General features: G+C 39.9%; 7 protein-coding genes and 1 non-coding gene across 12 annotated transcripts in view; 6 read left to right on the top strand and 2 right to left on the bottom strand.

Moving 5' to 3' along the window:
* The window catches only part of LOC104436254 (peptidyl-tRNA hydrolase 2, mitochondrial), a 10643-nt gene extending 6886 nt beyond the window's left edge, over nt 1-3757 (top strand). Inside the window, 8 exon segments of the mRNA XM_039308167.1 lie at nt 938-1070; nt 1073-1143; nt 1360-1420; nt 1535-1571; nt 2064-2141; nt 2283-2355; nt 2921-2960; nt 3237-3757. Of these exon segments, the coding sequence (XP_039164101.1) occupies nt 938-1070; nt 1073-1143; nt 1360-1420; nt 1535-1571; nt 2064-2141; nt 2283-2355; nt 2921-2960; nt 3237-3286 (543 nt within the window). The 3' untranslated portion in view covers nt 3287-3757.
* Nucleotides 3758-5928: 2171 nt separating this feature from the next.
* Nucleotides 5929-9688, top strand: LOC104436255 (protein NONRESPONDING TO OXYLIPINS 2, mitochondrial). Of its 2 annotated transcripts, none has more exons than XM_039308410.1 (3): nt 5929-6137; nt 6378-6559; nt 9474-9688. In XM_039308410.1, the coding sequence occupies exons 1-2, from the start codon at nt 6007-6009 to the stop codon at nt 6526-6528; spliced, it is 282 nt and encodes a 93-aa protein (XP_039164344.1). In that variant the 5' UTR covers nt 5929-6006; the 3' UTR covers nt 6529-6559; nt 9474-9688. The 2 variants fall into 2 exon arrangements, with proteins under 2 accessions (XP_039164344.1, XP_010047282.1); XM_010048980.2 differs by having other exon boundaries at nt 6378-6496.
* A 5579-nt stretch (nt 9689-15267) lies between these two features.
* Nucleotides 15268-17403, bottom strand: LOC104436224 (GATA transcription factor 9). The gene is made up of 2 exons (XM_010048949.3): nt 16798-17403; nt 15268-16358 (listed from the first exon to the last, which is right to left on the bottom strand). Exons 1-2 carry the CDS (start codon nt 17161-17163, stop codon nt 15567-15569), a joined length of 1158 nt encoding a protein of 385 aa, XP_010047251.2. The 5' UTR covers nt 17164-17403; the 3' UTR covers nt 15268-15566.
* A 6541-nt stretch (nt 17404-23944) lies between these two features.
* Nucleotides 23945-29265, top strand: LOC104436258 (thioredoxin-related transmembrane protein 2). 4 transcript variants are annotated; one of them, XR_005549928.1, is made up of 12 exons: nt 23945-24253; nt 24390-24434; nt 25114-25170; nt 25531-25600; nt 25801-25842; nt 26028-26101; nt 26414-26484; nt 26620-26702; nt 26804-26913; nt 27728-27790; nt 28026-28246; nt 28845-29265. XR_005549928.1 is itself a non-coding variant. In XM_039310252.1 (11 exons), the coding sequence occupies exons 1-10, from the start codon at nt 24119-24121 to the stop codon at nt 27788-27790; spliced, it is 750 nt and encodes a 249-aa protein (XP_039166186.1). In that variant the 5' UTR covers nt 23945-24118; the 3' UTR covers nt 28765-29265. The 4 variants fall into 4 exon arrangements, 3 of the variants coding, with proteins under 3 accessions (XP_039166186.1, XP_039166188.1, XP_039166187.1); XM_039310252.1 differs by lacking the exon at nt 28026-28246 and having other exon boundaries at nt 28765-29265; XM_039310254.1 differs by lacking the exon at nt 28026-28246.
* An 8074-nt stretch (nt 29266-37339) lies between these two features.
* On the top strand, nt 37340-43434 carry LOC104436260 (homeobox-leucine zipper protein ATHB-8). Its single transcript, XM_039309021.1, has 19 exons — nt 37340-37842; nt 38081-38294; nt 38726-38885; nt 39133-39233; nt 39321-39411; nt 39557-39652; nt 39738-39851; nt 39949-40032; nt 40163-40318; nt 40398-40472; nt 40672-40778; nt 40879-41071; nt 41190-41375; nt 41474-41554; nt 41661-41795; nt 41882-42207; nt 42455-42554; nt 42765-42914; nt 43077-43434. Exons 2-19 carry the CDS (start codon nt 38083-38085, stop codon nt 43221-43223), a joined length of 2514 nt encoding a protein of 837 aa, XP_039164955.1. The 5' UTR covers nt 37340-37842; nt 38081-38082; the 3' UTR covers nt 43224-43434.
* A 436-nt stretch (nt 43435-43870) lies between these two features.
* LOC104436261 lies at nt 43871-44952 on the bottom strand. The gene has a single exon (XM_010048985.3). The coding sequence runs from the start codon at nt 44771-44773 to the stop codon at nt 44177-44179; it is 597 nt and encodes a 198-aa protein (XP_010047287.1). The 5' UTR covers nt 44774-44952; the 3' UTR covers nt 43871-44176.
* An 8418-nt stretch (nt 44953-53370) lies between these two features.
* Nucleotides 53371-58031, top strand: LOC104436262 (monoacylglycerol lipase). Its single transcript, XM_010048986.3, has 7 exons — nt 53371-53973; nt 55637-55675; nt 55814-55884; nt 56163-56227; nt 56835-56924; nt 57039-57131; nt 57367-58031. The coding sequence occupies exons 1-7, from the start codon at nt 53588-53590 to the stop codon at nt 57796-57798; spliced, it is 1176 nt and encodes a 391-aa protein (XP_010047288.1). The 5' UTR covers nt 53371-53587; the 3' UTR covers nt 57799-58031.
* A 6790-nt stretch (nt 58032-64821) lies between these two features.
* Nucleotides 64822-69075, top strand: part of LOC104436263 — a 7036-nt gene continuing 2782 nt past the window's right edge. Inside the window, exons 1-15 of the transcript XR_005549589.1 lie at nt 64822-65298; nt 65617-65748; nt 65860-65933; nt 66034-66103; nt 66179-66234; nt 66326-66397; nt 66655-66749; nt 66839-66905; nt 67013-67141; nt 67227-67445; nt 67549-67691; nt 67776-67950; nt 68370-68460; nt 68547-68704; nt 68795-68983. This is a non-coding gene — a transcript (casein kinase 1-like protein HD16). The remainder of the gene's footprint in view (nt 65299-65616; nt 65749-65859; nt 65934-66033; nt 66104-66178; nt 66235-66325; nt 66398-66654; nt 66750-66838; nt 66906-67012; nt 67142-67226; nt 67446-67548; nt 67692-67775; nt 67951-68369; nt 68461-68546; nt 68705-68794; nt 68984-69075) is intronic.

The following is a 69075-nucleotide window of genomic DNA, read 5'->3' on the forward strand; positions in this document are numbered from 1 at the left end:
ATTAAAAATTTATTTTAAAATAAAATTATCAAATGTATACTAAATTGAGATTTTTCATAATATTAATCATTTTCTTTAAAATTAATGTCAACAAGTGGTTGTAACGAATGGCCGACCGACATGCGATTTTGACGATTCCGATCAGCTCAACAAGTCATGTAGATAAAAATGAATCTTATGAACGCGGTACTGGCAAAGTCGAGCCGGCGTTAACATTTTCCTATCAAAATCAACTCTCAAAAGTAAGTCCATCCGGATCCCTGGAGCAATCTGGCCCGCTCTTCTTCGATCGTCGGGGTCGGATTCGTCTTCGGCACGTATCGAATTTTGGTCAGCAAATTGTAATTAGCAATCTGCGGCGAAAACGGTTCGTCGTTTTGGTGACAAAAAGCTGGCTAGAAGGGCGTCCGACACACATTGAGGTTGCGAAACGACAGCGTTTAAGCTCGGCAACCAGCGGCAAAACCCCGGCCGTCTTCTTCTTCCCCTTTTCCTCGTTATCCGCCCGCTCGCCGCTGCCTAGCCCGTCACTCCTCTCGGCGTCTTCCGACCGTGGCGATGTCTGCTTCGTCGTCCCAATCCCGAAAGAAGGTGACTCGCTTCTCTTTCATTCGCTGGAAACATCCACGTTCTGCACCTGTTTTGGATCTTTTCTTGGCCGCTTGGTTGCTGAGGGGGCGTGAGTCGAGAAATTTTGAGTGTCGAAAGTCAGTAATCCATGCTGTACATAGTTTTCGTTCGACGAAAGGTGCTTCAAATGGGTGCATTCGTTGTCTTCTTAGTTCCACGACGAGAAATCATGGGCAGTTTCAAATTTTCGTTCTTTTTTTGTTTTCTGTGAAAATTATGGGAGACCAGGCAATTGGGTGCTCGTGGCGTTTGTTTTTTCTTCTTGTTTCGTTCGTGGGTTGGTTGATTGTCTTTATATTGCTCGCAGCAGCCGAAGAAGGAAGAGAAAGAATGGCTCGCCGTGAGTTTCCGGCCCGAGAATTTCGTTCCGGGACTCATTATCGGTTTCATTTTGGGATGGTTCATTGATTTATCCAAGCCCCCCAAGAGCAATACGAGGAGGAGAAACTTTTTGCCAGGAAACAGCAAGAGCAGTGTCTGGTCTCGAGCGGAGGTGACCAGGACCTCAAAATGGTGTTCCTTTAAGCAATCTAGTGTTTACCTTTTCCATTATTACTACCTTGCTTTTATCTAGATGAGAACATTCCCCAAATGTGTTTTGTACATGTTTGTCTGCAATCCCCATTCATTTCGTCTGGCAATTTTTGTTGTAATAGATGATACTTACTTGATGATATGTTCATGGATGTTTTCTCTGACCTCTAATTATGAAGAGCTTGCCCATCGCAGGTTCTAGTGGTGAGGCAGGACCTTAAGATGGGACAAGGGAAGATTGCTTCTCAATGTGCTCGTAAGACACCTATATCTCCAGTAAATGTCTACACTTGTCTTGATCTTTCTCTTATTGCCGATCTTTCCCTTATCGTCCTTGTATGTTCATTAGCTTTCTTCTAATGAACTCCAGATGCTGCCACGGGGATGTACGGAGAGCTGATGCAGAGGTATGTGATGACTCTGCAAGTGGTACATGTCCAATTGAAGAAAGGCCTGTTTTACTCTCTAGCTACTTTCCTTCATTTTAATCAATGCGATGCTATGAGAAATGAAACGTGTTCCTTTGTGATGCTTTGATGTGGATATGTTATTAAATCATACAATCTTCTTCAAGTGTTAGACAAGATGTTGTTTAAGCATACGTTTTGCTGGCTGTCAATGTTAATCAACCGACAACTTGCTGGTTTTTCAGGATGCAATTGAGGAAAGTTATCTATAGTGCATCCAGCAGGACTATTTCATTCTGTATTTTTAATGTCTGACCAAAAAAAAGTCCGTGTTTTTTGTACACAAAGTATAAGTTTGTCTGCAGTTTTTAGATACTCCGATAGTCATTGACCAGCATTTTATGTTGCTATATCAATTGAGAACTGCATCTCACCAATTGCTACTTCTTGCCAACATGGTCAAAGTCCCTTGATCCATTTTTTTGGTTGCAGTGACCGTTTTTTACTGAGAAAGTGGGAACAATGTGGACAACCAAAAATTGTTTGTACGTGCAAAAATCAACAAGAAATGTAAGCGGGTGACTTTCAATATTTATGATGTTTCCATCCTCTTTATGTCCAGTTCCTTCTATACTTCTTTAACCATGATTCAAGAATTTATCTTTGTACGAGTATCGCTAAAGCTATAACAATTTTCATCGGGTTTTTCAGGAATAAGCTAAGGGAAGCAGCTGAGGGCATGGGTCTTCCAACTTTTGTTGTTGCCGATGCTGGGCGAACACAGGTAAAGATATCTGTGGCTTAATATTATAATGGCCAGTGATGGCTATGTTATGTTTGAATTTGGACGGTCTTATATTTTCTGGTTGGATATGGAGCATATGCTTGGTCAACTTAAAGGCAGCCTAAGCTTTTTATTTTTCCATATCAGTCAACGAATGGTGTTGGTCACATTATATGTACAATTGATATGAATAGCATACAATGATCATCTCAAGCAATCGTTTACTCTGGGAAGATTCAGAGCTCACAAATAATTCATGTTATACATGCCTTCTATGAAATAGCAGAACTCATGATCTAGGTTAAATTTAAGGAATATAGGGCCTAACCTTTGAGTTTACAAAGCTGGGGCTTTCTCTTCCTGCCTTGCCTCTCTGTATGCTATATGTAGCTTTTGTACCAGTGAAACCCCATCTCTAATTACTAGTTGTACTTTCACTTTTTTGTTTACTAATTACCGGAAATATTTGGTTGTTCCCTCCTCTCCAAGCCATATACCATTATTTCCTCTGAGTTTTTAACTTTAATGGCTAAGATGCTATACTAACGAAAAATACTTTCCCCAGGTTGCAGCTGGTTCGAGGACTGTTCTTGCTATCGGACCTGGTAATTCTAGACTTCTAGTCAGTATTTAGTTAGTCTTAGTCAACATAGTGGTACCTAGTTTCTTAGCTTGATGTCTTTTGCTTGCCTCCCTTATAAGAGACTGATTTTCCGAGGAATTGGTTGACTTCCTCTTATTTTTAGTTTGTGGGAAAATGAATCAATGTGGTAATCAATGACTTGGTGCAAATTTATCACAACAGAAGTTGCCATTCAAAAATCATCTGTCACCAGTTAAATGCCTTCTCATTCTTTGCTTTATTTTGCTGCTTTAAGCAGGACCGAAAGAATTAGTGGACTCAGTAACAGGAAAGTTGCGCCTCCTATAACATCAGACTGATCATCTTCTGCTCCACAAATGGTTTCACACCCGAAGAGTTTGCTTCCCAAGATTTACATAAATTCTATTTAGTGGCGTGACAGCAAGGTTCACTGACCTTGTTTCAGCATAGCAATTGTTTGTTACCTGAGCTATATATCATTAGTAGTGCAGTTGGGATGAAAGGAACAATAACCATTCTCTTATTTTGTCAATTTATTGTATCGTTTCTAGTCTTTAGTACCAAGGTCAGTTGTCTTGATTTGCTTCATAGCTGTTGTCTGTAACATTTAGATTGGAGGCAATCTGCACTGAAGAAATGTAAAAGTGATGGAATTCACTCTCCATCTGTTAGATTCTCTATGCTGCTTTAACATGTGAACCAATGAGCTTGGCTGATGGCTCTTTTGCTTCTTGTGGCTAAATTTGCTTTTGACCCAAGATGAGGCATTTCACTGCAAAGTGCAATATTTGAAATGAAGTCATGTGCTTTAACTTTTGTGTTTGTGCCCTTCCTGTTTTTTTGTGCTGTGCTTAAATAGTCAAATGGGAATTGACAGAATACACTTGAATTGAGTGATGGATCATTTTGCAGCAAAATGGAAACTAACTCGTACTCTTGATGAATCTTACTGAGGAAAAGGAAGGGACAAGTTGTGTGATTTCTGTGATGTGTAGAAGCATCATGTGGCTGTCTTGTTCTGCTTTAATGGAAACTGGTGATGAGTGGCGTGGTGCATCATTTTCTTAAGATGGGAATCTGTCTCCAATGGTTCGAGGTGATCATTGCTTCAATCGATCTCTTACTTCGGCCACATGGATGGGCGAAAGAGGAGACGATGAGACTTGAGTTGAAGAGTGATGCTAGTAGAGGAGTCATTTGACTCACCGAGTTAGACCTTTGAAGATGTGGACATCGCGATATGATAACACTGCTATTCCTAGTTAGAACATGCGACTTAGCCCCACCTCTTTCCATGCCAAATAGGTATATTGCTTAGGAAAGGAGAAGCATATTGCTTACTCATCCCTAAAACATGAACTTGGTAGTTTCTACAACCTTAGGAAATTGTGTGTGAATGGTGGGATGTGTCATTGCCTATTTCCATCAGAAATGGATGGCTTCTCACTTAAACTCTAACCTTTGTATAATTAGGTGTAGGATCAAGCTTGTTTGGTTCGATTTTTGGGAAATGTCTTTGAGAAAATGCAAATACCCTTGGGTTAAAGGGTTTTACGAAATGCAAATAAAGCTTGGTGAATTGTAATTTTAAAATGCATAGGAAAACAATTTTAACTTAAATGCAATTTGGTAAAATTTATTTATAAAGGACTTTTACTAAATTAAAATAAGTAAATAAAAAGTTTTTGCACTTTTTTTTGGAGTACTACCATTGGCGGCTAGATCATGGCTACTAGATGGCCTCGCTTGAGCCGCCCACATTAGACGAGGCTACTTGAGGTTGTACAACCCTAGGCAACAATCGCTTGGGTCAAGCAACCCAAGCAACCCAGGCAACGCCAAGCGACCCCAAGCAATGGTTGCCTGAGGTGGCGTGACCCAAGCATTGCTTGAGATCTGGTGGCGATCACCAAGGTTGAGCGACCCCCAAACGGCAATCATCAGCACACACGATGCCTCAACCAGCGATCATGCCTTTGATCAACTTTTCCGTGCAGCTTTTGATCCGCTTTTCCATGCAGCAGTCTTTGGAGAAGATAAATAGTAATCGTGAGCCAAGACTTGTATTCCAAGAATGCATCTTCCCAAAAGATCTTCGAACCTGCTTTAGGCTAAAGCTTTAGAGCCCTTTGAAGATGCAATTAATTGTTTGTCAAAGTTAAGCAAAAATAACAAATTAAACACATTTGTATTTGGTCCAAGGGATTTTAAAGTCCCAAAACTCATTGCAAATGTTGAAATAAATGGGGTTAAGTTCCTCTTATCCAATTAAGAAAGCTTAATACCCAAGTGACTATCGGCATTTCAGGAGTAAAATCTTTGCTCAAAAAATAATTCTGTCAAATTACCGTTTGCCAACCACAAAAGAAATATATTTTAAGCAATGCAATTACCATTCAGTATAAGGAATAGACATTCATAATCATGCAAGTGTGCTAATGAAATGGGAACATTATCCGTGCAAGCAACCCATGCATTTTGAGATTCAATTTGGTTTGATAACTCATATAAACTCAATTTTTGGTGATGTATCTGTAATTTAATATAAGAGAAAAGGTCTCTTTTTTGTAATTTGAAAATTAGGTGACATAATATAGTTCAATTAAAAACCCTAGTTAAAATCGGATGAGGAGACTAGCTTCTCTTGATATGCGTATTAGATTAACTAATGTCACTGTACAATAAAAATGTACAGAAATTTTTTTATATGATGACCTACTTGATCATATTTATTTCCTTTTTCCATCAAATTTTCTTTTTATGATAATTCAGGATACACATTTTGATCACGAATATGGCTGGCCAATAAAAACAATAAAAATTATCGAATATCAATTTACAAAAATTGATCACGAATATCACCCTGCAGCTGGTCAAGAAAAGTTTATGAAAAATTATCGGATAAAAGATAAAATTGCCTAGACAATTTTATTCCCAGAAATTCGGGGAAAAAAGAAAATCCATTAAACCGCAAAACCCCATCAAAACCCTTCTCCTTCTTCTTCCCCTCTCCCTCTCTCTCTCCTCTTCGGTCGTCGTCCACTTCAATGGCCTCTCGTTGCAGATCTTTGACGAAGCCGGCTCTCTCCCTCTTCAAATCCACCGTCTGCAAGCCGACTCCAAAACCCACGTGCTCGCCATCTCTCCTCACCGCCCGTTCGTCTCTCACTCCGACCAGGCAAGCCGCTTCTTTTAATCTCTTCCAAATCTGATTTTGATTCTTTCTTAATGTCTGAATTGCTCGGATGGATATCGTATTCCGTAGTTTTTTTATGTCTGCTTGCTGGGTCCTTGTCATTTGGGTCGCTGCTCAATGTTTTGAAGAGCAAATTTAGCTGCTGCCCTTCTCCGGCTTGTCTGGAGAAATAGCTTTTAGTCGCTAAAGTTGAGATTTTGAGCGTTGGGCTTTGATTTTCAGGTCGTTTTCTCAATTGGGTACTCTTCAATCGATGCTCCCATTGTACACGGCGGTCTCGTCGGCGAGGCTCACTTCGTGCCTCGGCATGGATTCGAGGAGCTCGAGGTCGATGTGTCAGGGTATGCTTTGCAGTGCGAACCCAGGAGTTTGATAAATCTCCAAATGTTTTGTGTTTGTTATCTGTAAGCAACCTTTTATTACTCTTTGCTTCTTCTTTTTGCCTTATATCTTATCTCGGGTTTGTCTGCTTGCGCTGTTAGTGCTCCAATAGAATGCAATTTCATGGTTTAAATGGGCGATTTACTTTCTCTGAAATTGAATTTGTTGGATGCAATGCCATTTTGAAATTTTTGAAATTTATAAGAAAATGGAAAAATTCGTTGCAATGAGATTAAGTTTAAGCTTGTCGCTCTTCATGTCTTTGTCTGTCCATCTTTGGCTAGATAGGTATATATTCATACATGTACGCACGCATGCATTCACACATTAACATCTGTTATGCTTTCTTTAGGATACCTATAATTATCGGATGAACCAGGTTTTGCTGCTAGCATGTATATTTATACTTTCTTGTGTCTGGTGTGGAGGACGCATAACAGTGAAAGGCATGTCATGCTGGTTTTTAATTAGTCTTAGGTACAGGAATGAGTGGTATCCTTTTGTAAAAATGCATCAATACTGGATATTGGCATCACCGACCATGGACCAAAGCATTATATGGTTGAGGACTTCTACTTATTGTCCAGGAAGTATCCTCAACTATTTCATATGCTGGGTACTTTGTCTGGAAAAACAGAGAAAGTGTGTTTTATCTTTGCTGGGTAGAATGAATGATGGACAACTTGAATAGATATATACATGCTTTGAAAGTTCCTAACCGTTGGCAGATTCATAGCTTTACTATCAATTTTTTTTTTATATCCATTCAAATTTACTTTACAGCATGTAAGTCTACCCCAGTTACGGTTTTGATTTTGATATGAGTGCACCTTGTTAGTTAGTCATTACAATATTTTGAACAGCAAGCAGTGAATGGTTTGAACTGTTGAAAGAAGTATTGAGTGTTTGAGGAAGAAAGCATTGTCGCACTTCTGATTAGGGGAGATAACTTTGACAGAGCAGAAGTGCAATATCTGATTATACATGAGCACTGGAAAAACTAAAATCAGAATTTGAAACAACACCAGTATGATTAAGTCAAAACTACCAATACTTGACATGATTTCCTATTGGTCATAACTTACGATAATGGTCCAAACTATTGACACTAACATGATAATGTAACATAAATTGACTCCCCCACTATGACTCCTATTCATAGAGGTTAGGACTTAGAAATTGTGATTTATCTTTGATTCTGCAAATGACAGTAGAAATGAGCTTAGGCATATCTGTGCTTATTTCCTTAGTACTGAAAATAAGGAGATGTATATGACTTTGCAGAAGTACACAATCAAGAAGACTTATTAATGAAAAAGAGCATTACACATGTTCGTTTCTGTTTCTAATGCCCATTTATGGTAGATTTTTTGTAAACACTATGCTAAGCCATTTATAGTTACACGAGGAACTCTTGTTAGTATATGAAGTTGGTGTCTCCTTAGTGAGACACTGCATGATGAAAACCATAATATGGCTGCATTTCGTGCTTTCTTTGAACAATCACATCATAAAGAAGTTTTGCGGAGCCAGTTGATGGATTCTTGATTTTGCATCTTATTTTCATTCTTTAAACCCTGAACATGATGGACAGGATGATACATCTGCTGGTGCTTTGCATCATTTTAACAGTATCATGGTTAGGGAAACCTTTATATCAGCAGATTGACTCTTATTTGTGCCCCTTCTGTAAGATAAATATGTCCAGTTTTCTTTTTCTTTTGTGGGAAAACCAATATGTAATTTTGAATTAGAAGTATAAGGGGATGGACATATGATGAAAAAAGCATTCAACCATAAAAATCGGGAATTAATTTTAAGATTTCCTAAGAAGAAGAACAAACACAAGGGAATGGAAGATGACTTCTCTGCGGGAATAAGATGAAAAAGCTAACTCTGTGGTCAAAGTAAATAATCATAGCTCTGCTTAAATCTTCAAACTTGCTGTTCCATCTTCTGTTGGAAGAGACAAACCTTCAAGCATGTCATAAAATGTTTCTTCTTTTGTTTTCCTTGTCAAAGGGATGCTGTGAGTACCCTGAGACAAATTGCTGTCTCCAGGATTGAACTACACTGTGCTTTGTTAGATGGATAAATCAAAAGTTCTGTCCTTCCATGTCACAAAGTTTCCATGCATGAATAAACAAGCTTTCCAGAGGTTTTAAAGAAGGAAAAACCAACCTTGCAGATTTGGATCAAGTTGAAATGTATAAATTCTTGGTTTTACGAAAATACTAGGGCATGTTTAAATCTTCAACCTTTCAGCTGTTGACTCAAGATTATAAAGTTCTTTCTACTTTTGCCTGTTTCTGGCCTTTCCCAAGCTGGGTCAATGTGATTGCTATTATCTGCAGAAAGCGGACAAGTATTGTTTAAATTTCACTTAGTTTTATTATTGTGCCTAAATTTATGGAAAATGTGATTTGAAAATTTTAGATTTCTCTAAGCTTTTATGGAGTAAATTATCTGAGCAATCTTTACGACCGACCAACTTTTTTGCAAAGGCATTTGGATCAATCTTATAGAATTCCAACTCAGGCGCTTTGTTCTGATTTAGGTGCATGTTGAGGTTTACTCAAAGTTCAGGTCGAAACTGCCACTTTAATGGGATGGGCAGTAAATGTAGTTGGCCATGCCCTATAGTGAAACAGGTCATGACTAATGCTTCCTAGTTAAAACCCTAAACTAGAACCGTCTTACAATCACTCCCCTGCCACGGTCAAGGAGCTAAATACCTTTATATTTTGCAAGTGTTGCGTATCATACTTGAGTTCCAATAACCAATGACATATTTATGGCGTAGATGCTTGATAAATTATCCATTTTTTGGTACTTGCTTGACCATCTTCTCTGCGTACCTTTGGTGGTCAATGAGGTCCAAACTTAATCTTTACGATTTATTCGAGCTGTTGCTTACACATTCACTCCAACTTGCAGAGCTAGGTCTCAGCGTGCCTCGATAAGGGAGCAGGACGAGGAAGCCATCAACTGTTGGAAACGCTGCCTCGGGTGTCTCATTTTTATTCATGACATTGACATTCTGGCAGTGCTTGGACCTGAATTGGCACCGTGTAACTTGGGTCATGCAACTTTATGTATCTTTTTGGACAAAATGAGATATGTGGCATGGTTTCCTTAGGGTGCACAAACTATGTTATCGTGTTTCTTTAGCTTTAAAATTGACAGAGAGGAGCTTGGGCGCAGATTCGAGTCAGAACATGATAAGATAGAAATAATGCATGCTCAAATTTTCCAACCTCCGTGATGCAAAATGTTATCCTACTTTCATCTGCAATTTTCATGGGACTGGTTGAAAATCCAATGGGATGTGTAGGGGGATGATGGCAGAAGGCACTCTGCTAAGCAGCAGCAGCTGTGATTGCTAAGCAAGTTGAGGATTGATAAGTATCTTACAAGCAACGTGGAGTGCACGTGAGAAAGTTTTAGAGGGGGTGGTGGGGTTGATTTGGAGCGAGTCCTCCTAAAAATGTCTCCTTTTCCATTGAAAGCAACCTTGGCCATTGCATCTTTGTCTCCCTTGTGACGATACACCCCCATGTGACTCCTGAGCCTCCCACCTCAAGCAACTCTCTCTCTCTCTCTCTCTCTCTCTCTCGCACGTTCAGTTCAATGTGCAAATGAAAATCCCTTCGAGAAAGGTTTGTCGACAATTTATCTAACTTTGCATTATAGGGTTGCGGGTCCAAGCTTTGGTCGATCCACTATCTGCACAGTACACACCATCCTCTAGGATCTTGAGTTCATGCTATGTTCGATAGCGTTCGTGCGTGGTCAAAGTCCAAGACCATGAAAATCTATTGCATTGGAATCGTGCTTGGTGCCATTTCCACCTTGCACCCAAGAAAAATAAAAGATAAACAAGCTGAGTTATAGTTATAAAAATCCAGAGTCTTAATTATGTTTGACCAACCGATCACATTATCTGGGGCAATAGGAACTCTAATCGATTTGCCACATTTTAGTTTTGAAGCTCTTGTTTTCATTGGCCGCCTTCTCCATGTGTCACTACCGCATGATATACATATTTTCATCGATTGGGACTGCAAATTGGAAAATGGAAAAGCACAAGCTTAATTAAAGACAGACTTGTTTTGGGATTCATTGTCATGTTTGGGCAACTATGGAACTAACAAAAGCTTTTTATATTTCATTTTTTTCCCAAAAATTGAATAATTTAGAAAGTAGTTTTCAAAAAAGATCACTTATAGCGCTTGCAAAAATAAATGAACGAAATATTTTTCATCATTCATAAGAATATTTAAATAAAAATTTAGCATAACATTTTTCATCAACTATAATTTTAGGCAATGCAAGTGATTATTTATAAGAAAATATTATTTAATATATTCTTTTTCTGCTAAACAGGCGGAGCCTTGCTAAAGAGTATAAAAAAGGAATGGTGTAGCAAAGGGAAGACATAAAAATGTTTTCGAAAATTAAAGAGGATGAACGTGGGAATGTCCGCAATGCATGGAAGCCCACTAACTTCTACTGTACTGGGACATATGATACCGACGTTCCCATCTTTTTTTATTCTCTATTTCTGATATGGAGACATTTTTGGTCGGTGCTTGGTTACAAATAAAATAATCAGGACAACTGCCATACAGAAAAACTCTTACAAGTTTAACTTTGGATGAGTGACACGCGTGTCCAGGATTAATTATGTACACATACCGTCTCACTTGTCAACCATTCAACTTAATAAAATTTCATATGAATACGCATCAAGTTTGGCAGAAAATGAATGGCTTAGAAATGATTTTCCTAAAAATAATTGCTTATTTACTTACAAATAATCAAAGAATGGTAAATAATTTTCATTACCCACAAAAATGCCTAGACGCAAAATCATCATCTATGATGAAAATATCTTTCATTAACTAGTTATTTCGAGCTACATAAGCGATGATTTTTATCAATCAATTTTTCCCGAAATAAAAGTGAAGTCTAATTGTACAATTTTTTTTTCCCAACTCCCTTAAGTTCGAATTTATACAATCCCAAATTTGCCAATCTTTTCGTAGAAGTATCCGCAAAAATTCACCATCATGTCCAAAAGATGGTGGTCGTGTCTCTGAGGACATGAGTGATAAACACACCAAGAAAAGAACAGACCCATCTCTGGCTCCCTCACTGACTCTTCCACGAGGAGCGAGCGAGCGGATGAAGATGACGACCCCATGCATGTGACCACCGCAAAGTTTGCTCCTCCTCTTCTTTCTATTTCTACCACTAACTTTTTATTATTATTTTTTATTATTATTATTATTGTTATCTAATCGTAACGTACGAAACGTATTATCTTAAGAAATTATTTAATATAATGACAGCAATCTAGTCTGAGCATCCTGCTCGCTTTGCAGCCGCTGTCTTCTCCCCCGGATCGATTCCATGGCGATTTGTATTCTTTTTCACCTGCCATTTCCGGAGAGAGACAAGGTGCATGCGATCTTTTACAGAACGTATGAATATGTCACAGAGAAATGTTATCTCTCTGACTTTGTAATTATATAAATAATAATTAGGGCAATGCAGGCATCTGGATTAGCGTTGCCTGGGATCGTGCATATACGGTCGCCTTTTAATTATATAAACCGGGGGAAAAAAAGAAATTTTTTTCCCTCTGTCTACATTTTATCAATGAATAAAATAAAAATTAGGGTTGCGGAAATGGAATCCTAAGATACGGGATGGGATGGATTTATTACAATATTATCGGAATCAGAGGGGTGCTATGAAGGGTCATGTGACGTTTCACATCTACAAAGTGATTGGCTTATGGTATACTAAATTAATCAAATTTCTTATGATAAAATGTCAATACCCGAATTTGGAGCAAAGACTAATCTTTTCTAAGTGCATGCAAATTACTCCATTCGAGCGTATTCGGTAGGGCGGCATCCACAGAAGAACGATCACGGCCCTCGAGATGATTGCTTTGAACAAGAGACATTATGATTCGAGTATCAAATCTGCAAGTGGGACGACTCTGTTTGCATGTTGGGATAGGACTGGTCAAATTCCAATAAAAATGCATCAAACACCCAAAAGAAGTTAGTGTGGAAAAATGATGGAAATAGAATGTCACTTATGCTATTATAAAGTTCAACAAAGTTAGCGAGAGTAAATAAACTTTAGGAAATTTGTAAAAACCGTCTTAAAAATTAGCACTCACATTTCAGAAACAATACTCACCTTTAAAAATTTCCGATTTACATCATCCCTTTCGAATTCAAAAGGCACATTTACCTCAAAACTCTACACCCATCACTTTTCCCCTCCCTCTTGCTCTCTTCCTCTACCCTTCTCTTCCTCTACCACTTTCTCTACCACACCGCTTCTAGTGCCTCTCATTGCCCCGACCTCAATTTATACCCAAGGCAACAACCATCACCACACTTGGTTCGGCAATTGCAGGGGAGCTAGGACGGGGGTGGCAACCGGCCAATGATGGGGTAAGAGAGATGGCGAAAGAAAGAGAAAAGTGCTTGCAAATTCTATTTATTAATAATTATTCGTATCACTTGAAATAAGGATATTAATGAAAAATGTTGATATTATCAACGACAACTTATGTCTAAATAATATAAATTAATATCAAAAGGGGGCAAAACTCGAGACGAAAGTCGTAGGTTTTCGAAATTCCATTCGCGGGTGCGAAATTTAGGAAGAGAGAGATGACGTGGCGAAGCGGGGAGGAAGCAGGAAGTAAACGACACGCGCCAAGAGCGGAGCTTGGCCGGGGATCACGTGAACAAAAGAAGCCCTTAACGAGAAAATCGCCCCCAACCGGAAGGGGAGCACGAGAGACCGGAAACCGATGGACATTCTCTGCACTGCGATTCCCCCCACCCACCGGCTATCGCAGGTCGCCCGTCACTGAATTCCATGCGGATCGTGAAATAGTACCACCGGCGACTCCACGACAGAGCCCGCTGGCCGAGGGCTCACGCGCTCCTCGGCGTCGCGTCCGCGCGTGGCGTTTTGGTTTTTTTTTTTGTGGTCACGTGCCTCGGAGACGGCGAAACGTGACCGCAGTTAAGTACGGCGTCGTCCATGCCGTTCGATTTTAATGACTCTGCGTTGAGAAACATGACTGAACCTCCTATGAATAATGAAAATTTGAAGCCTCACATCAATCTTATCTTATTTTTCCCAACAAATTTATTACTTGAGAGTAATGACTGTATTCGAAATATATATTCCAAATTTCAATTTTAATAAATTGCGGGACAAATCATGATGAAGTTTCAAGTGGGTATCAATTTCATGAACCCGAAATGTTTGCTTGAGTTTTGTTATCAACATAGGTATTATGTGACGGTTATAGCACATAGGCATATTTTCTCTCTAGATTTTGCTGATAAAATGTGGCTTTTAGAAACGAAGTGAATTCATCCTTGAAAGTTCTCTTGGTCATCATTCTTCTTATAGGAAAATAAATGCCGTGAAGGACTTGATAAGCTAGGACGATGTTCCTTCCCTCCGATGGATCCATAAAAGCTCAACATATCATGTAGAAGATTGTTCACATTGTCGCTAATTTTCCAGGAAATATATATATATATACATTACATTACATTGCGTGTTTAATATATACTTGTGTAAAGAAGAAAAGATGAATGCTCAACAAGCTCCAGACAACGCTAACAAAATTGCCCATGACACATTTGCAATTCGTGCGTTGTCTCCTTTAGCGCCATGCTTGCAATGCATGGCCTCCCCTAACTTTGTTCCGAACATGATGCAATGTCCGCGATGTGTTCCCAACGAACTTTTCCAACACGTCGGCACACACAAATTATAAATACATAATTTTTGTCTGCGATGATTTTTATTTCTCACCACGAATTTCCCTTTGGCCATTTCAATTGCGTAATCATAGCGTTAAACCAAGGGCAAAAAAAGAGAGTCGACCTCTTCTTCCCTTCTCTCTCTCTCTCTCTCTCTCTCTCTTTAGGGGGCGAAGGGGGTTGACCTCTACTTAGCAATGATCATATGCTACATCTATTATTCACCAATGAAATTCATTATGGTAGGCTCGTTTAGTAATTAATGAAGCTTTTGACCCATATATTTTATTTATTTTTTTATTGTGACTATGAATTGCTTGAGGCCCCATTTGAATAATGTCCATATAACTCCAACCCCTAATTATTCTTTGCTTGTAGGGGAAACTGAAATGAGAGCCAACTTTGAATTGGCGCATACCCACAAAGGATGGCAATACGACATCGAGTGCTTTCCTTCTCGGAGGCCATACCACGTTTCACTCCACAACTCAAGGAGCAACGAACACGAAAGTATATGTCGAGAAAAAATCAATAATTTAGATGTATAGTGATTCATTTTTGCATTTTTGGCTTGCCGAGAATAATCAGCCAAAGTAAATAAGCGTGCTTAAAGTTAGGAAAATGGATTCCCTAACTTTAAAAGGGTAAAACATTTTTCGGGAATTTTTTTTTTTTATCATGAAATTTTCTACGAAACAAACACATCCTTAATCTCGATTTGAATTGCTTACCTTTAACCTAATCTTGAAATTGGACTTGATTGCACATACATAAAGAATGTCGAATTTTCATGCATGGATTCTTCAGCTCCTAATTTATTAGGAACTGATCGTTCTTTTGCGGAACGAAAGAGAAAAGCGATGATTTCGTGCAATCTAGTGCACTTTCCACGCAATCCTTCGTGTGTCCCCAACAACAAAAAGCAAAGGAATTCAAATTAAAAATTACTTGAATTTATCCAAGGAAAAAAAAAGTGGGTTTGCAGAGTAATTGCTAGCTTAGCAAAAAGCTACTCTCGAGAGCAAAAAGCCAAAAATTAAAGAAGGAAAAAAAAAGGGTCTGCGGTTCGAGAAAAATCAAAGTTAGGAAAACTAATAATGAACTGAGCAACTTAAAAAAGAAAAAAGAAAAGAAAAAAGAATTAAAAATTCCTGAAACCTCGGCTTGCTTCGTTCACTTCACTACACTTGCTCGCTCGCTCTAAGTTATCCTGCTACATCAGCTGCCGGAAGTCGGGCCCCACGTGTTGGTGGATCAGGTAATCCTCGCCGTTGGATGCGTCGAAGACCATGCTCTGGTGGTGGCCCTGATGGAGGAACTGCTGCTGCTGCTGGTGCAGCTGCTGCGCCCTCATCATCTCCTTCTGCCGCCGCAGCTCCAGCACCTTCCGGTGCGAGTTGGAGTGCCTGGTGAGCACGAAGGTCGGGCTCGCGGCTGGCCGGTACTCGGGCACCAGCCGGCCCGACTTGTACCGCACCCCGCACGCGTTGCACAGCGTCTTCGGGCCCATCGGCCCGGTGCGCCACTGCGGCGTCTTGTCCGTCTGGCAGTGCAGGCACCTCCGCACCTCCCCGCCGCCGACATCAGGTCCGTCCGGTCCGTCCGGCCCGTCCGGCCCGTCGAGCCCCGGCTGCTTCTTCTTCGGCGCCGCCCGGACGGTCTTCTTGCCCGCCACGGGCCGCGGGACTCCCCCGGGGCCGCCCGCCCCGTCGTCATCGGGGGCGGGGTCGGACTGGGAGAGCACGAGCAGGCGAGAGGACCAGCTGCCCGGGGCGGCACGCGAGCGCTTGCTCCGGGCCTTGGCCGGCACCGACATGTCGGGGTGGAATATCGGGCCGCCTCGGTTAGGCTCGGGCTGGAACTCCCGGGCCGTCGTCTCGTAGGCGGCGGCGGCGTCCGGCCGGGCTTTCATCCCGGATATCAGCTGGAGCTTCTGGAGGTCCTCGCTGGAGAACGATTCCTCCGCGAAGTTGGAGAGCCATTCGAGCTCAGCTAAATCATCATACTGCAAACGAACGAACGAACGAACGAATACAAATCAATAAAACTATACTCATCATCTTCTTCTTTTTTTAATATTTTTCATCTCCTAGCAGATAAACATAATCTAAGAAAAAACGAAAAAATTCTTCAGCATTCAAGAAACCATTTTTACGTAAAACTTTGAATATCATCTCAGCTTCTTTTTCAAGCTGCAGCATTATAAATAAGAGTATTTTCTTTTAATAATTACGTTTAACCCAGCTTTTTCTTCTTCTTTTTTAATCCGGTGCTTGTAAAATTCACGTGAATTTAATAAACGCTGCCGCAGTCGTTCACTATATCGAGTAAAAGAATTCGAAGCACGAGAACCCTAGCGAAGAACGTACAAGTAACGTATCATATAAAGCGAATTAATAATAATTAAAAAAGAAAGATCTTTTCTTTTTTTTCAAGGAAATTACCGGAACGCAGAGGTCACTGGCGAAGTGACCCTCGGCGAAACCGCGGTGGCAACCGCCGATGCCGTCGCCGAAATTCGGGTCGTAGCCCGAGAAGGAGGAGTTGCAGCTGTCCATGGCGGTGACGTTGGAGTCCGTGGAGCTCCCCGTCACGTTGTCGAACGCCCCGTCGCCGCCCCCGCCCCCGCAGCCGCCGCCGCCGACGGCGTCGTCGGTGGTGGAGAAGTCCAGCAGGTCGTCGACCATGAAGGGGTCGCCGCCGCCGCCCTTGCCGTCGAGGGAATGGCGCCTCTCGGGGGCGAATTGCGGGGAGCAGAAGCCGGGCTGGAAGAATTCCGGCGCCTCCGCTTTGATCTCCGGCGCTTCCATCTTGGAAATGGCCCAAGAAACAGAGAGAGAAAGAGAGAGACAGAGAGAGAGTGCTGTGTTGCGAGTGTTGTTTGCTGGCGTTGCGAGGAGAGGAAAGTGAATAAGAGATAACCAAGGAGAGAGAGAGAGAGAGAAGCAAGGAGGGTAGAGAGAGAAGTTGTGGCTTTGAGATGGTGGAGAGAGGAGAGAGGAAGAAGAGAGAGGGTTTATTTTGCGTTTGAAGGGGACAGGCGGACACAGCTAAAATGGTGGAGTTTTGACGAGAGAAAAACGAAAGTTAAAAGGGCAAGAAAAAAAGGTGCTGGAAATTCTAGAATTTCAATTTCCGATTTTTCTTCAAAAAGAAATGCGGGAGAGAAAAAAAGGTGTAAATTGAAAATTAATTTCTCAGTTACCTCGATGCCCTTTTGCTTTGTGCGACTTTTTTTTTTTCTTTTTTTTGTTTTTCGCCTTTGGTCCTCCTCCTCCTTTGGCTGGGAGAGACTTTCTTCTAATTTGCCATTTTTTGTTTTTTATCTTTTTCAATTGGATATATTTCTATAAACGTCTAGAGGGTAAGGTGAATTATTAAGGTAGAAGGTTTTATACCAACCACTGCCGATTTCGTGAATCCATGTGCCTTAGTACGCGTAAAATAGTATCACCTTATAAGGTATTAAATCTGGACAGATTCACTTCGGACTTGTCAAATTTTCTTGCCATGCGGGGTGGATTTCGGATATGGTTTTTGCGACATCATGTCGAGAGATGGAAGGCGCCATCTACCAGAGAGGGTGTCAACGTGATTGCTCTTGATAAGGCCCAATTCGCATTCTGAGTAAGGTGGTGGAGATACATTGGGCACCTACCAAAAAGGTAACTTGCACTCTTTTTTTTTCATTTTATTTTTATTCGGGACATTTAATTTTCTGCCCAGAATTGGGTACCCCCTGTTCTGACAATAATGTATTGTCTCTTTTTCAAATGGCTGGCTGAAGATAACATTCAATTGTAACCAAACTTGAATTGAATGGGAAGACAAAACGAATTTTTATACTCATGAAAAATCCCTAGCCAATTTCCAAAAAATTCAACCAAGTAATAAAAGAAATGCTAAAAATATTGGCGTAACTCAAGACTGATTATATTGTTAAATTATAATTGTATTTGTAATATATTTTGATATGTATTGATAATGAAACAACCTAGTTCCGGTTAGCAAACTAAAAGAATATATAATAATAACAAATGGGCCAATTTATTTTGAGTGAACAATCGCCCATTCTAACTGTGTCGAATTTTCTCTTTTCTTTTGGGTAGGAGGTTGTGTCGAGTAGAAATTGGGGAAATCAGGGGGCACGTGATGGTGGTGATGATCTTGATGATAACTCGGTTGTACAACCATAATCACTGCACGTACCCGCACACAATCATTGATCCCAATGCACCCCTCCCCAACAATCAAGTACACATTGCTTAATCTTGCAGCCACCGGGCAATTCCGTAAATTTAAGCAAAATGGTTTTTTTTTTTTTCCCGAGGGTCAAAATGGTGAAACCCTCCTCCAATTTTGAAGAGCTAATTAAATTAATAAATTATAAAATATAAATCTCATTAATTAAATGGAAATTAATTAAAACTTTCAAATTCAACCCCTCTCCCCCTCTCTCGCGAACCGATCTAGCAGGTTTGTCGCTACCGTCCAAGTCCACACTCCAGCCCGATTCCTCTGCTTTATTTTTAAAAGAATTTCGGGAACCGTGCACTAATTTCTGGAATTTTAATTATTTTCTTAATTTTTTTCTCTGATTTTCAGACAGTTTTTTAAGGTTAAATCCCGGGGCCATGTATTATTATTAATCTTAACCCGCTTGTTTCGACACTTTATTCTACTGGGGCCCCACTTGTAAGCACGACGGTTACAGCTCGGCTCCGTCGAGATGGACGGCCCGGATCTCGCCCACGTGTCTCTCCCTGCAGAGGGGCCTGCCAATTCGGTGTTCACTTTTCGAGCCCACATCGCCACGTCGGACCGGGGGAGCGATTCTACTGTTTCGAAATTTAAGAGCAGCATCAACGTGGTTCCAGGATTCGGCTCTAAAGATATCCAAAGGATTTCCATTTTTTTCTCCCCCCTATAATTTTAGAAAAAACGATTGCCATCGTGATTTTTCTTGAAAATTTGGGTGAAAACGACGCAAATTCTGCAATGATGTAGTCATCTCATACTACATAATATTGAATATTTAGGATCTATTTTGTTTGGCGAAAAATGTGACATCCATGAAAAATGATTATATTTTTTGGTGTTTAGATAAAGAAAATAAACTAGAAAATATTCACGGTTGTTTGATATGGAAAATCTAGTTTGGTTTTCTTAATTAGACATACACTATTTGCTAATAACTTATTATGGACAACTAGGGAATCAATCAGGGGCATTAAAGTCATGGGTCAGGCCTTGATAGACCCTAGCGAGGGCGCTAGAGACCTAGTCCTGGATGCGAAGGACCTAAGACTCGTCATTGGGGTTTTGTGCCCAAGTGTAAAGTTTCAAGTTCAAATATTGATACTTAATCATTTTCCTAAATTTAAGTATAGGTTTTCGTTGATTTATTTTCTTAAGGGAAACAAATGCCAGAAAATGAAAAAAATATATTCCAAAAAATTAATAATTTGGATAATATTTTACTAAAAATAATTACCTATATTGCTTAAAAAATAAATAAGCAAAAAATATTTTATTATCTACAAAAATATGTAGACACGAATTTTTATTGTCAATGATTTTTTTCATTGACTAATTATTTCAAGAGATAAAATATATCATTTTTGGAAAAAAAATTCAACTTATTATTTTTTCATAAAAAATAATGGAATTTTAGATTGACTTGGAGAACATAACGAGGATGGTGTTTTGTGGATAGCATAGAGTCACCGATAAATCCATTATGTTTCGTAAAAAACGTATGATTTTACAAGACTAAAAGATCAAAATGCGATTGAAAAAGAAAATGACTTCTCATATTCGTGCTATTGTCATAATGCCTTGGATTGGTATCATTGTTCAATTTTCCATGCCCAAAATTATGATAATTCTCGCACATTTCTCTCGAGGATTATCAATTTTCAATAACACGAGACATTCGAATCTTCAATTCGACCGATAAATAGATATACATGAGAAGTTTACGTTCATCCACATGCATCAAAGTAAAAAAGCTCCACTGCAGGGGAGAGGGAGTTGGCCCTAAAGTAGGAGAACGCAATTCTGAGCGAGAAAAGCGATTCCTACATGATACCCATCATATATATTTTAAAAACCAAACGTTCAATCGCTCAGCTAACCTTTTCGAGCCATCAAATCTCTTTTATTTTTGCGCCCTTCTACTCTATACAAACATTTTTTTCCTTTTTTTTTTACGGGAACTCTATATGCAAATATTTCAGTTGGCGAAGAAAGAGTCAAATGCCCGAGTTATCAGAGTCAACTCGGAACGTGCATGCTTTCGAACTTTCGTTATCGCGATTCCCCTTGAAAATCATACGAAGCAAAGTGATAGCAAGATGGCGAGCATTTTTATGAACCAAGATATCGACTTTGGTACATTTTTTATTCATGCAAATTGCAAGAGCCTCCAATGGTGTAGCCAACAAAAAAAAAAAAAAAAAAAAAAAATTTTTCAATTTTATAAATACATTCTTTTGGGTGGAAAAAATTTAATAAATACAATAAAAAGGAGCATTTAACCTCACGATTGCGATTTCTCCAAGGTGCAAAATTCCTCGAGCATATGAGAAGCACCAATCCCCATGAACATCGCGATAAGGGGGATAAGATTATTATCATCGGGTCGTATTTATTGCCTTGCTTCTTCCATACTTCGTCACCTTTTTCCTATTTCTTAATTATTTCTACACGCCTCGATTTTATTTTTTTTCACTTTTTCCCCACTTTTTGCTTGAATTAAAAGGAAAGGCTGAAAAAGAGAGCGCACCCAGGCCGTTGCTTGGCCTGGAGGTTTCATCTACCAGAGAGTCCTCCCAGTCCCTTCCCCATTTTTAAAAATTTTAATTTCAATTTATTCCACTTTTTTTTTTAAAGTGAGATATTTTATTATTGGCTTTTTTTTTTTGCAATAAAATGTAAAAAAAAAAAAAAAGAGTGGTACGGCGGTGGGCCCCACCGGGCACGTGATGGAGCTTGGGGAGGGGGTGGTGTCAGCGGCCCCATGTGAGCGAGTGCGGCTCCTCTCCGCGTTGGGAAGCCAGAACCGCCGGTGGTCAATGCCACGTGGCGAGGACACGTGGCTCCCCGCCCCCTCCTATTTCGGCGGTGCTGACGTCAGGATAAATTCCCCCTCTCATATGGGGCCCGTGTTCATTCGATTTTTTTTCCAGCGCGCAAGAGCACATGCCGGGGTCACGTGCATCCCACGGGCACCGGAGCAGTCGCGTGTCCTCCGGTGGCCGGTCACGTGGGAGGGGACGTCCTGCTTAAGTGCTTTTCATTTCCGGAGCTCCGTGGAGGCTTTGGTTTCAGTTCACTAACGTTAATGTCCGGTAGCATAGTGATTTTTTTTTTTTGGTACAATCGGATCGTGCTTCGTTAGCTCTTTCTCTGATAGTATCTAATGTGATCAAATCGGACAATTGAATCACCAAATGTCTCGACTTTAAATTTTAACCGTCCAATATGGAAAGCTTTGGGAAAACTATATTTGTCACGGACAAAATGATGATATCGCAAAAATCTAGTCTTGAGCTTCTCGAATGTTTCAAGAATCACTTAGATTAGAGTTTTTTCTTTCGAGTTAGATATCATAACTTCATACTCAAGCCTTTTGTTCAGCTCATTCCATTGGAATCCATGATCCCTATGCTTCTTTACAAATTGGAGCTGTACTTCGGCAAGTTTGAGTCACGATCTTTCTATACGCACAAATATCAAGTCAATCGGATGTCAAATGAGAGAGAAACAGGCGGTTAATATGTAGTATGTACAATGCAGCTTGACTCGTGCATTCAAGACATGTTCCAAATTCTTAGATTTTTTTTTTTGTCAGTCCTACTCTACACTCATTCTCAGACTTTTGCCACCTTGCGGAGCGTGGAAGTCGAAACCCATTCTTCAAACGTCCCTACATTCAGAAAATGTGGGGATTTGAATCCCTCACCTTTCCTTTCCATGTTGGAAGGGTGGCCACTGGGGCGAATCCCAGTGGTTCAAATTCATAGATGAGTACGCGTTCCTTTTTCTTTTTCAATAAATAAACATCAATAAAATTACCATTTCTTTTTTAAAAGAAGAGGTGGGACTATAGCAAATGACCTTGGCAAAAAGAGGTCAGGGGCAAGGCCTAATGCGTTTGCGACAAGCTTCCATCCCCAAAAAGCCCATTTGCTAATTCGCAAATCTTTCTTTCTCCAACCAAGCAAAGCGAGTAGTTGACCTTGTACGCGAGTAGAAACACTACCTTCTTCCACAAAAAAGATGCTGGAAATCCCCTCATTCCCGAAGTGAAACTTTCAAGTTTTCAATGGGAGATCATCATCATCTCCTTTGAAGCTACACCAGCCATTTTCACTTTGCTTCTCCAAGAATCCCTCCCTCTTTGAGTAAAGTCAGATCGCAAATAGAGGGATTCACGATCAATCCATCGGTTAAGAGGAAAATACGTCGGCTCCAATGTACGGTTCGATTCTCCGAATGGGCCTGTCCACTTATGCCTGGCTTATGTCGGCCCAACAAGTTTGGGTCGTCGGATCGAGTGGATTGGACTCACCTTCGCCGAGTTCGTGCAATAACAATTTGGTCTCGTCGACGATTTTCATCATCCGTTTTTCTAGGACTTTTTTCTTTTCTTTTCTTTTCTTTTCTTTTCTCTTCATTATGATTAAATAATTGTAATGGACCTGTTATTTTAAGAGTTAATATAATGAAAAACTTTAAACTGGTACATATGTGGCAAGTAATTTTTAATTATAAAAAAATCCAAACCGGTATACATGTGATAAATTTATCCTAAATTAATTTTTTGATTATAAAAAATTCAAAATTAATATATCCGTAATGGATTTATCATTCATTAATTTTTCTTAAATTTTACTATTAGAATGGCAAGTTCGATAACATATGACAATTGATAAGTGTGCCAATTTAGGATTGTACCATTTGTTTGTTATGTATGTACTGGTTTTGTGATTTGTCATAATATTAATCAAATTTAATGGAATGAATATTTGTCATAGATATTTCATTTTAAATTTTTGATGGAACATGTGTGCTAATTTAGGGTTTTTTGTTGTAAAAAAAATTTTTGACAAATTTATGACAAATATATTAGTTTATAATTTTTTGTAATATTAATCTTTATTTTAAAAATATTTAGATGTTGAAGCCTGGATAAATGGAGTACGTAATTGCAAGAAGAATATCCTGAATTTTTCCATTGCTCTTGTTAGAACGTCTTGCATCAAAAAATAATGAGAGGAAAAGATAACCTAACTCAGCTTTTATGGTGGAACTAAGCATCAACAAAGTCACGAAGCATATGTATCATGAATTTCACATGATCAAGTAACTCAAAAATATTAATAACTTAATCGTAAACAAATTGGTAAATCATACAAAATGATTACTAATTTCATATAATAGTTAGTAAATTTAAGAATATAAATAACAATTAGCTAGATGAAATTTTTGTCAAAGACACGAGGAACTGGTAATTTAAGATAATCAAATAATTGTTGGTAATTAACTCAAATAACAATTGATAAATTTAAACATTATGACACGATAACTTCCCCAAACAGGAAAAATAAAAACCAGAGAGAACTGTGGAAGAGCTGTTCATGGTCGGCCGGAGGAGAGAGAAGTTACTGGCCTTTCTTCTTCTTCTTCGACACAGGCCCTAGAGAGAGAAACAACCAGCACCGATCCAGTTCCGATCACGCGCCGCCGCATCGCCGGAAAATGGAGTGGCTGAGCGCGGCGGCGTCGGAGCCGTACTACCTCTTCCACCTCCTCGCCTTCTTCTCCTACCTCCCGATCCGCTGCTCCGCCGCGCTCGTCCTCTCTCCCGCCGCCGCCCACCTCCTCCTCCGCCGAGTATCTCTCTCGATCTCTGGTCCTCTCGCGTTATTGGCGATAGCCGTCGCCGTCGCCGTCGCGTTTGTCGGAGCCTCGGTAGCGACCGGTGCTTGCTTGCTTGCTCTGACGCGTTGAGGTTTTCGATGATGTGCAGGAAATTCAGGCGGTCCTGGCGTTTCTGGCATTGGCTGCTGTCAAGGTAATTCCTCTTGTTTGCCCTTAATGATTGCTTGCCTAGCGGGTGCGTTGACTGCCGACTCTCTAGTGGAAACCGCGAGGAAATGCGGTTTGGGTCGGGGGATGTGAGTGAAGTTATCTGGGAGAAACTTGGGTGGCATTTGCCTGTTGGTGGGATGAGAACCTCGGGGAGATAGTAATTAGTGCCTGTTGCTGGAGCGCGCAAGTTTGTTCGCCGCCTGATTCTGCAAGCATTTGGATTGAAGATGCTTCAACGTAGCATTAGAGCTGGAACATACTTCATTCAATTCAATTATGTATTCTGCATGTTGTACATGTTCTTCTTTAATCCAGTTCCAGTCTGTCTTGCCGCCACATGAGCCCTGCATAACTTCTTAATGTGGTATAAGTAGGATATTTTTTTAAACATGTTGCTTCATCCACATAATAGCTCAAACTGCCTTTAGGGTTCGATATACCGTCGAGAAAAGGCAAATTGTTGCATTCACCATGGGCATCTCTACTAGGTTCCAGTTATGGGTTACTTCTGACTTTCAAGATATCGGTGAAATGAGTCGGGTTGTTTTTAAAGGCCTAATCAAGGAGCCTGTGGACTTTTGCTGTTATGATCTAGTGTTTAATCCTCCGAAGATTGCACACTTCTACTGGCTCTTTATTCTAGCTCTTTCTCTCTGGCATAGCTTGTGCGTGAAGAAACATGGGAGGCGTTCATAGCTGATTCTTTGTTTTTCTCAAAGGTGATCATCTCTGACATTGCTTCTGATCTGATCCCTGATACTGCTGAATGTGAGGTTCTTTAGTTTTATCAATAATACAGGGTTGTTATAGCATGTAAGTTTCCATAAATCTCTCTCTCTCTCTTTTTTTTTTTTGGCCATACTTTTACATTATTCTTGAAGATCGCAACAGTTAAACCACACCCGAAAATTCTTTTATGATACCAAGTGAACATTTTCAAGCTTGAGGCCCAAAACCAAAAAGTTGGATTTTAGTGAGCTTTCATCATCAGCTTTCATGTGACAGTCCATTTACATTCATTGTCTTCATTATTATCTCTCCTAATTAACCTTTTTTCTGGAATTTGTGTAACTTTTCAGGTTTTTCTTATTGTTGTAACATTAGTGATTGATTACCAGCTGGCTCTCTGGTACATTCTGATATTCCTGGGTACGCTCTACATTGTTGTTACCTCTGCATTTTGATTCTGGGATCCTTTTATGATATAGGAACCTATTTTTACAACCCAAGCATTGAAAATTCCTCTAATTTCTCCAGTGCAGTATTTTGCATAAAATAACCATGCATTGAAATACTGCTGTGAGGAGTTCTCCTTTAATGTTGTCGTCATGTGGCTTTTTTTTTTGCAGTGATATATACATTAACCCAGCAACCTGTGTCTCAATTCTTAGGTATGGGAATGTTTTGTTCCTTACCCAGAAATATTTGATTTTCCTTCGCTAGAGTTTCCTCTTGGTTCTCTGTACCGCAATCAAAGGTGGCTAGCTGTCGATATGGACCGCACTACAAATATATATTTGACTTGCCTCTGTTATTATTTTGCTGGTTCCTTCTTTACCACTTGGTTGTTCTGTAGGTGCGGCGAGCAAATTAACTCCACTGCAATTAGAAACGGTACTGAACGATGGGAGCACATCAAGATTCTGGCTGGTTTGTTCCAAAAAATTGTCATTATTTGCTTTTTAAGAATTTCCCCTTTTCTCAGATTCCTAAGATGCTCAAGAGCAGACTGCATTTTTGCTGAATGATTCTCATTGGATGTGACATTGAATGTCTTGCATTTCATGATGTAAATCAGCTTGAATCAGCCCATTTTGTGAAGTAGAATTGAGTAATGGACTTTGATTTTTAGAAAGTAATTTGTTGATTGTAGGCTCATTTATATTCTTTTGAACCTTTGCAAATATTTTTGGTAATTGCACTTAACTTATGATAATGGAAGAGCGGAAATATTGGTGGCAGGTAGAGTTTCGCTCTTCGTCTTCCACTTCCTGCATTCGAGCAAGCCGATGCTTTGCTGAGCTCTCAATAACGTAAGTTTCTTATCTAATGCTAGACCTGCCATGTTTCAATTGTGAGCTTTATTATTAGCCTTTTACGTTTCATATCATTATCCGGCTTTCACAATTGACATTCTTACAATGTTGCTATATGGATTTCCATGACAGATACTCAAACAAAAATTTGTCCTTTGCGATAGTGGATCTTGGGCTTTTTCCTATTGTCGCAGAAAAATTTGGAATATCTCTTGGTACTTTTATTTTCGGTTCAATATTCGATTTTTCTTGCATAAGTAGGCTGGTTTCAATTTGATACTTTTTTTGCTTATGTGAGTAAACTTTGTTCTCGTAGGGAACATGGCCCAGCTTCCCACATACATATTATTTGAAAATGCAACTGAAATAGCACGCTTTCCAGATATTGATCTTGGAGTCAAAATTTCCTATCCTCCCATTACTAAGGTATATTTTGTATAAGTTATCTCCTAGTATTTTGGTTGTTTACGTCATCTTTCCTCTCCAAGAATTTGCAACTGTTTATTTCGGTGACGATCATAATTTCCACGAACAATACTCTCCATTTAATGTCATTTAGTTTCCAGAAACCATTAGATTAACCTCTGGGGCAGCAACATCCCCGGAAATTGCCAACAATGTTAAATAGTAACTTTCATATGACAGGTACAAAGTTTCTATAGCTTATCAGTTCAGAAGAAAAATGTTCATTGTTGTCATCTGTCAACTCCTTTATGCTATGTTGAAGAGCAATACTTCTCTTTCCTATGTGGGTCAAGACCTAATATTGCATAATATGTTTCTTTCTTTTTGGTCTGTTGATCAAGGCTTTGGCATTAGATGCAACCATAACTGACCTGTTTAACACTCTGCCTACTACCTCATTGTAATTAGAAGATGGTGCATAATTCAATTTCTTTAGTCATACTTGCTCCCCCCTTTCATTCTATTTATTACTTGAAGTTAGCAATGCCACATCTTGGCTGATTAATCATATGTTTGAACTGTTGCATATTCTTCAAGGGTAATTTCAATATCTGCATTCGTCTTTCTCTTTGCCTAAATAAAATGGCTCAGATGCTTGTATATAAATTTATTTCAGGCTTAAATTCCTCAGTATGACCTGCGTATGCTTTCTATGACAATGATTGGTGTATTTTTCTTGCTTAATTTCATTTGTTGCTCGTCTGTTTTATAACACAGTTGTACCATTACTCAGATTATTTTCATCTTTTTTTGTCCTAAATTTTCTTTGCTGCAGGGACTTCTTTCCCGGCATTTTGAGCTTGATCGTCTCCTTCTTGAATATGTGAATGGCAAATAGGTAACTGGAAGTGAATGATCTTTCTTCTAATTTATAACTCCACCACCCCCCAAAAAAAAAAAAAAAAAAAAGGTTTCTTCAAAGTAGTGATGCTATAATCAACGTGAAAATGCAATTATGTAGTCAAGATTCCAAAGGAGTAGCAAGCTTGCAAAAGTTGCATATAATGTGTCATCAAGATTACTGGAGACCGGGCATCAGCAAATTTTCACTTCAATATCATCTTTATCTGCAGCTACTACATCCACTTCACCACAGGCAGCCCCTGTATTGCCTTGAATTTGGTTATTGTAACTGGAGTTGGTCATCATGTGAACCTTTGCTTGCAAAAGGGTAATCAAAGGCATCCATCCTTTGGCAAGTGTTTTGGATGAGCATGTGGGCTAAATTAGCCATTGCCAATGGTGAAAAGCTTCTATATTGCGTGGCCTTTGTTGCCCAGCATAGGCATAAATGGTACACCTGAGAAATTCTGCCTGTTGGTCTTCACAAAAATTATTGAATGAATAAGTTAGATGATGAGGCGTTGTTGCTCTTTAGGATACAGTCATAGACGTTGTTTATTCTTGTTTTACGTGAAAGAGCAAACGGTGATTTCTAGGTTGAAGAAGATGTAAACTGGGCTCTTTGGAGGTAGTCGTGAACTTAGGTTTGATGGACACTGGGCATTCTTATTATTTGTGCTGTCACTATATCTATGAACCCTGTATTCTTAATGCGAAGTTATTACCAGACTGATGAGTATGATGTGATTTCCTTATTAAATGAAATATTCATCTGTCAACCAGGAAACAGCAAAATTATGGGCATGTTTGGTGATATGTTTTTATCACCTTTCTGGTTGGTAAAGTACTGTTTCCCACCAGTATGTGGGCCTCTAGCATGTGGTCAAATTGGGATTCCCTTTGGATTCTTGTTAGGCTCTAAGGTCCTACATGCATCAATGCTGTCTCATAGTTCTTACTTATTTTCAGGTGTTGCGCATTTGAGTAGGCTGTGCACTGTTTGAATGGCATCCAGGCTTAATGATCCGTCCCTTTCATTCACTGCATAGGTTCGGAGATCCATCCCTTTCATTCACTGCATAGGTCCGGAGACATTGGAAGGAAAAAAGAAGTGCTGCCGTTAATTTCTAAGCATGCTGTTTTGCACTACCAATTGCCGGTAGGTCTTTGACAGTCTCGAACCTGGGAAGAAAGTGGTGGCGCAAAAAGAACTGAAAACCTGGTTAGAAAGTGACGGCATGACGCCAACTAAGAAAATGAACTGTTACTTTACCAAAATTTTGCCACATGAATAGGGATTAACCTGGCAGATATGTGAGATGGCGACATCTAAAAATCGATAGCAAATGTTTCTTCTTTTGCCCCCTCTTGCTCTTCTTCTTCTTCTAGATTTTTTTTTTTTTAATGCTCTGGATGTTTCTGCATTTCGGGGATATGTCGAGTAAAGTCTAAATGCCATGTTTTATCTTAGCACACCGAGCACGTGGGGATACTACTGTGTCCGGTTAAATCGAGAGCCCTATTTGGTTTTACAATTCTCTTCTTGTTAGGACAATGTTCTTACGATGTTCTTAGGCTTCTGATAGTTTTCTTCAGTTCTTCAGTTGCCACTGCACAGCAACTTGATCATTGGAGCCTTAGATGCTCTCACCTCTTCTGTAACTGCTAGAAAACAATTAGAAAGTTATGCATGTAATTGTGTCTTTCCTATTATGCATGTAATTGTGTCTTTCCTATTGCACGTTAGTCCGAGACCCTTTTGAGTTCACCATGGTGGCCGTTTTTCTCGCGCACGATACACTCTCGATATCTGCATAGAGAACCACACCGCGATCGCGGGTTGACCAAGCCGAAGTAGTCGCGGCTCTACCGATTGGTCGACTCAACAGTCTCGCTGGTCTTGCCGTTTTGCGTGGATATTGGATTATGTTTTGAGAATTTGGTAAGAAGAAAGAGATCGTGTCTTGAGCTGGGAGGAACGTACGGGGCTGCGATGTGCGGCGTGAGCTCCGGCTGGATATATGTATTGTCATTTTCCTGATCTTAATGTGGTCCTGCCTCCCGGATCATCATGAAAACACGAATGGCCCGAAATCAGGTCTAAATTCCAAATGCCTCATTGAGCATCTCTCTCTCTCTCTCTCTCTTACGGCGAGCTCAAGCATTACTGTTTTTCACTCGACTATTGTAAAATCCTAAAACCTATTGTGATAATGTACTCTTATCCTAGAATTTCCATTTCTTATATAAATTCTAAAACTCATGATTTTGACACACCTATGTCGCGATTACATACTACCTTCTTGACCACTTCAAGCAGATCGATCTTTCTCCCTCCTCTTTGATAAGAATAGGGATTTGAAATGATATAAATTGCTCTTCATTCTATTGTGCTTAGCGAAGGAATTGCATAATCTCAACCTACTTTTTTTCTTCTTACTTTATGGGGCGATTAATAGATGAAGAGTCCCGCCAAACCAGGAAAAGTCGAGAACCAATTTGACATGGTTGTTGTGTACTCAGGGAATGTGAGATCCTTCAAGTACTCAATGATGTCGGTGTACTAGGGGGTCCTTCCATCAATTCCATCCATTTTCCATCTGCTAAGACCCAATAAATCCAATGTGGATCAAAGTGGACGACCACGACAATCTTCAGAGTTAAGATATATGAAAGCAAAATTTTACCACTCAAATGCATTGTGACAAATTGTACAGCTTCTACTGTAATTGTCCTGCACTCTTTTTAAAAAATGAGCAATGTTGGTGCTTCTGAGGCACTTGTTGAATATTTTTGATTATGAGTTGTTTTTTACTTGACTATTATAGAAATCCTAAAACCTACCATGATAATGCACGTAAATCCTAGAATTTCCATTTCTTATATAAATTCTAAAACTCATCATTTCAACACAGTTCAATTGCAATTGCTATAATATATACTTCCTTGACCACTTCAAGATAGATTGATCTTTCTTGTTCCTTCCCTTTGATAAGAATAGGGATTTGAAATGATACAAATTTCTCTTCATTTTGTCATTTTAGCAAAGGAACCGCGTAACCCTTCTCTTACTTTGCGCATAAGCGATTGATAGATGAAGATCCCTGCCAAACCAATGAAAGTCGAGAACAATTCAGCATAGTTATTGCATACTCAAGGAATGTGCGATCCTCGAAGTACTTAATGATGTCCATGTATTGGGGGTCCTTCCATTGATTCCGTCGGTTTTCCATCCGCTAAAACCCAATAAATCAATTGAAAGATTGAAGTGGCCGACCACGACAATCTTCAGAGTCAAAATGTATAGAACAAAAGTTTTACAACTCAAATGCTTTGTAACAAATCGTATGGCTTCTACCGTAATTGCCCCGCACTCTTTTTCACTTGATTATTATAGAAATCCTAAAACCTACCATGATAATGCACATAAATCCTAGAATTTCCATTTCTTATATAAATTCTAAAACTCATCACTTCAACACAATTCAATTGCAATTGCTATAATATATACTTCTTTGACCACTTCAAGATAGATTGATCTTTCTCGTTCCTTCCCTTTGATAAGAATAGGGATTTAAAATGATACAAATTTCTCTTTATTTTGTCATGCTTAGCAAAGGAACCGCGAAACCCTTTATCTCTTATTTTTTCTTTCTTACTTTGGGCATAAGCTATTGATAGATGAAGACCCCTGCCAAACCAATGAAAGTCGAGAACAATTCAGCATAGCTGTTGTGTACTCAAGGAATGTGCGATCCTCAAAGTACTTAACGATGTCCATGTATTGAGGGGTCCTTCCATCGATTTTCCATCTGCTGTTAAAACCCAATAAATCCAATCAAAGGATTGAAGTGGCCAACCACGACAATCTTCAGAGTCAAAATGTATGGAACATAAGTTTTTACAACTCAAATGCATTGTAACAAATCGTACAGCTTCTACTGTAATTGCCCCGCACTCTTCGAGCGTCCATAAATCAAGCAGTGTTGCCCTAACGCGCATTCAATGCGCTCTTCCAAAGCACTCGTTGAATTTTTTCGATCACAAAATGTTATGATTATGGAAATGTCAATCATACATGACACGAAAGAGACATGTAACTTAAGCTGGCTCTCACTGGTGGCTTCGCTATCTTGGACCCCCACGAAGACCCCGGTCGATGTGGGTGCGACGAGGGTGGCACGAAACTCAGGTTGACCGCCAGGGGCTTTGCTTCCATATGCAGCGTCAAAAGCCCCAATGGAAAAGGCTAGCTTCTAGTGCAATTCACGGCCCCACCACCACCACCTCCTCCACCTCCACCACCCCCCTCCACCTCCCAAAAAAGCGCCATTAGCGTAAACAAAGGGGCTTAACCCAAAAGCCAAATCCATCGCGATCCGCCAGAGCAGAAAATCCTCCCAATCACACTACCGACATCCCGGTCATCTAATAGTTCCCACGAGCTTAACGAGTAAGATGGCACGAACCATCCTGCTTACGGTTCTTGACATGCTGACAGGGTATCAATTTCTTCAAATTAGATTGATTTGGCCACGTCGAGGACACGAGGGCGGCCCCATGCGGATCATGCTCTCTAGGCGGGCGGGGTCCGAGGCTCGCCTCCCGAGAAGGCCCCTCCACCCCCCGCCGCCGAATATTCTCGCTCCTCTTTCCTTTTTCACCGGGTGCAAACTGGAAAAAGATTTTTCAAAGCAGTGGGAAAAAGGGGAATGAAGGTGACGGCGACAGTAGCTCTTATCATATCATTGCCAGTATCAGGATCGGCACGGGTCAGGTCAGTCGGGTCGGGGCCCATTTCAGGGCCCCACAACCTCTATTTCTACGCCGCTCGGTGGGCCCCGAGTCCGGCTGTCGGCCCACGCGCAGCCCACGCACTGCACATTCCCCACTTCCTTCCTTTTCCCTTTTCTTTTCTAATTTAATTTTTCCTTTTCTTTTTCTCCAATTTCTTTGCACACTCCCCCACCATTAACTTGTGCTTGGCGTTGGCGTGCCTTTCGTTTAAAGTATTGTCGCGCTGGGGGCACCCTTCTTTTCTCTTTTCACTATTTAGTGCGAGATACCGAAAGATGTCCGGACGCCCCGTTAATTTCCGGCAAAAAAGGCAAAAAAAGGCAAAAGAAAAGGATTACGAAGGATTCGAAATTGCCCATGGGTACATTTCCGGGCGACGGTACGATGTACGAGTTTTGCTAATTACGCTTTATATTAGTCCGATGAGATTGAGACGGTCCTGCAAGCACGCTTTCCACTTGACACCCCGTGAACCTCCAAAACTCGAGCTCTACAGTCCCTTTGAATGGCCGAGAGGAAAGGGTCGGGTCGTGATATGACGTACGCATTCACACGGTCATCGGTCCATGCCGCAAGAACACCAGTAGCATGATGCACGGTTAGTGGATCAAATAGTGAATTTCATGGGTTCCGGGTATTGCACGGTTCAGGGACCCGCCCTCAATGTACGACCTGGACTTCCATTTTTTTTTTTTCAAACAATTTGAATTATTATCTGCACAGCAATTTTGTTTGGTGGTCAAATTTTGATTTTTAGAGGCACGCGTCAAAATGGTGCGTTGGTAAACAAACAACCACAGAACTAGACTAGAATCAACGTATAGACGGATCTTTGGAATGTATTTTTTTCCTTTATATTATAAAAATCAATTATCAAAGCAATTCATAAATAATTCTTTCTTAAATTCTAAGGGGAAGAGCCTATATGATCTCCAAATCTGCGCGTGGGGTGGCGGAGGAGAATCTCGTGCTCCTTTTGAGGAGATTTACGAGGCAAAGGAAAAAAAACGTATATATTATATATTTTCAAAAAAAATAGATTTTCCGATTAAAAAGAGGGGAAAATAAAATAAATAAATCCAAGAGGAAAATATTATAATGGGGAAAAATTAGATAAAAAAACGGGTGCACAGCGCCTGACGACTGTAAAGCTAAAAGCCGCGGGGTCCTCACGCGTGCCGCGGCGGCGGGCCCCGCACGTGTGGGCCCCGAGATCCACCCACCAACGACACACCAAGATATGTCCCGCTGGCGTCAAGAACACTTTACCAAACACCGCCCGACACGTGTCGCCCCCTGGCTCGCTCGGAGACCGCGAAAAGGTTCAATGTCGATTTTTCTATGTTATCCCCTGTCCGCTCCACTAACCCCCAAAAATAATAAAATAAATAAAAAAGGAAGATATGTAAAAATTAGATTAAATTAATAAAATAAAGAAGAAGAGAGCACTAATTTCTAAGTTTACTGGCGGGAGTGGCGGGGCATGTTGCCACTTTTACCGGCCAATCCTATATTGTCACACCCGTTGACACCAACAATTGCAATTATTTTCTTTTCTCTCCATCTTTTTCTTTTTTGGCCGGGGAAAAGGCAAAAATGAAGGGGGAGAAAATAATGGTAATATAAGTGAAAGGGAGAGGACATTGCGAAAAAGGGCCTTTTGTCTTTTGAGTTGAGCCATTGATGTTGCTTTGTCATCTCATCTTCCCAGCCTTAGGATTGATTAGGGCTTAGGGCAAATCCACTATGATAAGCACTTCGCCAATTATTAATGGAAAAAAAAAAAATAACCCGTGAAAGAAGAAACGCTCCTCGTTGGAACGGACTGATTTCACCGATTGGGGTGAAGAGCGACCCGTTGATTTGATTGGGTTTGTGTTTTTTATATTAATTGTTGTCCTTTTTAATAGAAAATTATGGTGAGAAGTTTAGTACTTGTGTGTGAAAAACGTAAGGTGAAAAAGGGATTGTACTAATCTTCATCTGGACGCCACAATATGGAGGATCGAACCCCACTTCAATTTGTCTGCCATTGTCGTCTCCCTTTTCCGCCCCTAAGATTGTCAAACTCCCCCTCAAAAAAATAATAAAAAATTGAAATGATATAAAATATATATATTTTTATTTTTGTCAAGAGTGCTCCTTCAAAAAATTTTCAACGCTGGTTACTATTCAGGGAGGGAGAAAAACACCAAGAAAGTTGTGGGTTTGAAATATTGACGCATCCTCGGCGCGACTCGTCATTGACTCTTACTTGGTAAAAATGTGTTGACTTTTGGCTGGAGTCCTCCAATATAGAACAAGTCTCAAAAGGCATGGGAGTTTTCATTTCCTTTGCACAATCAAGTGTTAGAACTTTTCAAAGTTGAGAAACTTCAATACTCTAATTCATGAAATTTCATCGGAAATGTCGCATCAACAACTAAAATAGTGAAACTTCAACGGTCCAACATGTTTGCCTGCTAAGCTTATCGCATGAGCTAGAATCACTAGGGATAAGCATGTCGGACCACCCAGATCGGAAAGTGCTCAAATCGGACTGAATTAATCGGTTTGGTTTGATTTACAGAGGGATGGGTCCGGTTCCTAATTCCATAAAAATGAAACCGGTGATTGTAGGTTTGATTTCCGATTCCGAGGGGAAACTAGACTGGACTGAATCGGACAGACATTTTTTAAAAATATTTTTTAAAAATTTCTTTAAAATGGTAATAAAACCTAAAAATAGTAATAATTCCCGTATCTTTCTTAATTTTTAATTTTTTTTTGCTAAGTGATCAATTCCATGGAATAGACCAAATCTATCGATCCGATCTAGTTCCAAGTCCTAGGACCATCCACTCCAATTCTTGGTCTAAAAAATTGGGAACCGGTCTTCTCGATTTGGTTCCCGGTTTCTAGGTGGAATCGGACTGAATTAGGAATCGATCACCTCGAGAAATGACTATATTAGCAGTTCCCCTTATGGGAGCATACTATTGAAATACGTATCTTTATACTCTGTGGTTTTGTCGATGTAGGAATAATCGAATGTTCGGACTATCCCTTGCGATCATATCTTAGAAAATTGCAAATTAAATGGTAAGCAATCCCCTTCTCGCATCCCCCTTCTTCAAAAGGAATTGATATGGAAATGGAATAGATAAATGAAGAGAGCGAAAAAGTTTAGGCAAATCCTCGTCACCATTTTCTTGTTTCCCAAAGTTGCGTCCCTTCCAGCTTCGTGAATTCGCGAATGCAGAATCACGTATAATTAGGCGATTCGAGGCACGCCTAAAAGATCGATATCCCCGCCTCTTTCCTCCCTTGTCAGAACGAGAATTAAATACCTAAAAACGGAAAAAAGCAAGAAATTCGTGAAAACAAACGATAGATGTTGCCCCCCAAGCAAGGAAATATCTCTCTGCAAAGTAAGAAAGTCTAGGGTTTCGCCGCTTATAAAGCGAAGGGCATGCACAAGAAAAAGATGGAATGATGGGCGTGAGAAGTCGAGACGCATGCAAATAGCCCCTCATTATTCTGTCCCTTTGACACATGCCTCATGCAAATTCCCCCTTCGCCTCTCTCTTTCCTAGGCGCACACATGCCTCTTGATATTATATACTTTTGTCCCTCTCCCTGTAAACATCTCTCATGCTTTACTTGTATCTTACGATATAATGAATCAGCTCGATACCTGTGTTGTCGTCTTATGAAAATGCCATTTGAGTGAAAGGGCTTACAAACTTTTCGGGGGAAAAGAATTCGCCGACAGTGGATTTTCTAACGACACTGATTTCGATATAATATTTAAGACTGAACCGATATTCTTAAGTGATAGGCAGTTGAACCAAGTTGAATAGGTAAAAAAAGAGGCTGAGAGACAACGCCAGAGATTGGCAATTCATCGAGATGAACCGATTGATCCGGTTTTTAAAACAATCAATTTAACATGAGTCCGTTAATAAAAGAAACATGCATAATTAAATTAAGGAGGAGGGAGAAAGTGTGGTTTTAAAAAGTGAATTTAACATAAGTTCCGTTCCAAGGGGGAATCAAACCAACTACAGATACTTTTTATCTTCAAAAAATTAATGGGTTTATTTTTTTTCAAAGAAATAGGAGCCTACAATTGGACAAGAAAATATCTGGATAAAAGTATGGTATTTGTGTAGAGCTTTGGATTTGTTCTTGGTCATGTTTAGGAGTTCAAGATATCTGAATGAAAACATGAAAAAAAATAATGACCGGTTTCATTTAAACGGACAAGAACCAAACTGGATCGGATCCAATTCCTAGTCCTAAAACCAACCAATCCCCAATTTCTAATTTTTGGAATCGGTCCTATAGGTTCCATCTTGAAATCGATCACCCTTATATGAATGAAAGAGCGCTCACATGTACCGTTAGATGGTATAGACCTGATAATCTGATAATCTGATGGCTCATTGCGTTTTGAGCTCACATGGAGCGAGATTATGTAATAATGACGTCAGGGAGAGGAGGGGAGAGAAGATGAAGAGAAAGCTGTGGAGAAACAAAACACAAGGCTCGTTGGAAGCAACGTAAACAACAGCAAACAACATCAACAACGGCGACAAAAGAAGAGAGAGAGAGAGAGAGAGAGAGAAGAAACAAAAACAAAAGCAAAAGTTGGGGAGTGAAGAGGGGAAAAGAAAGATGATGTGAAAACAAACCAAACTCTCCTTTTCTTCCACCTCTCATTTTCTGTCTGGTATATGGGGTCTCTCTCTCTCTCTCTCTCTCTACCTTCTCTCTCTACTTTCTCTTTCTTAGGGGGGGGGCGTCCCCAGGGTCTCCGATCCCAATATCATTCCCCCCCACTCTTTTGCTGCCATATACATACAAAAAACCGAAGCTTGTGAACAAACCCATCTCTCTCTCTCTCTCTCTCCCTCTCTCTTTCTGCCTGCGAAACTGTGTCACTTCTCGTGTGACGTAGCAACCTCCTCCTCCATGGCTCGAAAAGCTTCCACTTGAGGGACAGGGGAGAGTTGTCCGCGGCGAGAGCTCACTTGGGTCGCCTCTCGTTCTCTCGTTTCTCGCCTCCGTCTTCGAAGCAGCAGCCAGCACAGTCGCGCAACGTGAAGAAGATAAAAAGAAGAGTGTGGTCCTGACGGGAGGGGGGCGTCTCTCTAGAAAGACTACGTTTTTTCCTTTCGTTAAAAATGAGACGGGGGTCTTTCTAGCTTCTGGGTCTTGAGGAGGAGGGCCATTTTCTTCTTGCCGATTCGATAGGTTGGCAGCCCGGTAAGGCCTCGGCACCGAGTCATCCTTTTGCGGTTCTCGGTCAGTTGGAACTTGATCGGAACGGTGGGAAGAAAAAATGAATCTTTGATGGAAACATCATAGCACACATGTGCCTGTAGAGCTGTGTTTCTCTCGGTCTTGGTTTGAGGATGTTTTGTTTTGGAATTTAAGATGCGGGCTTTTGCATGATCTTGAGATATCTTTGCTTTTTTTTTGCGCCTTCTGGGTGAATATAAAGGGATGATGGCGGTGACTTCGGCCTGTAAGGACAAGATGGGGATCGACAACGGGAAGTATGTGCGGTACACGCCCGAGCAGGTCGAAGCTCTCGAGAGGCTGTATCACGAGTGCCCGAAGCCGAGTTCACTGCGGCGACAGCAGCTGATCAGAGAATGCCCGATTCTCTCCAATATCGAGCCGAAGCAGATCAAAGTTTGGTTTCAGAATCGAAGGTATGTCGTCTTAAATGTACTAGTCTCTTCGTGTCAAGCTTGGTTTATTTAGCTGGGTCATCTTTTTATATGCAAATTTGTACAATACATCGATGGGAGGTTATCAAGGAGTGAGTCTGGGCCAGGTGGGTTTTGGGTTCTTATTCTTGGTGCAATGAAAGGTGAAAAAACTAATGGGTCTTCTCAGTTTTCAAATCTATGTTAGCTTATCTTGTTTCAAATATCCATAAGAAAATTCGGTTAAAGAGGTATCTAATGTATCTTATGGATTGAAAGCTCTCGCTGCCATCGGAGATGGCTGTCTACAGAAGAGATGTAACTCCATAAGTGGCTGAGAAATTCATTTCTACCTTAAGATCTATACTGTTTTTTAGCTCTCTATTTTGCCGTATGCTATGAGCCCTGAACGTTATGATCCTTCGATCTTGCAGGTGTAGAGAGAAGCAGAGAAAAGAAGCATCTCGCCTTCAGGCAGTGAATAGGAAGCTGACTGCAATGAACAAACTTTTAATGGAGGAGAACGATAGGCTGCAAAAGCAAGTGTCACAGCTGGTGTATGAGAACAGTTATTTCCGCCAGCAGACACAAAACGTGAGGGAACTTTTCCACCTCTTGTCGTTCTCTTTTTTATATTGCTTAGTGAAACAGATATGGCAAAACTGCAAGAAACTGAACTGTTTTCATTCTAATGATCTTTTGCGACAAATTGACTTTTCCCTATATTCAACTCATTTCACGATGTATTTCACTCCCGTAAGTTAATAGCAACCAAGATAGATAGTGAAAAAAAAAATTATATTATGTGTCAGTGACACATTACCTTATTTCTGTCTTGCAGGCAACCCTCGCCACCACTGACACGAGTTGTGAATCGGTGGTGACCAGTGGTCAGCACCATTTGACTCCTCAGCATCCACCAAGGGATGCCAGCCCTGCAGGGTTAGTGTGTAGCTTTTATCAAGTCTTTTCGTGCTTTATATTTGTCATCTGGCATGGCTTATGACATTGTAATTGTGTCTTTTGCAGACTTTTGTCCATTGCAGAGGAAACTTTAACAGAGTTTCTTTCGAAGGCCACTGGAACTGCTGTGGAGTGGGTCCAATTGCCTGGGATGAAGGTAATGCTATAATGGTTTAAAATCACTCGGTATAGGTTGTGAATTAGATACGAGGATGCTTGACCTGAATCTGCGAAGCAACTACATAATGACTGGCCTCATTAGACCTGCTTCATTAACTAGATTTTACTTACCCTCCACGCAGCCTGGTCCGGATTCCATTGGAATCATTGCTATTTCTCACGGATGCACTGGTGTGGCAGCACGTGCATGCGGCCTTGTGGGTCTAGAACCTTCAAGAGTGAGTCCTTCACTATCTTTTCATACGGAATATAAAAATTCTCCACTGAAGGGTCGTAGAATTTAATGCACCACCTTCTCCACAGGTTGCTGAAATCCTCAAAGATCGGCCGTCGTGGTATCGTGATTGCCGAGCTGTGGATGTCGCAAATGTGCTGTCGTCTGGAAACGGTGGGACTGTCGAATTGCTGTACATGCAGGTAGGTTTGAAATGTAACCTTTGGGCTGTTGTTCTGCTGAAGAATTGTTGGTAGAATTGCTTACTGAAATTATTTTTTTCCTGATGTCTCTGATTAGCTCTACGCGCCTACCACTCTGGCACCGGCCCGTGACTTCTGGTTGCTGCGCTACACATCTGTAATGGAGGATGGGAGTCTTGTGGTATGCTCTTAAACAATTAATTTATAAAATAATAACTTTTGTTTTTCTACTGTCATAATCAGGTAGTTCTTTTCTTAATATTTTCTTGGTTGTCTGATATGTCCTTTTTTTCCATCTTTGTGTGCCTTAGGTATGTGAAAGATCAATTAACAACACCCAAAATGGTCCTAGTATGCCTCCTGTGCAGCATTTTGTGAGAGCTGAAATGTTGCCTAGTGGATATCTGATCCGGCCCTGTGAAGGGGGTGGGTCGATAATTCATATCGTTGATCACATGGATTTAGAGGTATGTAATAGTCACCTGCTTTCATTGGTGAAGGAGTCCATCTTTCATTGTGAACTTATGGTTGCTTAATTTCTGATAGCCATGGAGCGTGCCTGAAGTATTGCGCCCACTTTACGAGTCATCAACTTTGCTCGCACAAAGGACAACGATGGCGGTAAGCTTTTCTTTTTTACTCTGATTTCGCCAATTTGAAAGAGTATCTGCAAGTTTTTAGTTCCTGCTCAAACGACAATTGATATCGATGTGAACCAACTCCTTTTGAACAAGAATTTTGAAAGATAAGATAGTTAAAGCAGCTAGTAAGGGCAAAAAATATCAAGGACGTTCTAACAACTTTCCTATATTTTGCCCAGGCTTTACGCAATCTGAGGCAGATCTCTCAAGAAGTTTCCCAGCCAAATGTCACTGGTTGGGGAAGAAGACCTGCGGCACTGCGTGCTTTAGGTCAGAGATTGAGCAAGTACGTGGGCATGCTCTCATTGCAAATTTCCTGTATGCAAATTTATCCTCTATTCGGTCTGTGAATTCATGGATCTAAAGTAAGCTATCTATTTGGACAGGGGTTTTAACGAAGCTGTCAATGGATTTATGGACGATGGTTGGTCTATGTTGGAAAGTGATGGCGTCGATGATGTTACTCTTCTCATTAACTCGTCGCCGGCCAAGATGGCAGGCGTGAACATTTCTTACGCAAGTGGTTTTCCTTCAATGACTAGTGCGGTCTTGTGTGCAAAAGCATCCATGCTGCTGCAAGTAAGAACTGCTTAAGTTTCATATTCCACAATTTTAAAATTGATAAAGCATTTCACTTGGTCCTAACTCTTTGTCCTTCCTTCTGTTGATTCTTTTCTATTTTTCGTATTTACCTCAGAATGTGCCTCCAGCAATACTCTTACGGTTTTTGCGAGAGCATCGATCAGAGTGGGCGGACAGCAGTATTGACGCATACTCTGCTGCGGCAATCAAAGCCAGTCCATGTAACATGCCAGGGACACGAATTGGAGGGTTCGGGAGTCAGGTTATTCTTCCGCTCGCTCACACAATTGAGCATGAAGAGGCAAGTAAAATTTACGTTTGTTTCCTGCCATCAGTGGCCGCTGATACTTCTATCTTCCAATAAGATTGCTAATATTCTGAGATCGATTGTCTTAACAGTTTATGGAAGTTGTTAAACTTGAAAATATGGGCCATTATCGAGACGACATGATTATGCCAAGTGACATCTTCCTCTTGCAAGTAAGTCTTGTCCTTCCTTTCCATATTGAACGCTCAGACCAACTCCTCTCTTTGACACATTATTGATGGCTTTTCTTCTGCTCTTTCCTGGTTGAATTTATTCTAGCTTTGCAATGGAGTGGATGAAAATGCTGTTGGCACTTGTGCTGAACTAATTTTCGCTCCAATTGACGCATCCTTTTCTGATGATGCACCCATTATTCCTTCGGGATTCCGCATCATTCCTCTTGATCCAGGATCGGTAAGAGTTCATAATCTTGCCTTCTATTTTCTTTCCTTTTCTTGTTCTTTCAGTTGCACTTTAACATAAATTCAACAAATATACAGGATGCCTCCAGCCCAAACCGGACACTTGATCTTGCCTCAGCTCTTGATGTTGGTCCCACAGGCAACAAAGCGGTCGGTGATAATTCTGGTCATAGTGGAAACACCAAATCTGTGATGACTATAGCCTTCCAATTCGCATTTGAATTACATCTTCAAGAGAATGTGGCGTCCATGGCTCGTCAATACCTCAGAAGTATTATAGCATCTGTTCAGAGAGTGGCATTAGCGCTTTCACCCACAAATTTGGGCTGTCATGCGAGTCTTCGCCCCCCACCTGGCTCTCCTGAAGCGCACACGCTTGCCCGTTGGATCTGCCAAAGCTACAGGTGCATATGCTTTAATGTTCTTTAACATTAGTATTTGATATTGGTCCTGCTGGTATGGATTTTCATGTTTGCTTTTCATATGAGCCATCTACCTACCATGAGAACTGTAGAATTTGGCGAGTGAAAAGGTCCCACTTAGTACAAGGAAATGATAATTTTTATGTTTCATTTATCTTCAGATATCATGATTTCGGTCTACGTAAAATTGATCAAATGTTTGGAACTGATCAAAGTGAAATGATTTCAGGTCTTTTCTTGGTGTGGCATTGCTCAAGAACGAGGCCGCTGATTCTTTGCTAAAAAATCTGTGGCATCACTCAGATGCAATCCTATGCTGCTCTCTCAGGGTAATATATTCCTGCCAACGCTTCATCATTTCTAGTCAATATTTCTTTGTCCACCTGTTGATGGTTTATTTCTGCATTCTCTTTTAAAAAAAAATTAAGATTAATAAGTTTATTGAACCATTACCGAGTTTTCTTTTCTCCTTGTTCATAATTTATTTTTCCATAGCCTTTTCTCCTCTCATCTGAGTTGCTATTCCTTCTTGTTTGCAGGCAGCGCCGGTTTTCACATTTGCTAACCAAGCAGGACTTGACATGTTGGAAACGACGTTGATTGCACTGCAAGACATTACCCTGGAAAAGATTTTTGACGACAATGGAAGAAAGACTCTCTGCTCAGAATTCCCCCAGATAATGCAGCAGGTAAGATCCCCAGGAATCTGAAGTGGCATGTTTGATACATGAATAAGCATTATTAGCAACTGAACCCCTAGGAATGATGGTACTTCTTTACCTGAGATACGGACCATTGCACCGGCACTTTTGTCTCTTTCATTCACTTGACAGGTTGCTTTCTTTTTATAGGGTTTCATGTGTCTCCAAGGTGGCATTTGCTTGTCAAGCATGGGGAGGCCGATTTCGTACGAAAGAGCAGTAGCTTGGAAGGTGTTGAATGAAGAAGAGACTGCTCACTGCATCTGCTTCATGTTTGTCAATTGGTCTTTTGTCTGAGACTAAGCTATGTCAATGATCTAGTGAGAATCGCACTCTTCTTTTGTCCTCTTTTTAGGCGATAGTGAAATCACGAACACGATTTAGTATTATGGTGTTAGAAGCAACACTGGTCGAGAAATTTTTGTCCTCCTTTCTTATACCTTGTTCGAGTGCCCCTGTCTATGAATTATTATGCCTGTGGTTAATTATATTGTCTTCGTCGAGATCACGTTATGCCAGTTCATCCTGCAATTTGTCCGCACCCTCACCGAATGTGAATGACGCCGTTCATCTGCTGAATGATAGAGATGATGTTTAAGTTCGCGCTCTTTGTGATGACACGAGCTATATATGCGAAGAGAGATTTGATGCCTTGTAGTAAACAGATGGTTAGCTGTTGCTTGATATTTTGCGTTAAACTTCGATGATGCTTTCACTGATTGAGAGCGATTTTAGTGGTCGTGTTCTCTCTCCCCACCACAACCTCGATTATTTCCTATCATCTTTCTCCGCACAATGGCGCTCGTGGGTTGATGTCTAGTTATATGTTCTTCCGGCGAAATTTATGGATCGCAGCGAGATAATAAGAGACTAGACTTCTGTTGCGACTCGAGTACACTTGAATCTCCTCATTTCCTTAGCCAAAAAACGAAGACAGAACTGAGAGTTGTAACGCTTATGCTTGAATACTTTTGCGCCTCTGCAACTGAAGCAACCCTTTCAAGTATTTATAAACATTCACGGATGTATAACATCCTAAAACACATTGTTCAAACACATTTGACTAACCATTGATCACAATCCTCGTCTCTCCTTATCGGACGCGTCTAACTTCTTCAATCGAAGATAAGGCTTGTAGGTATGGACTGATGCGATATATAGACCCGTTCGAGGCCTCCTACTATTATTAATTTGCTGTGGTTTCAGGCTTATCCACGATGAGCCTGATCTGTGCGAGTATTCGGCCTGCTTCAACTGACCGTGGTTCCGTCGTAGTTGGTTTCTCTCGTGATCGCCGGAATGCAGCTCGAGCTCCTCGTGATGGCCGCTTTCTTCTGTCCGCCTTTGTCTCTAGGGCTGATGGACTTAGCCCTAGAACCGCCACTGCTGCTCGAGCTTTTCTTCAAGATGGCTCTCATGGCCTCCGCTTGGTAGAGCACCGGGTACGCCCGCTCGATCCGGTTGAACCGCATGCAAGCGCTCATGTGCGCGTCAAGTGCCTCCTCCCAGCCCTTCCCTCCGTTCCTCTCCATCTCCACACGCACCGCCTCGGCACACAGTCCGCACACCATCTTCCCGGAGAACTTCTCCCGGACTCGCCTCGCGTACTCCGGCGTGCACTCCTCAGACATCCCGCAACACTCGCACTTGGCATCCTCCAGCTCATAGATCGGTGGCAGCAGCCTTGCCTCGCCGTCGGCTTCGCGGATGGCTTCTTTGCTAAGCTCGGAGGTGATGTCGGAGACGGTTCTCTGAAGGGTCTCCATGGAAAGTCTTGAAGGATTGTCCCGGATGTTGTTGCCGGAATTAGGGTACGATCTGACGGGGGTCCCTCCTTCGGGCGCCATTGAAGTTGAACTTTTGAAGCAAGCTTTGTGATCAAGGTACAGCAAACGCAGCAAGCTGAGCTCAACGTGAGAAATGAAATAAGAAAAGGAAGGGAATGCATATGCGAATATATAGGCAGATTACTTAAAACTTTTTCTCGAGGGGAAAACACGAGAGTGAACTGTAAATGGACGGTCGGCGAAGAGACTGGATTTGTCACGAAGATAACCTTGAAAATGTCTCTTTTGTGCGTGACTTTTTTTCTTGTGGGTGGGCCGATGACCGTGTTCAATTACCTCGTTCTCAAGTCACACGTACATGGAAGGGTTCCATTGGCTTGCTCGCTTGCTTAGTCCCTGAATGAATTCTTGCAATTTTTTGTGGCCAGGCTTTACTTGGATTCTCATGTTTTTAAACTGTAAGATCGACGAAGAATTAATGCACCTCCCTTTCGGCCGAGCTCTAGATTCCCTTTCCCGTCGGTTTTCATCTCGCGTATCTAAATATTCGCTCGCGATTAGACGGCTCCGGCGATGGAACGACGACGGTGGCGGTTCCGTGGTGTCCAGGGTAAACAATGGCTCTAGTTTAACGTTCTTGGTTTGTCCGTTTCTGAACTCATGTGCATGAACTCAAGTCAATGCATGTAATTATAACTAGTCTTCCATGGATAACTACATCTAACAAAGTCTCAAGAATCGAGGTTTTGTCCACTGTCCTAAGCATGGTCGACTTTGCGTCAACTTCAAGAACAAGAAGAACATGGGCGGCTTCAGCTCTCGAAAGTGAACATTATCCTCTGCCGCGTGCTCCATTTCTACAAGGTATCGCTCTTACTAAAAGCGCAGAAAGAAATCCCGAATAAGAAAAAAGGAAAACGAGGGTGTTCTTGTTCACGTTCCCCGCTCTTCCCTTAGCCACACATGCCTGGAAGCCCGGAAGAGGCGGTGTTAAAATATTTAAATAATAAATTATATCTTCATTTAACGGCTTAAATGTGTATATTAGTTGGTAATGGTTCTATAAAATCTTACAAAATGAAGGGGAGCATTCCAGACGTGTCTTGTCCCTCCCTAAAACGAATTGTCGCAGAGATTCGGAAGGCATTTCACGAGAAGCGCAGCAAGACATGTGAGAGAGAGAGAGAGAGTATCCGAAAGAGGATGAAAGCTCGAGAGATCTTTCAATGTTAAGAGCAATTAATTCGCAGGTGGCTCGAGGGAAAAAGAAAAGGGGGCTGCGATGCAAAAGGCGCAGAACTCGTCACCGAAAAGAGGCCTTGACGGGGCGAGATTTTTGCTTGATCGAAGAGGCAAAGAGCGCTTTTCGGGAACCTTTTTGGGCAGCAAAAGTGGCCCTCCATTGCCCGACCAGCAGGCAACTCGCGAGCGAGACGAAGCCAAATTCAAGACAACCTTCTTTATGTGATCATGGTGACCTCTTTTTGATGTCTTAGTGCCTTTTGAGCGAATCCATATATGCGAAAAAGGATTAATAACATTAACATTTTAGAAGCATGTAATATAAGAAAATAGCATGAAGCCGATGCTATGCTTTGAAAACTATGGGTGCGTTTGGTTCAGTATTTTCAATAGACTTTTAGTCTCTAAAGCCCCTTCGAGAAATGCTGGACTGTTTAATAATCATTTTAAAGTAAATTTCAAGTGAAAGTTAGCATTGGAATGGGCCCAATACTAAGCGCATTTGGTTCTCAAAGACAAGGAGCTTTCACCTTAAAACCTCTTGAGAAAAAATTTAGGTATTTTGTTCAACATTTGGAGGTGTCATTGGCTAAATGTTGGCCTTTGAAATATAAGTCCACCTCTACTATTCATCCGTTGACTTCTTTTTTTTTTTTTTTTTTTTTTTAAACCGATCATCTTCCCTCACCCCATCCGTCGTTGATCGGCGACGGAGTTTAATTGGATTTTATTTTTATTTAAAAATAATAATAAAAAACCCTTTGCAAATGTTGGGTTCACATTCTTCTTCTTTTTGTTATTTTTATCTTTTGACAATCAATAGCCCAACTTTTTATCAATACACTAAAATGATCATTAATTAACGAAGATGATTAATACTACAATAATTAAAAAAAAATTATTCAAAGTTGAAAACAAACCTAAAAGAACCCTAAGCCAAAAGTTAAGCTTTGCATCTAATCTATAATTAAACTCTTTTAATATAATTTGTAAATAAATTTACTAATATATATCTTTTAATTACTCTCAACATGAAAATATAAACTGTTATATAGTCATTGTTTCTTTTTACAATTTTAAAAATACTAAAACTAAAAAAACTTAATTTGGTCATACTAAAGGGCTTTTTAAATATATGTTTACTAACAGTCTTGCATTTCCCTAAAACACTTTTCCGTTATAATTTACCAAATGTTCTAGCATTTCGGAAAATCCATTTATCTCAAAATATTCTCCCAAGGGCATTTCCTCAAAAAACCAAATGGGCAATATAGGGACTAACTTTAAGCTTTCAGCATTTAGCCAAATGCTAAAACTTATTTTATTCTTCCAAAATTATCCTCACTCATTCTTCAAATTTCTAATTTGCCCTAGTTATTATTTTTTAAATGCCAAAATAATACTAAAAAATAAAATATATATAAATGCTAAAAATTAAATATATCTTGGTCTTTTAAAAAAATTATTTATATATTTGATTTTTTTAGCATTATTGTCAAATGACTATATTTAAAAAGTTGCATATTATTTTTTTTAAAAAAGACCAAACCCTTCATCGGAATTTTTTAATTTGCATTTGCATAAAATTGAAAAAAAAAATGATGTATGCAACTTTTTAAATATAAATTTTCACAATAATGCTAAAAAAAATCAAATACATATATTTTTTTTAAAATACCAAATTCTTCATCAGAATTTTTAATTGTTTAAAATTTTAAAAAATAATTTATGCAAATTTTTAATTATAAATTTTGACAATAATACTAAAAAAATCAAATACATATATATTAAAAAAAAAGAAGAAAATCCTCCGTCGAAATTTTTCTTTAAATTTGAAAAAAAATAATATATGCGATTTTTAAATATAAATTTGAAAATAATGCTAAGAAATCAAATACACATATATAATTTTTTTTCTAAAAAGACCAAACCCTTTGTCGGAATTTTTTTATCAAAATTTATATTTAAAAAGTTTCATACATTTTTTTCAATTTTAAACAAATAAAATTAAAAAACTAATATTAATCACCCAAAAAGTTTTTCAAATGTGTTTTTCATCAAACGGCATTTCTCTCAAAATTGCTTCTCAAGGCATAGTTTACCAAACGGCCTTTGCATTTGCCTAAAGTCTTTTAGATTAAACCGTTTTGCAATTTTCTAATAAGCTTTCAAAATACTAAACCAAATGCACCCTATAACTGCCAAGACTGTTTGGTACAACTTCTTCGCCACAGTTAGATTGTAGAAAAATAATGCCACGTATTTAATAAGGCGTTAATTAAATATCTCGTGACTGTGACACCTCCGGAGCTGCAAAGTGCTTTTAGAAATATGCCGCCAGTAGTTGTCCTCATCACCTACTAGATTCACACAGGGGATTTTCTCCATCACGAGACGGTTGAAATCGTGAAAACAGGCCTCACAAAAGTATCTGATATGTTACTCTTTAACTAGTCACTTAGTATATCGATGGACCTCACAAAAGTTTCTAATACATTAGCCTTTTATTAGTCATTCGCTCTATGTACAACTAAGAGATATAGGGGAGTATTTTTTTTGGTCAGTCTTACTAGACTCTTAGTCTAACTTTTATTTTCAAACTTTTGCTCTATTTGCAAGGTGTTCATCCCATCCCTAACCTCCCTCTTCCTATATGGGAAAGGTGGCTATTGAGACAAACCCCATACACATGATGAACATACAAGGTTATGAATGCTCCAATGCAAAAAAGCAACAAGCCAGAAGGACAAACTTTTGCTTTGCTTCCTTATAAGATGTGGAAGTCAAAACTCATACTCGGAACTAAATCATCTCCTCCCTAACCTCCCTCTTCCTATATGGGAAGGGCAGCGATTGGGACAAAATCTCATGTACACACTACATAAACAAAGGTCGTGAATGCTCCGATGCAAAAAAGTAGTAAGTCGGAAGGACAAACTTTTGTTATACTTTTTTGCAAGGCGTGAGAGTCGAACCCACACTTGAAACTAAATCGTCTCCTCCCTAATCTCTCCCTTGCTATATGGAAAGGGTAGTCATTGGAACAAATCCCGTATACATGATGCATAGACAAGGTCATGAATGCTCTGATACAGAAAAGCAACAAGTCGGAAGGACAAACTTTTGCTTTACTTCCTTACAAAGTATGAAAGTTAAAATCCACATTTGAAACTAAATCGTTTCTTTCATAACCTCTCCTTTCTATATGAGAGGTGGTCATTGGGACAAATCTCATATATACGATGCACAGATAAACATCGTGAATGCTCCAATACAAAAAAGCAGCATGCCGGAAGAACAAACTACCTTCTATAGAATTAGAATGACCTAACGACTATTGAGGCACCCTTTAAATTACAACGAAAAGTGGTAAAAGAAAAGGGAGACAAATAGCTCGTCGGAGCCGAAGTAAGATACGCAAACATGGTGATTCGAACTAGGCTCTTGAGCGAGAAAGACGAACGTGAGAAATCTCACTCCGGTTTTGGGCTTTTGTCATCTTTCGTGGCCGTGTGCATGGAAAGTTCTTTGGCAGTCCATGAAATATGGAAGTTGGTCATCCTCAATGCGGGCAGCATTCTCTCGGCCCAGCCCGAATTCACCGGTCCGCCTTCCAGCCGGATAATTATATAATAAATATAATCTCATCGTAACAGGTCACGCATATTATTTATTAAAAAAATGCATTTGTTTACCGAAAAAATAAAACGATTTGAAAAGTACCTTTTAAAAGTAATTTCTCATATCTTTTGAAATAATTAAATTAATGAAAAATGGTTTTATTTTCGACAACAATTTATGTTTAAACAATTTCGTAAATGATAAAAATATTTATATTCATTCATTTTTGTAATTGATAATAATTATTTTTAGGAAAAGTAATTTTCAAACCAATCATTTTTGTGACAAAACAAACGGATCCAATTGCATATTACTGCCAACTACTATGAGGGTGTTGGGTGAGCATCACGTTCGCATCATCTATCTTAAGAAAGTAGGGAAAAAAAAAATCAAGTCTTCGTTAAACAATTTGGACAAAGTTTAATGAATGGCTTTGACTGTACTGATTCGATAAATTTTATAATTTAATTGTACTTTTCAGAAAGTTTTAGGATTTCTTGCACATTCGTGACCAGTTCTAAATAATTCGGCATACTTATCCTAAATACTTATGAATTGCTACAAATCGATCATTTAAGGCACAAAAAACGTGAGATATATCAATCATTTTTTTATTGTTTGATTGTTCGTGCGGGAGCGGATCGCAAGAGAATATCGAATGGAATATGCAGCGTCGATGTACCAAAAGCAAAGCCTTGCGCGCGCATCGCGAACTCCGCCGGCGGGCATTCAATGGCGTCGGCGATGACGAATCAAAGTTAGCGCGAACGAAATCCGGTTTATTTTGGGTGACGTGGACCGATCTCGGCCGCAGGATGAGGAGCCATCCGATTGGGCTTCGAGAATCGGGCGGTGATCCGAACGTGGAATCCCCTCGTGGACAGAAAGCGTCCAACATTAGCTGACGTGTAATGGGTACGCCCGACGGAGATTTTATCCAAAAAAAATGGAATTAGAAAAATATTTTATGGTTCGTGTTTCCGCGGCCAACGACTTTCAGACGCGTGTTCGAGGATACCGATGAGGCTTTATTTCTCATTTTATGGATTGAGTCTATTACACGTCCGAGGAAGAAACGTGTGGAAAGAGTTGGGAGAGAATCCACATGACATCGATAGTTAACTAAATTAAATTAAAGGTTGCTTCGGTTACGCGGCAAACCCGCATTTTTATTTTCCTTGTATCTCGCGATAGGAGTCTTAGTTGTAACTTCCCAATAAAAATGGAGTCTTAATGGAACTTCCATGCCGTGTGGCTCTTGCCTCGCCACTATAGTGACTAAATAAATGTCACATGAATGGGTCCATTTTAGGCCCCAAAGAAAAAGAATGGGTACATAGACAAATGATTTTTTTGTTTTTTGGCAATAGAAGAATGAGTTGGCTAATTAATAGTATCAAAAATTGAAATACTAATATATGTTTAGCATTCATTCAAGTGTCGTGACTTTTTGTTAGGGACAATTATATAATGATCTCTGTACTTTGATCCAATGTAAAATGTCGCATCTAAACTTTTAATATATTCAACGTGATTCATGAACTTTAATCTTACATGCAACGTAATTCTCGAAGTTTTAATTTGTTCAATAATTTTTTTTTTATTATTGTTCAATTTAGTTTATGGATTATATAAAAAAACTAATGCTGACTTTGAATTTTAATTAGTTGAAGGACAACGATTAGATATTTTCATCTAATATAAAAATAAATTGAACATATAATAAAAATTCAAGATCATGTTAATTAAAATTAAAAGTTCAAGGGTGATATTGCACATTAATTTAAAATTTAAAGATTACATCAAACAAATTAAAATATTAGAGATGACATTAAATAATGAGTCAAAGTTTATGAACTATTTATTTTATTTTCCTTTTTATTGAAAAAAAGGAAATTTTAATTTATTATCAACCATATCATGACCTTTTCGAAGCGTATTAACATTTTTCTATTAATGTCCTAAGAACATTTGTCAATATTTTCTTGCCGTAATTTGACCGATGAATTGGCCTCGTTCAAAGGACAAGTTGTCTCTTCTCGGATCATCTCTGTAATTAAATTTTAATTATTATCATTATTATTATTTTGTTTTTCCGAAGTTCCGTCAGCTTTCCGCCTGCTTTCTTCGAAGGAGCGGCGACAGAATTAGTCTAGCTCGTGTTCGGAAACCACAAGCAATAAAGAGAATCAGTTGACCGGCGCCGATCGCGTGCTTCGCGTCTCCGTCTGTTCTCCCATCGCGCGACACGCCGTCGCCCAATCACCGCCTCTCATCTGCCCACACCCAACCTCCCCGCACCCTCGCCTCCTCTCTCCACCGCCGGTCAGCGCCACGTCATCGCGCGCCGCTGCGCCCGCGCCGCACCCTACCCTTCCCTCGTCCTTACCCTAGCCTCACTCGCGCCACGTGGACGAACGACCGCCCATGATCTCCACCGTCGGAATCACGAGGGCCCCACCCGCCCAGGAATTTTCGCATTCCGACAAAAGAAAACCGGTACCTTGGGGATTCGAGACGGAGGAAATATAATGCACGCGCATTGCCAGGTCAAGGGATCATGTTTGGCAGACGTGGAAAATGAAGTTTGAAAATTTGTGCGGACTAATAATTCATGCCCAATTCACACACGATCTTCGTTTGGCGTCTATTTATGGAATTTCCTTTTCCTGCCCAATGCTCTAAAAAAGGAAAAAGAAATACAACCAGTGATAGAAATAATTTATTTCTAATATTTTCTCTGTTTTCGAGTGTTCTAACTTCTAGGTCATTTGACACGCGTAATGTAATTCTTTTATAATTATAAAAAAGAAAAAGGAAGATAAAAAAAATTATTTCACCCTCTTACTTCTCTTCTTGTTGCCCTCTCTAATTTTTTTTTATGAAAATTTTCGGAGTATTCTAGCTCATTTGATATACGTAATATAATTCTTATATTGACATAATATTCTACATTCTTCATCAAAATCTTGACCCTGCATTTTCAATGCACTTTTTTTCATTTTAGTACAGGTTGACATCAGGACATAAAAAGATGCAAAATGTGGGAAGAAAGGAAGTGCAAGGGTGGCTTCAAAATTGTCCAAGCATCTCAATAGAATAAGTGATATTTAGCTATAAAAAGGAATTCATCATACGAATCAATGGAAACCCTGGCTGCACAAAAAGGTTTCATGCTAAATCATTTTAAATTAGAAGATCAACATGTGCTAGGAGAAATTTACACTTTCTAGAGTTACATTCATTTCACCATATCAATAGGAATTTAGTTTTCATACGGTGTCAAACGATTCGATTATTATTTTTAACAATATTTCATTAGAGATTTTCAATCTTCCCATACCATTTTTTCCTATGTTAGAGATAGTTAAGATATTATTCTTAATTATTCTATTCCTCTCTTCCACATTATTCTTAATTGTTTTACAAAATCGGGAAAAAATTACAAAATCCACCATAAAGCACACACATATATATTTACATACAAAATTAGTGACCATCTCGTGTTTCTATTTTGCTATTTTTTTCATCATAATATGAAACGAGTAGAAATTCATTTAATAATGTTATTGAATTTTTTTATTATCCAGAATAGAATGATGATCAGGAAATATATTAGGAATAGAAATAAGAAGGAAAAAAAATCTACTTCTTTATTATTCGAAATAGACCCGTAGGCCCGTGCGCGTACGATCGGGGCTGTCAAGAGAGAGGGGGAGGAGGGGTGGCGAAAGTACAGTTCCCAAGATGGTACCGACCTCATATGATTTTCGCTTTGTCATCTCCTTCGCTTTCCTTCCTCTGTTCCTGTCGTAAAGCAGAGAGAGAGAGAGAAAATTCAATACCCGCATCAAATCTCACGTCCATAAAACAAGACAATCTCTCTCTATCTCTCTCTCTCTCTCTCTCTAGCCTCTGTTTTGTTCCTTCCTCCGCGCGTGTGGTCTGCTCGCAACCGTCGTTCCCTCTCTCTCTCTAACCCCCCGTCCCCTCCGCCGTTCTGCGGCGGCGATGGCGGCGGAGATGGAGGTGGATCAGCTGACCTCGGGCGCCAGCAACCGCATAATCCCCATCCTCCGGGCGCTGCGGGCCTCCCTCGCCTTCGTCTACGGCCTCCTCTTCGCCCTCCTCGTCTTCCTCCTCCCCCGCCGGCGCAGCGGCGGCCCGCGCCGGCTCTCCCCGCCGTCGCGCTCCCGGCTCCGGCGGCTGGACGAGGAGGACACCGAGAGGCGGAGGGCCCTCGCGGAAGCGGTCGAGATGGGTTGCGAGGATGAGGACGGGGACGACGACGATGGCGGCGTCGTGCGCGCCTGCCGGCGGAGCACGTGCTTGTTCTACGGCGTCAGGAGGAACGCTCTCTTCTGCAGGTCGTGGTTCCCGGCGACCGGTGAAGTCAGGTGAGGTGTTCGTTTCGCTTCTTCTAGACTTTGATCAGCTCTGTTGAGGTTGATGGTCTCGCTTTGTTTGTAATTTTTGTCGTCCGGCTTTTCCCGGGCGGTTTGAGTGTTTTTTTCATGGGCAAAGCGTTAGCAATTTGAATTTCGTCATGGTTTGAAAATTGAATTGATGTCTCTGTTTGAAATGATGGCGACTGTTCTGTTCTGGTGCGCGGGAGTGGATAATTTTGTTATCGCCGGTCTTCAATCGACAGTGGTTTTAGAGTATGCTGATATCAAAGGACCAAATCATTTGGACGAATGCGTCTGATTGTCTGTGCTCAAATTTTTTCGAGTGTCTCGTTTAGATCACGGAACCTGTGTCATCGACTGTTGTGAATTTTTAACAGCCAGATGAGCTGTGAGATGTTAGAAACTTTAAGTTCAGTCTCGGTGTTATGTGGTAGCTATACCTTTAACTGGAAGAACATAGATGCTTTTTGGTGGCCTCTGTGGTTCCATTTCTCAAACGGCCAAAGAATGTGCTTAGGTTGGTTAGAGCCTAGAGGCAGGGATACATCTCTGTTTACATGGATTTTGGGCCTTGCTTGAAGTATCGATTCACATTGTTTATACTACTTGAAGTTGCTTCAGTTGGGGACAGATTGATCTCTACATGTTTTCCGGGCCATGTGTTTTGTCATTGATAGTTTCCAATCCCCATTGCTTGGTTGACATGTTGGAGTTCCCTTTATTTCGAACAAAAAAATTTGTTTTTGGTTCTGCATGAATGAAGTCCTGCTCGTTCTACATTTATGTTCTGTCTCCTTGTTGGGTGTCAGCGCGAGAGTCCTGCATGCTTTCTTCTCTTGAATGAGAAAAAATTATGGCTAGAATTTTCAAACTTAAATAATCCAAGTTGAATTTTTCTTCCAAGTACAAATCAGTGCTCTTTTGCCCCTTTTTTTTTTTATCATTGAAGCATCCATGTCATGTCACCCTATTTATTGCTGAGAAAAGAGTTGAATTTTAGGTTGGTTAATTTTGGAAGTTTGCTTTTAAACTGTGGAAATGCTTGAGACTGCTTGGCTGGTTTATAGCAGCCAAAAATGAATTGCGTGGTTAGTTGGCTTCTAAGTTGTGCAGTGAAGTAGATTTACTACCAATCCATAGGAGTGTGCTTTTCAACTATTTTCTCCCATGACGAAGTTTGCATAGTTGGAAATTTGTCAAGAGGCCCTAGATGATTAACTCTCACTGTATTAAAGTTAGCAACTATGATGCATTAGCTTTGAATACTTGTGAAATGGAGAAGTATTCTAGCTTAAACTTCAGGCTTTAAAGCTACCTTTCCATGTTAGCATGTTCTGATGGTCTACATCCTCTTTAAATTGCTTACGTTGTTCATTTTGCCAATTGAGACTACTTTTCTGGTAACTGTCTTTGGTTTGTCAAGGCTTCTTTAAGTGAATCTATTACCTTCTCTAATTTAACTTTGGCAACCAGGATGATCACTATAAAAAGGATTAAGGTGCTCAGGTGCTGCATGGCTCCCTGATAGTTGTGACTTTCATGCCACAGATCTGATGCCTGTAGCATGTACTGTTTTGCATCGTTGTCAGTTGCTTTCATGCTACTTTTCTTCCGACGTTCCTTCTAATGGTTGATCGTTATGTTGCTTCAGGGGGATTTTGGTCATCATTCATGGGCTCAATGAGCACAGGTAAATTTATCAATGCTGGAACTTAAAGGCTCTCTCTCTCTCTCTCTCTCTCTCTCTCCTCCTCACCCCCCACCCAACCGCAGATTCATTCTTTGTTTGGAAGTTTTGCCTGATTTGGGTTCTTGATTCATTGTTTAGCGGAAGATATGCCCATTTTGCAAGACAGCTAACATCCTGCAACTATGGTGTTTATGCAATGGACTGGATCGGTATTGTATTCTTTAGCTCTGTCATTACATCTAAAAAGACCTATTTTTTTAACAAAGTAAACTTGGATGTGGCATCACGTATTAATGGGAGTGATTGAAAGTCATTGGCAAGTGCTTGTCTTGTCAGGGGTATGATTTGGGTAGGAAACTCTCTTAGATGACTTAATGGCTAATGACAACATTACAATTTTCGTCCCAGTTACATTATCATCTTTCCTTAGCCTTCTTCTCAAGATCTATGTGCATCAAGGTGCTTAGCTATCCTTTTGATGATATAGGTCATGGGGGCAGTGACGGCTTGCATGGATATGTTCCTTCACTAGATTACGTTGTTGCTGACATTGTAAGTATCTCTCTCATATCATTGATGTTTTATTTTTCTCTTCTAGTTGGAGGAAACTCCCGATTCTTTTTTTTTCTATTAATTTTTTCCTGAGATTTGCATGAAATGAAATGATTTGTTTTCCACCATCATTGCTGTAGTCTCCATCTGTCATGAACTTCACGTTGCAGTGTACAGGGACAGTTGAAAACTACTGATTAAGCTGTTGGAATGAGTGTCAAAATGTTTATCTCCTTTATGCTGTTGTCAAATGAAAAATTCTCGAGGGTTCAGTATTTTAAAGTTGAAAGAGGAAAAACTAGCAAGTACTTTGATAACTGGATGGTTGTTGATCCATTGATCATGACAAAACAAACTATCAGAATAACGGTCTTTACTCTTGATGCTTAGTTCATCTAACAATGCGAGTCATTGAACTGGCTCAACATGAACATGCAAGGTTTAGTACTCATCCATGACAGCGTCATTAACTGGTTAATCTGCCATTTACTTGTTCAGTTTTTGTCTCAAATGAAGAATTTACTTCATGTAAACTACATTTGTTGGCCTATAGATTTGCATGCTTTATGATTCAGCTAATGCTGCATATTTATAAAATTTCTTTCAGGCAGCCTTCTTGGAAAAGATCAAATCAGACAACCCTGGTATACCGTGCTTCCTGTTTGGTCATTCTACTGGAGGGGCCGTGGTTTTGAAGGTAAACATTGGGAACTAAATCCACTTGTAGACTAAGACAGTTGATATCTAATGACAATTTCTTCATATCACTAAGATCTACTGATGAAATTATTCTGCATGTGTCCTTGAACAGGCCGCTTCTTATCCTCATATTGAAGATATGCTGGAAGGAATAATATTAACCTCACCAGCTTTACGTGTGAAACCTGCACACCCAATTGTTGGGGTATGTATCTTCTCTCTTCTCTCTCATATGATATATGTAAAGGACTTTTAGACTTAATAATTCCAATGCCCGAATGCATGCTCCCACAAATACTCTTATCAGACACTGGATTGAAGTTTAACTTGTCATTGAGAGCTCCTTGCAAATGAAATTTGGCCTGCGCAATGTGATTGCTCCTGTTGGTTGTCATTCTTCCTGTGTTGGGTAATAATCTTGTCTTCCCATATTCATACAGGCTGTGGCTCCTCTGTTTTCTCTAGTCGCACCAAGGTTCCAGTTCAAGGGTGCCAACAAAAGGGGAATCCCTGTGACAAGAGATCCTGTGGCTCTATTGGCCAAATACAATGATCCATTAGTCTACACTGGACCAATCAGGGTCAGAACAGGCCACGAAATTTTAAGGATATCCTCTTATCTGATGCGGAACATAAAATCCGTTACTGTTCCATTCTTTGTTCTTCATGGAACCGCAGATAGGGTCACTGACCCTCTGGCCTCCCAGGATTTGTACAATGAAGCAGCGTCCAAGTTTAAGGATATAAAGCTCTATGAAGGATTCTTACATGACCTTCTCTTTGAGCCTGAGAGGGACGAGATCGGTCAGGACATAATTGATTGGATGGAAAGGAAATTAGGTGCTGGTTCCGAGAAGGTTAGAGTCTGGTAGATCTCTTGCCCACTTAAACAAGGGCCAAAATCTCAAGTATTTGGAGTTGGTTGATTACTGTAGGTTTCTATATATTCTGTTTGGGGGTCTTTTATGTGTATGGCATGTCCTGCCAATGAAAATGTATCTAGTAATGTATGGCATGTCTTGCCAATGAAACTGTATCTAGTACTTTAGAAAATACGTGTGTGGCTCAGCATTGTTGAAAAAGAACATTACGCTTTTGCCTGATTTGTGTGCTGGGTTACTGTCGTATATGGTCTTTTGCGATAAACAGGATTTGGATTTGTATGCACGAGAAAACGATGGACGTGCACCCGAGCCGATAGTTGGTTCTTGCACGTTGCGTCATGGGCCAGACTGGATATAATGGTGGAGCAAAAGCCAGTGGATCCCGTTTGCGAAAGTTACAGAGAATAAAGCGAGGATGGAAACAGCGCACTCAGGAAGGCTTATCCTTTCGAATTTGAATGTATCTGGGGAGGGTCTCGTAACACAGAAGGTTGTGATGATTTTCTTTTGCTTCTGAGGATTCTAGATTAATCTGATGCCTGCAAAATCACCAGACCAAAACGCTCGTGTTTACCACTGTATCTAATTAAAAGCGAGCGAGAACGTATTTTTCGGGCACCATATATTCATCAATTCCGGATCGATGGATGGATCGCAACCGCATGTTTCTGACTTGCTCGGGATCTGACCAACCATTTGAAGAAGTTTCAACATGTCCTGTCGAGGCCCAGTACTAGGATGTGGTCGGAGATCCGTTGGAGACGGATGTTCTTTGAACCATTTATAGACATTTGGTAACATTTCTTTGAAGCATGTAATTGACAATCTTGAGCAAGTGATTAACTTCATTGATACAGTTTACAATGGCTTACACATATATACTTATGAGAAGCTTAAAATGACCGATAAAAATTACAACATATGAAAAGATCTCAACCATATACAGCTCAAACAATGACCATATCTCAACCAAACACATGTTGAATTGCTTCAATGTGCTGTCATATCTTCATCAAATCTGGCAACTGATATGCTTGCTAATATATTAATTCTAGTTGCACCGGCCACACGTCACATAATTTCAGTGCCTCGAAAAATGTTCGTACTCAATAACAGGCTGCCCCTTTCATCATAGGTGAGGGCGGTCAGCGCTCACTATGCCACCGGCAAGAGCCACGCTGTCGCCATGAGCAAGTGAGGGCCTGCTTGCCCTCGTTGGTAATTGGTGTTTTTAAATTAGGCAGCGCACTGCGTTTGGAAAAACTTTCCCAATGCCTCTAAGCCTTTATCCCAAGACAAGTCTGGAGGTATTTTGGGTTTTATGCCTCAAGCATTTTTGGAAAGCTAATACAATTTTCTCTTTTAACTTTGCCCTTGTTAGACTTTTATAATTCCAAAAATGACCTTATTTCACGTGAGGTCACTGATGAAGGGCTTAGGGCGGTCGACGACTCTAGATCTGGAATCAGCTGCCCTCGCCGAGGGTCACCAACCACCGAGCCTGTCACTGATTTTGAGGTTTTTTAGTTTAAAAAATAGCATATGTCCTTTACAAAGCGCAATATTTCTAAATACCATTTAAAGAGAAGTTTCCTCGCAATTCATTTTTAAATTACAATTTATCAAACATTATTTATATTTCAAAAATTCCCATCAACCTAAAGTTGTTCGTATTTTCTTAAAAACTTTTGTCAAAAGCGCAATCGGGTTGGTGGGTCAACCGGTTCAACGGTTGAACGAGGATTGAGCATTTGCATAATTTAATATTGAATCACTAATAATATATTTGTTAAAGCCGCTGAACAAACAAAAGTGCCTTAGCTTAGTTGGCTTGGTTGGATCTTAAGCTTGTGTAACGCGTCCGGGTTTAATTACACGGCTGGTGATTTTCTTGAACTTCTTTTGAAATATTCATTTCAATTTTTGACATAACACGAAATGATTAATACCAAACAACCTCGTTCTGTGTTGAAATGACGTTTTGGACTCTAAGCTTAAAGCTCACCACTTAAATAACGATCACGTGAACCAAAAAATGATGAAAAGAGTTGACTCTGATTTTTACCTGCACTAAAAAATAATAGAAGGATTAACCTAAAAGATAACGACAAGTCATACGATTCAATTGCACGAAAGAAATGTCCCAGCTTAAAGTGCCGGATGGACACAAGTTTTAAGACTCATCGGGCCTATATGGTAACATTTTTGTTTCATTATTATTTTTTTTTGTTTTTTTTCCTTACAATAGATAAAAGAGCAGAGATCCATTTAGTAACATTAGTTGATTTTTCTATCATCAAAAATAGAAAAGTGGACTGAGGAATAAATTTAGAACTGCTACAAGAATTTGAAAAGGTAATTTATTGTTCATGAGAACAATTTCTAGAAATAAGTCACATTCTTTTTTTTTTTTATTTTTCTTTTCTTCTTCTTTCTCTTCTAATCATTCAGTGGAGACTCACTACCCGCTACCCAACAGCAGCGGCCCATCGATCGCCCATCACCACCGCCATCACTGGCTAAAGGAGGAGAAAGAAGAGAAGGAAAAAGGAAAATAAAGAAAGAAAAACCTAAAAAAAAAGTATTAAAATATTAAAAGAAATTCTATGGTATAGTTTTTTTTTAAAGTTATATCAAATGCACTCTTGTTCTTTTTTAATTTTGGAAATAGAAATTTTTTATAGTTGTCAAGTGTGTTGTTTTACTCAAGAAATTGTTCTAGGAAATAAAAATAGAAAAAAATTATTTCTGCAAATAAATCATTTTCAATGTTATCAAATACACTCATAGTATCTAGGGAAAAAATCTCCTTCACATGGTGCTCGTTTCTCAAAGTTTCCTCAAGACTCAACTTCATTTTCAAAATGCCCACGAACTTAATTACTTTGACTCGGTAATTCCCTATTTTTTAAAGTTTCATCTAAATTTGTCTTTAATCCCAAATACTCCTTGAATTCGATTAATTTGACGCATAAACCCCTGGAGCTCATCGATGTTGGAAATAACGACCGACCGATGAATACGTGCACGTTTTGCGCCTTTTCCGGGGCATTCTCCCCGGCCACTCACATGCGCACCTAAAACATTATAAAAGAACCCCAAATTTGCCCAAACTTTATAGATAAGAAAGGAAGGGTTAGGATTTCTAGAGTACAGAATGAAAAATTGGTGATAGAAGATTGCGGAAGATGTGGGAAAAAGGTTGTAATGAGAACGTCGTATCGTGGAATGATGGACTAAAGTAAACTTGACTAAGCGTTTTTCTTGTGTGCTGAAATCGAGTAAGATTAATTGACGGTTTAGGGTTATGATAGTTTTAGGATCAAAATGCCCCTAGCAAAGGTGCAAAACAGGTTTGTCAAAAAAAAAAAAAAAGGTGCAAAACATGTAAGTAACAAGCAGATGTTCGTTGGCTAGCCATTATTTTCATTGGCAAGGAAGCTCAAGGGTGTTATTGGGCTGTAGTAATCAAGTTCATTGGTGTTATTAGGTCAGAATGATCGAGTTCACAAGGTATGAACAAAGTTTAGTTCTAGGAGAATTATGATAAACAAGCATCGCTTGAAAGGGTTATTAGGTCAAAATGATCAAATCAAATGTAGTTTGAAACAAAATCGAGTCAAGTTGGAACTTTGAGCAGTAAGCATGCACGACTTTTTAAGGGGATTTTTGGAATTTTCCTTTTAAGTCAATATTTCGAGTCAATATGACTATCATAGCTAAGAATACCTTATAAATTACAACTTGCTTTAATCTTTACACCGACATACTTGAAAGTAATAGTCAAATGATTCACCCGCTCATGACCATCGATCGAGCCTCCATGGTCGTTGCGAGCTTCAAATTTGCTACCATGCCAGCAGCAAACTTGAAGCTCGAGTGGCCATGGTCTTTGTGAGCTCTAAATCTCACAGTCATGGCCATTGGCCACCGCAATCTCAAAACTCAAATAGCCGTTGCAAGCTTGTAGCTCGAGTTGTCATGGCCTCAAACTTCATGGCTAGAAGCTCATGTGGCTATGCCGCTAAAGCTCAAGTTGAGTCGCCATGGGTGCGAGCTCTGTGGCCACTGGCTCTAGATGTGGCGAGCTTCAGATTGAGCCATGGCGGACTTGGTGGACCACCTATCTTAATTTTGATTATTTTTTTTATTGCCCAATGTGGTCGTGCAATAATTTTGAGTAAATCATAACACGATGGTGCACGTCAGCAAAAATCGACTGGCAAAAAAGATACAAAAGAAAAATTAATGATAATACTTTTTTGAAAAGCAGAGGAAGAATTTTGCACGAAAAGGACTAGAGGGAAGTTTTTTTTAATTTCAAGCAAAATAATAAAGGATCATCCATGACATCAGCCCAAAAACTATTTATGCGACATTTCTAAATTTATAATTTAGAGAATATTATAAAGAAATTTATTTTAGAATTAGGCTCAGTCAGACCCTACAAATCATGTCGAAGTATTTAACCAACGAAAAGGACGAACGGATTATTATATATTTACCGAATCATATTCTGCATTTTTTTTTTTTGGAACATTATAAAAGGGAGGATTTGGCTCCAAAAAATGGAAGTTGCTACTTTTTCCGGTTTTGATCTTATTAGTTTTACACTTGCTGGATAATGATAACAACGAACATCAAATATCATAAATTTTCTGGAAAGAGAAAACTCGAAAATTGAAAAGGAAAAAAAAAAGAGTGTCATATAAATTGAAATGTCATATAAATTGACAGACTAATTTCTTCACTTTATCTTTGAAAAAGTTTGAACCGTGGGTGGTGGTGAATAATTCCTTCTCTTCATCTTTGAAAAAGTTTGAAAAAAAAATCATCTTGGATTGGACTTCAAGTTTCTTTCAATTTCTTCACAAATCCCTCCAAATTTCCTCCCACCATGTGCTAATTCTGTTCTATTTTTCATTCTTTTTTTCTGCCTTCATTGCCCTCCTCATCTCAAAACATAAAGTGCATTTAGTTCGGCATGTTGGGAAAACCTTTAGGGAAATGTAAAAAGTTTAGTCTAAAGTAGCATGGGCGATTGTAGAACCTCCACAGACCCTTAGAGTGGGCTCAGAATTTTTTCGTCCAATAAAAGCTAACAGTGGGATTAATGTGGAAGACGATCACGGCAAGTTTATTCGTTAAATGTAAGAAAGAAGAAGTTTTATAAGTTGCTGGACTAAAGAAGCAAGGGAAAATTTCAAAAATTCTCTTCAAATGATGCCCGTTTCTCGATAATATATGAGCTCATCGCTGTTGAAATCATGGCCGATCAATCAATAAGTTCTCTTCACGTGCATGTTTGTGTCTTTTCCGAGGCATTTAGTTCAAAAAACACATTAAGAATGCCCAAATTTGCTCTAATTTTATAGATCGGAAAGAAAGGGCCAGGGTTTCTTTAGTATATATTGAAAAATTGGAAATATGCGATCATTGCTGACGTGGGAGGAGAGTTGCTAAGAGACGTCGAGTCCGTTGACCATGGACTAAAGCCAACCTGGCCAAGCACTTTCTTGCATGCATGGGAAAGGTCATTTGACGGAATTCAGGGGTTGTGGTGATTCTTGTACCGAATTGCCTTTTGGAAAGGCGCGAAACGCGCATGCAACGAACGCAGGTTCGCTGGCCAGCCAATATGTTCATAGACGTGCTTTAGAGGGTTATTTGGTCAAAAATGATTGAAGCTCATGAGGTTTTTGAGACAAAGCAATCAAGCTTGTCGAGGTTACTTTGGAACATAGTCAACTATTTTTTGGAACATAGTCAACTATGATGACCCCTGCTTGAGGGGTAATCGTCACATAGTCAAAGCAAGCATTTTGAAATTGAGTTGAGTCGAGTCGAGTTGGAGCTTCGAAAATTGAATTTTGCTTTATGGGTATTCTTGATATCCTTTTTGGTGTCATTATCGAAGTTCAACTCATGTTCACTTCTATGCTCGGTGGAATGTCCTATCTTGTCTTGAAGAATGGCCGCTAGGCTCCGTGATCGAATTACAGTACAACACACACATGTTGTACCATGAAAAGCTTTTAAGTTAATGCCGCCGGTGGTCCTCATATCTTTTGCTCAAAATCAAAATCGATCATCTACTCTTTTTTCTTCAAAAACAGCTCTTTATTTTTGGAACGAGTTTACTTTTTCAATTTTTCTTTTGTCTTTCCTGTTGTCCATTTGGCACCGTATAGTAATTTTGAATAAATAATGACAAAACACACATATTCTAGCACTCCCGTCAATTTATGTCAACAAAAATCCGATTGGTGAGAAAAAAAATATAACAGAAGGATTAATGGTAACCCTTTTTAAAAGGTAAAGAAATATTTTCAAAATAATAAAAGATACCAAAAATCTCAAACTTCACTTACTGTGACACATTTATTCAAATTTTCTTGTAACACAAAAAGCCTAAACTAATACTCATTCGGCATGTTTATTCCAAACCCAAACTTTTTTGGATGACATATTTATCTCAAGATTTTAGTGTTACATAAAATAGTTTTGAATTTTTGGTTTTGTGTTTTTTCTTTTTTTTTGTAAATATGTCACGCAAGTAAAAGTTTAAGATTTGTGATATTACATAATAAAGTTTAGGATAAACGTGTCATAGTTAAAAAAGCTTGAGATTTTTTAATAGTTTAGAATAAATATGTTACTTTGGGTAAAATTAATGATTTTTTTTGTGATTATTTCCTTTTTGAAAAATATACGTAAGAGAGCAACTTCTATTTTCAAGTGAAAACAAGGATTACATCGTGCTTTTTAAAAAGCGCCATGCCACAGCACAATCTGTTTTCTTTCTCTATAGAGCAAAGTGTTTGTAAAGACAAAAATAGAAAGAAAAAAGAAAAATCCATCTTCGGACCAGAATTTCAAAGTCCCTTTTCCCAATTTCTCCTCAAGATCTCCCCAAATTCCCTCTCACCAAGCCCTAATTTCATTCAATTTTCCCTTTTCCTTTTTTTTTTTTTTTTTTTCATTTTAAAATTATCTTGCCTACGTTGCCCCCCTCCTCCAGGAAGTCCTCCCTCTGTTCTTGTTCGCATGCTCAAACCTCCACAAATCCGCTCCGAAAGAGCGTCACCTGCAGGGCCGTCGCCGAACCTTCCCGAACCTTTCCGCCCCACCCGACCGACCCGGCCCGGCCCATCGCCGCCTCGGGAAATCCTGATAAGCCGCCGAGCTCCTCCTCCGCCGCCGACGGCTGCAGAGACCGCATCGCGTAGCTCGTCCGGGAGGGGCTGCCGGGGGAACCTGATAAGCTCGCCGTACGGACAGGGCGGGTGGCCGAAGCTTCGACATTGACGAGGGCCCTCGGAGAGGGAGGAGGGCCGATTTCGCGGCGCCGAAGGAGGCGGAGTTTCGAGGTTTCGGTTTTGAGCGGCGGCGGCGGCGGCGATGGATGAGAGAGATAGCGGCGGCCGGAGCTGCGACAAGGGCGTCGGAGCTGAGGACGAGGGGAGCACGGCTCCTCTTCCCGAAAAGGTGAATAGATTGTTTTGGATTGTTGTGGTGTGCGGGATCGGAAATTTTAGCGGATTGCCGGAGAAAATCGGAAGAGATGGGAAGATAACGGTTGAATTTTCGAAGTTGTGGTTGTTAATAGGCTACTGAGGAGCCTTTATTAGAAAAGCTGCTAACTTTCCTTTTGGATCTTTCACAGCAGTTTATGGGTCTTTTGTTTGCCTTATCGACTTTGATTGCGGCAATTCTATGTTCTTCGGATTTTGTATATCTGTATCTTTGGGCAGATTGATACAAGTGAGAATGCTGTCTGATATTAAGAGTTTTCTGTTTGTACAGGTCCAGGTTGGGGGTTCGCCATTATACAGAATAGAAAGAAAGTTGGGAAAGGGTGGTTTTGGTCAAGTATATGTCGGGCGAAGATTTGGTGCAACCGCTATAACCGAGCGAACCGGTCCTGGGGCTATTGAGGTTTGGCATTATTGATTTTTATCATGAATCGTGTCGGGTTTAAGGGTTTCAATTTTCCGAGTAAAGAATATATGTTCTTTTACACTGTCTGTTATGATACTTAATCGTTAGGTTGCGCTGAAGTTTGAGCATAGAAGCAGTAAAGGATGTAATTATGGACCGCCCCATGAGTGGCAAGTATACAAGTATGTTTCCAACAACGTCTCTTGATTTAAATTTAACTTACAAAGGCTATTTATGGACTGACTTTCTTGTTTCCACGTTTGCCTTCTATTGGTTAATCAGTGCTCTTGGTGGAAGTCACGGAGTACCACGAGTACATTACAAGGGGAGGCAGGGTGACTATTATGTCATGGTATGTTTGTGACTCTTAAATTGTGGTTTAGCAAATTCGGTAATGAAGTACTAGCTAACTTCATGTTATGAACAGGTTATGGATATGCTTGGGCCTAGTCTATGGGACGTATGGAATAACAACTCTCACACGTATGTTTCTTCATCGGGTTAGTTGCTAAAAGGTGGTGCAAATTCTCCTTTTCTTGTGTCCTAAGGATTTTATGTGTGTTTCACAATGCAGCATGTCAACTGAAATGGTCGCCTGTATTGCGATCGAAGCAATCTCCATACTTGAGAAGATGCACTTCCGAGGGTTAGTTCCAATTTTTCCTAGCTTTCATGCTTCGTGATTTTATTTTGAATTGACAGTTTTACACTTCACACCTATATCGTCCGAAACAAGATCAACTGAAAGAGTAACCACTTAGGTTGGTTGTCGTGCAAGTGCATCTAAAAACAATAGAGTTGAAGTGGGTCATCATAATTGTACCTAATTTGTGCTGCCCGTCATTTGATTGTGCTGTTTGTTGTACATATTGGGTTTTTATATTGCTGGTGACTTTTTTGCAGATATGTGCATGGTGATGTAAAACCTGAGAATTTTCTGCTTGGTCCCCCAGGAACACCTGAAGAGAAAAAGCTGTTTCTGGTTGATCTTGGCTTAGGTGTGCTAGCTGTTTTTTACCGTCTCTCATGCCACAAATCATTGGTGCATTACTAAAATGTAAATATTATTTTTTGTTTGGCCTTGCAGCCACCAGGTGGAGGGATGGTTCGACGGGCCTACATGTTGAATATGACCAACGTCCAGATGTTTTTAGGTTAGCTTGATACTTCAATGCAATGCTTTATAGAAGATTTAGAATTGTCATGTTTTTTTGTCTGGATACATTGCCGATTGTCCTGTGTTGTTGCCTTTTCTTTTCAGAGGGACAGTTCGGTATGCCAGTGTGCATGCTCATCTTGGTAGAGTTGGCAGCAGGAGAGATGACTTAGAATCACTTGCTTACACACTCATTTTCTTTTGCGTGGACGTTTACCTTGGCAAGGATATCAGGTTTAAGTCATCCAAAATTTAAGAAGAGTGAAATTGCCGCTTTTATCTAAATAATCCATTGACCCTAACCTATGGTTTTCCTCAGGGAGAGAATAAAGGGTTCCTTGTCTGCAAAAAGAAGATGGCCACTTCCCCAGAAACACTATGTTGCTTCTGCCCTCAGCCTTTCCGACAATTTGTTGAGTATGTTGTGAACTTAAAATTCGACGAGGAACCCAACTATGCTAAATATATATCTCTCTTTGATGGTATCATTGGCCCTAATCCGGATATTAGGCCAATTAATACTGATGGTGCTCAGAAGGTACTTATGTTCTTTTACCAACATATTGCAGCTTGTTGGTTAACAAGCTGAGCAAACAACTTGAATTTTTCTGATGTGTATTTTTTTGCCTTGTGCTCTGAAGCTTGTCTGTCAGGTTGGACATAAAAGAGGACGATTGACTATGGAAGACGAAGAAGATGAACAGCCAAAAAAGAAGGTTCGAATGGGGATGCCTGCTACACAATGGATAAGTGTCTATAATGCTCGTCGACCGATGAAGCAAAGGTTTTATGCAAATCTCATTTTCCCCTGAATTCTGTATTCCAAAGGAAAGTTCTTTCATCGTTTTATTTCTCTGCGTATGGTTAGGTATCACTACAATGTGGCAGATATCCGGTTATCACAACATATCGACAAAGGAAATGAGGATGGGTTATTCATCAGCAGTGTGGCTTCTTGCTCTAACCTTTGGGCTTTAATAATGGACGCCGGAACTGGCTTCTCTGATCAAGTTTATGAGCTCTCATCCTACTTTCTTCACAAGGTTGCTCGTAATATCAAGACTATGAACATTGATTTTTTAATATGCTTTTGTTATGTATCTGTTAGTTTCATTGGACCTTTGACACGCTAGGCACTGATATGTGAAACAGTCCATACCGCTTTCAGTAGTTTGTAGTGCAACGAGGCAGTTCTTCTTGGTTTGTTACTCTTAAAGGATTTCTGATTGCTTTTGGCATTGCACTCTGCTCGAGTGGTTACATGTGGGCGCTTAGAATGGTATGATAGTATAAGCATCCAACTCTGCCCATTTGATTTCTTGAGGCAGTTGCATATAGTTCTTATTGTTATATTATCGAATCACTGCATATTTGCTCATTGCTGTATGGAACGTTAGGACTCTTATCTAATACTATGTTTGAGCCGAAGAGATTGTTGATGCATTTTGCATTTTTCTTATAGGAGTGGATCATGGAGCAGTGGGAGAAGAACTACTATATCACCGCAGTTGCAGGAGCTTCCAATGGCAGCTCATTAGTTGTAATGTCTAAGGGTTAGTTATTGGATCTAAAGACAACAATATATTCTGAAATGAGCATGGATTTGTTTCTCTGACTTCTGTTATACCCTAAATGGTAGGAACCCCATATCTGCAGCAGTCATATAAAGTAAGTGATTCATTTCCCTTCAAGTGGATTAATAAAAAATGGAGGGAAGGCTTTTATGTCACGTCAATGGCTACTGCTGGGACCAGATGGGCTGTCATTATGTCCCGTGGCGCAGGGTTTACTGATCAGGTTTTGTTGTTATTTCTCCTTTATATTTGATTGCTTTTTTTGAGATTAAAACCATTTCTTAAGGTTGGAGTGTTTATTTGAAAACGTCAGGTCGTGGAGCTAGATTTTCTCTATCCTAGTGAAGGCATTCATAGAAGGTGGGACTGTGGCTACCGCATCACATCAACTGCTGCTACTTTAGATCAGTCTGCTCTTATCCTCAGCATTCCACGAAGAAAGCCGACAGATGAAACCCAAGAGACCTTACGAACTTCTGCCTTTCCTAGCACACATGTCAAGGTGATTTATTTCTTCATTTGTCAGGCATTAATCTATGCCGTTTTCTTGGATAGTTTAATGAGCATATGCTTTTCCCTGATTATTTCTTTTCA

This window comes from Eucalyptus grandis, chromosome 3, assembly GCF_016545825.1.
Source record: "Eucalyptus grandis isolate ANBG69807.140 chromosome 3, ASM1654582v1, whole genome shotgun sequence".
NCBI lineage: Eukaryota > Viridiplantae > Streptophyta > Magnoliopsida > Myrtales > Myrtaceae > Eucalyptus > Eucalyptus grandis.

Bases quoted from the DNA above. Each gene is read 5' to 3' on its own strand.
- LOC104436255 (XM_039308410.1), top strand. From the start codon at position 6,007: ATGGCCTCTCGTTGCAGATCTTTGACGAAGCCGGCTCTCTCCCTCTTC. The intron at 6,138-6,377 runs GCAAGCCGCTTC...TTTGATTTTCAG, and splicing joins TCGTCTCTCACTCCGACCAG to GTCGTTTTCTCAATTGGGTA.
- LOC104436224 (XM_010048949.3), bottom strand. From the start codon at position 17,163: ATGGAAGCGCCGGAGATCAAAGCGGAGGCGCCGGAATTCTTCCAGCCC. The intron at 16,359-16,797 runs GTAATTTCCTTG...GTTCGTTTGCAG, and splicing joins CCAGTGACCTCTGCGTTCCG to TATGATGATTTAGCTGAGCT.
- LOC104436258 (XM_039310252.1), top strand. From the start codon at position 24,119: ATGGAGTGGCTGAGCGCGGCGGCGTCGGAGCCGTACTACCTCTTCCAC. The intron at 24,254-24,389 runs GTATCTCTCTCG...GATGATGTGCAG, and splicing joins CCCACCTCCTCCTCCGCCGA to GAAATTCAGGCGGTCCTGGC. The intron at 26,485-26,619 runs GTAAGTTTCTTA...TTTCCATGACAG, and splicing joins TTTGCTGAGCTCTCAATAAC to ATACTCAAACAAAAATTTGT.
- LOC104436260 (XM_039309021.1), top strand. From the start codon at position 38,083: ATGATGGCGGTGACTTCGGCCTGTAAGGACAAGATGGGGATCGACAAC. The intron at 38,295-38,725 runs GTATGTCGTCTT...TCGATCTTGCAG, and splicing joins GTTTGGTTTCAGAATCGAAG to GTGTAGAGAGAAGCAGAGAA. The intron at 39,653-39,737 runs GTGAGTCCTTCA...CCTTCTCCACAG, and splicing joins TGGGTCTAGAACCTTCAAGA to GTTGCTGAAATCCTCAAAGA.
- LOC104436261 (XM_010048985.3), bottom strand. From the start codon at position 44,773: ATGGCGCCCGAAGGAGGGACCCCCGTCAGATCGTACCCTAATTCCGGC.
- LOC104436262 (XM_010048986.3), top strand. From the start codon at position 53,588: ATGGCGGCGGAGATGGAGGTGGATCAGCTGACCTCGGGCGCCAGCAAC. The intron at 53,974-55,636 runs GTGAGGTGTTCG...ATGTTGCTTCAG, and splicing joins CCGGCGACCGGTGAAGTCAG to GGGGATTTTGGTCATCATTC. The intron at 55,676-55,813 runs GTAAATTTATCA...TTCATTGTTTAG, and splicing joins CATGGGCTCAATGAGCACAG to CGGAAGATATGCCCATTTTG.